Source organism: Salvelinus alpinus, chromosome 6 (assembly GCF_045679555.1).
Source record: "Salvelinus alpinus chromosome 6, SLU_Salpinus.1, whole genome shotgun sequence".
Lineage (NCBI taxonomy): Eukaryota > Metazoa > Chordata > Actinopteri > Salmoniformes > Salmonidae > Salvelinus > Salvelinus alpinus.
The window spans coordinates 70,444,837-70,516,925 of record NC_092091.1 but is presented as its reverse complement, the minus strand read 5'-3'; the positions used below and the strand labels follow the sequence as shown (position 1 = coordinate 70,516,925).

The 72,089-nt window shown below is 44.5% G+C and overlaps 2 protein-coding genes across 2 annotated transcripts in view; both read right to left on the bottom strand.

Moving 5' to 3' along the window:
• LOC139579234 (hydroperoxide isomerase ALOXE3-like) overlaps positions 1 to 10,495 on the bottom strand; it is a 14,600-nt gene extending 4,105 nt beyond the window's left edge. Inside the window, exons 1-8 of the mRNA XM_071407708.1 lie at positions 10,379 to 10,495; positions 9,540 to 9,643; positions 9,251 to 9,420; positions 8,522 to 8,665; positions 7,955 to 8,158; positions 7,616 to 7,702; positions 5,748 to 5,917; positions 3,905 to 4,026 (exon numbers count right to left, since the gene is read on the bottom strand). Coding sequence (XP_071263809.1) covers positions 3,905 to 4,026; positions 5,748 to 5,917; positions 7,616 to 7,702; positions 7,955 to 8,158; positions 8,522 to 8,665; positions 9,251 to 9,420; positions 9,540 to 9,643; positions 10,379 to 10,467 — 1,090 coding nt within the window. The 5' untranslated portion in view covers positions 10,468 to 10,495. The remainder of the gene's footprint in view (positions 1 to 3,904; positions 4,027 to 5,747; positions 5,918 to 7,615; positions 7,703 to 7,954; positions 8,159 to 8,521; positions 8,666 to 9,250; positions 9,421 to 9,539; positions 9,644 to 10,378) is intronic.
• Positions 10,496 to 42,910: 32,415 nt separating this feature from the next.
• LOC139579231 (hydroperoxide isomerase ALOXE3-like) lies at positions 42,911 to 59,879 on the bottom strand. Its single transcript, XM_071407706.1, has 15 exons — positions 59,839 to 59,879; positions 58,259 to 58,417; positions 57,824 to 58,034; positions 56,818 to 56,899; positions 56,244 to 56,366; positions 53,991 to 54,094; positions 53,716 to 53,885; positions 53,425 to 53,568; positions 52,769 to 52,972; positions 52,424 to 52,510; positions 45,766 to 45,935; positions 44,503 to 44,624; positions 44,296 to 44,396; positions 43,984 to 44,154; positions 42,911 to 43,825 (listed from the first exon to the last, which is right to left on the bottom strand). The coding sequence occupies exons 2-15, from the start codon at positions 58,394 to 58,396 to the stop codon at positions 43,646 to 43,648; spliced, it is 2,007 nt and encodes a 668-aa protein (XP_071263807.1). The 5' UTR covers positions 58,397 to 58,417; positions 59,839 to 59,879; the 3' UTR covers positions 42,911 to 43,645.
• Positions 59,880 to 72,089: the final 12,210 nt, after the last annotated feature.

Here is a 72,089-nt window from a genome sequence, read left to right as displayed (position 1 = left end):
GGGAAATAACATCTCAAGCATGAGTTTCAAGTTGTCAGAGGGGCCCACCATTCAGTGATACTAGGCTAGGTTTCCTGCAACAACAACATGCCCTACTGGATATCAGTTGTGGAAGACCTACTGTACCACATCACCTTCCCTGGATGTTGCTGCACCCTCTATGAAGATGGATGACTTGTCCCCATGCTGCTGTGCTGTTTGTTGCTACTTGGCTACCTGCCAAACTTTTCAGTTTTACTTTTAATAACAGTTTCATCAATCTGCATTTAACACATTTAACAACAACTTCTTAGTTTTTTCTTCGCTCTACTTTCTTCATTCAACTTTTTCTCCATGGATGCTTTATCTGGACATGGTTCTACAGGACCTCCACCAGCCGGAAAAACTAAGTAGTAACATCTAACTGCAGTCGCTGTACTCATAATATACAGGAGAACTATCGCCTTATGGTAAGGATAGCCGTGTTGCAAGCCCATCTTCAGATGCAATCGTTAGGCAAGGGCAATTTAAGTGTAGGAAAGAATGAAATAGCACCTGTGCCACCAGTAAGTCCAGATAACAGTAAAAATCCCTCTGCACAGATAATAGTATAAATCCCTCTGCACAGATAATAGTATAAATCCCTCTGCACAGTCTCCACAGCCAGACAATTTTCTCAAGGCTCCTGGAAAGAAATGCTGTCGGCATGCTCAACCTGTGTCGCTCATTCAGCCGCCAGAGACTTTAAACCGGTTCTCCCCATTTAAACAATGAGTCAGAGGCAGAGCCTTCTCAAGTCTCCCCTCCACCGTTACGGGTTCTGAGCTGCCGAAGACTCCCACCATTGGCTCTGACCAATTGAAAACCCTAGTCATTTGCGACGCCATTACCCGCAATATTAGACTTAAAAATCATCATCCAGCGATCATACACTGCTTACCAGGGAGCAGGGCTACAGACGTAAAGGATAACCTGAAGAGGGTGCTGGCTAAGTCTAAAACTGGTGAGCATAGAGAGTATAGGGATATTGTTATCCACGTTGGTACCAACGATGTTAGGATGAAACAATCAGAGGTCACCAAGCGCAACATAGCTTCAGCGTGTAAATTCGCTAGAAAGATGTGTCGGCATCCAGGTGTGCAAAGCCCTTACAGACTTACCCAGAAAGACTCACATCTGTAATTGTTGCCAAAGGCTATTCTAACATGTATTGGCTCAGGGGTGTGAATACGTATGTAAATGAGATATTTCTGCATTTAATTTTAAATAAATTTGCACAAAAAAAAAGTTTTTTTTTCTCGCATTGTCATTATGGAGTATTGTGTTTAGATGGGTGAGAAAATAATACTATTTCATCCATTTTGATTTCAGGCTGTAACACAACAAAATGTGGAATAAGCTAAGGGGTATGAATACTTTCTGAAGGCACTTTATGTGCTTGCGGTGCAGGATTATTTTTCAAAGTGCGTCAACCTCTGTGCCCTGAAAGACCAGCACTGTCTCTTCAAGAACTTTGTCAGCAAACATGGCATACCAGAGACCTTGAACACTGACCAAGAACATCAGTTTGAGGCAGACATTGTCCGAGACCTTTGCCAGTTGCTGGGAGTTTAGAAGACCAGAACCAGCCCCCATCATCCACAATGTGATGGGATGGTGGAACAATTTAAAATCGGACACTCATCAATCTCCTGACCAAGACACTGCCCCAACACTCTGGTGACGAGTGCCTCAACCAACTTACCCTGGCCTACAACACCAGCACTCCATCTACAACGGATTTCAGCCTCTTCTGTCTGACACATGGTTGAGAAGCGAAGATGTCAGCCAGGCTACTGTTCCCCTCTGGACTGCAGTGGTCCGTCTCTACACCGGGATCGCCAGCAGATCATACAGCTCAACTCACCGACATGGTCCAGTGTGTCCTTTGGATCTCCCACACAGAACATGCTCACTTTCAACAAAAACGGAACTACGACGAATGTCATGCACATTCTCTACAACCCAGGAGACCTTGTGTGGCTTACAATAGCACATCAGAAGCTTTCACATCACTGGAAAGGTCCCTTTTGAGGAGTGCCTTGGATCTACAGAAGAGGACCCTGGTGTAATCTACAGGGTCAGGTACCTGCTGGACCAATCTAACAAGACCCAAGTGATCCACTAAAATCGTTTAAGACCGTACACCTCTGGAACGATCTGGAACGAATGAGCCTGTGGAACACTTTCCTGCACCTCCTTGACCTCTGACCCTGACAGCCTTGTCAGGTGCCTTACCCTTCAGATTCTCTAGGCCCTGTGAGACATGGGAACGCTACTTACCTGAGACGTCCCTGGATCCCCCTGTGCCTCACCAGGCCCCTTGTCATGACCCCTCTTGCCCAGCCCATTAGACATTGACCCACCTGACCCCTCAGTAGACCAGATGTCTCCACCCCAACCAGCAGAACTGGAGCAAAGTTCGTCTGAGAACGCCAAATTAGTCTCTTAAGTGACAGGGGAGTCTATGCCCTGAAGTGAGAAGTCTACAGATCTTTGGACCTCCAGCAGTATTATTCTTTTCTTATCGAATGTAGAAACGGGGACGTTTCTCTAGGGGGAGGAGGGAAGAAATGTAAGATTATTGTATGAGTTATTTTCTAAGCCACTATTGTTAGTTCTACAGTGTGGTGAATTGGAATGGTAATTGATTATCTACCTTGCAACTACTTTGCGCTATTCTGATTGGTCAGATGTTTGTTAATTGTTGGAAGAGAACAGGAAGAATGGCAGTTTATGAATGCTTATAAAAGTGTTCAGTTAAAGATTTAAAAAAACAAAGAGTAATCAGTCTCTATCTAGATTGTATCCACAAAGAGAGTCATCCATCCACCACTGAAAGAACCATGAAATTACATTAGTTTCTGTAACTATGTTTCCATCCACAGCTTTTATGTAAGTCAAACTGTATACAAAAAGTAATGACAGCTGTGATGGAAACAGGAAGTTTCGGTACAATTACAATAAATGACAGCAGATCATTTGTTCGTTCGACATTGTGGGATATTTGTGTGTCGGTCAAATGAATTATGCAAGAAATGGCAGTGGAAATATCTTTTGTGCAAATATTGATATAATAACCATCATATCCAAGAAAACTTGGAGTCACGCAAAGATATGGTGTGTGGTCCACTACGACTTGGTTATTGTGGAAAGTTTATAGAGCTGCAACGGGCCGGGCCTCGCTTTCCGTGGTTATGGTTCCAGGAACTGACACAGCCACTCGTTTTTAGCATACACATTTCAGCAACATGCTACAGATTAAATAAATTATGATGAACTTCCCAGGGTGGTGAAAGTGCACGGTGATGAGCTTGATGCTACTTTCCAATAAATATCGAAGGTTTATTCTGGTGACATGATGATAGATGCTTGACTGCCATAATAATCTCCTAATGTAGACTACCCCCATCCTCACTGTATCTGCCAGCTGTTGGCTAGAGCACACGTGCCAAGACCAGAGTAGGCACATTTGCTATTTAACGCAACAGTTTGTGACAAAACTATCGATAGAGTTTAAAATGTGATGGAAACACATTGAACTTGAGATTTTTTTTTTTTTTTTTAAATGTGAAAAAGTAAATTGTCATCATGCACTGATTTCTATCTGCAACAAGTCCATTTGGTGGAAACACCACTGGTGGGAAAATTTGAAAAAAGATTTTAGAATATTCACATGAAAATCTGATGCCAATTGGTTTCAAACCTACAGTAGATACTGTATGGAATCACTTGGAATGTTCTGGATATTACGTTTCTGGATATTACGTATTATCAGAAACACTCATCAACAAATCAGATCTGTACATTTGTATTGCACTGATGTAGTCTTATGATTAAGAGTTGAGAAAGAGCTAGTGTGTCTTTTAAATGAGAAAAGTGTAACCTGTGCTGGTTTCTGCCAGGAAGCCATGGAAGAAGATCTCCTTGATCCAGTTCTGCAGTTCAGAGTCCTTCTGGACGTCTGAGTCACAGGTGTAGTAGTGACCAATCATTTTCTGAACAAACCTATACAAAACCACAGGACAACATCAGGTATTAGAAAAACACTATGACAAAACACAGGGCTGTTCCACCAGTTAGGGGCCTTATGAGTAGTGTAACTTGGTGATTTTTATTTCACCTAATTTTAACATTGTCATAAAGAGCACATGTTAAACTTCATTAAAAAATATATATCAGAGGTTAAATAAAAATATTATAGTAAGTGCCTATTAAGTGACAAAGTAACAGGGTTGACCGTAAGTGTTTTGACGATTTTATCTTAAATCAGCCATAAATCTCATGGTGACAGGGAATGGAAGCTTGTTCTGTGCAACAGGGAGGGGAAATTACATTTTTATTTAACTAGGCACAGACGAAAGCACATTGGGCAAGAAGGTAGAGACAACAATACATCACGCAAAGCAGCCACAACTGTCAGTAAGTGTCCACGATTGAGACTTTGAATGATGAGATGGAGATAAAACTGTCCTGTTGGAGTGTTTGTTGCAGTCGCTAGCTGCAGCGAACTGAAAAGACGAGCGACCCAGGAATGTAAGCTTCATTTAAAAATAATAAAAATTGTGAAAACATTTCTAGCCTGTCTGTCTGTCTGTGGGTAACTGGGTTGAAGTGTTACGCTTTTGACATCTAGTCAAATTGTTATGATTTGACTAGATGTTCAATGTTCTTCACAAAAAAAATAGTTAACAAAAAATGTTCACCATTTTAAAAAGAGTTCAGTTCACTTAACAGGATTGACCTTAAAATTAGGAACATAAAAAATAAATAAAAATGAATCACTAATCATGTGAAATATATAATAATCTTCAGAAATTACTTTGTCAAAGCAACAAAATAACTAAAGCTTTAAAATAATGTTGAAAAGTTGTAGAAATGTTGAGGTTAAGGGGGTTAAAATATTCCTAGAAGTCACAGAGGATGCACAGAGGGACATGTTAAAATGCTGAATTTTTTCACTTTAGCAAGACTTTATTCATATAAAAAAATGAATTGAATTTTCCATGAGGTCTATTTAATATAGCTTTAATATAACAGGCTTTAAAAATATCAAAGGTACACAAAAGGCACTAATTTCACAGAATGACCCAGCACTGATATTATGGGCTACATTGTCATAGTGCAAAAGAGCACAAATCTTTGCAAAAAATCCCGTAAACCTCATTATAATCTGGCAGCATGATTTTATTTTATTTTTCCGTTATTTTACCAGGTAAGTTGACTGAGAACACGTTCTCATTTGCAGCAACGACCTGGGGAATAGTTACAGGGGAGAGGAGGGGGATGAATGAGCCAATTGTAAACTGGGGATTATTAGGTGACCGTGATGGTTGAGGGCCAGATTGGGAATTTAGCCAGGACACCGGGGTTAACACCCCTACTCTTACGATAAGTGCCATGGGATCTTTAATGACCTCAGAGAGTCAGGACACCCGTTTAACGTCCCATCCGAAAGACGGGTAGATTTACTTTTAGCCAAATCCTTTTAGAGCAAGCCAAATAATTTCATGTTTTAAAAGTTATCCTAGATCAGGATTCATTGTTTGAATGTAAGATGCCAATCATTTTTACTTTGGAGGAAGGAGTTAACTACAGTTAGTAAACTGAGCAAACATGTAGCTGCATGAACTAGCCTCCTTATAATGCACAAATCTAATTGTGCTGTCAAATTGACAGATCTTGGATTTTTTTCACCACAAAACTCAAAAGACTTGTACACAAACTACCTGTGAATGATGGCCCACAGCTTGAGTCCATCTTCCCTGTAGAAGAAGTTGGGAATTGACTCCAGACCGCGTGCAATGATGTCCTCCGGCATACAGAGGGAGCTGTAGGTCAATGAGGCCACCGCTTTCTTCAGGAACTCCATCATCCCTGGACCTCCTACACTGGCATTCTTCAAGATGAGTTAAAGGGATAGTTCACCTTTTTTTAATCATAACATAATCTATTTCACAGAGAAAAAAAATATCCACCCTGGTCTAAAGTATTATTATTATTATTTAATTTTTTTGCAAAAATGTGCTGTTTCCATCAAGCCTGTCAGGTAATTCAGCCACATAAAATGGTTGGATGGAAACATGGTTTATGTAACCAGTGAGAAAAACCTATCACTTCAACCCTTGTGTCATATAATAGGACATGCAGTGCGTTCTAACGGCGATCGATGTTTTAAATATCAAACAGGGTTATCGATGACAGAACTTGTTAATGACAGACGCCAGGGCAGCCCTGTGGTTTAAGCGACAAAAACAGGTTGCCTGATATCACAAACATGATGCACACGCATCGATGGGGCAGATGGCTGTGTGTTATGAGTCTGAACGGTCAGATAGCTAGCAACAATGACAAGAAGCTACCATGTGGGGAATCGCAGGTGGCTTGTTTCAGCTAGTTGTAGTTCAGCCTGATGACCAGTTAACTCTACCGCGGTATGTGTCGCTAGGCAACGCCTGACAGTTCAGCCTGATGATCAGTTTACTCTACCGCGGTATGTGTCGCTAGGCAACGCCTGACAGTTCAGCCTGATGATCAGTTTACTCTACCGCGGTATGTGTCGCTAGGCAACGCCTGACAGTTCAGCCTGATGATCAGTTTACTCTACCGCGGTATGTGTCGCTAGGCAACGCCTGACAGTTCAGCATGATGACCAATTTCCTCTGCAGCGGTATGTGTCGCTAGGTATACATCTCAAAATGATAACCAGCTCAGTGTCCAATGAGTTACAGGCTTTGATTTTTCCATTTATGTTTTGAGGTTGGACTTTAGCACATACAGTATAGCTCGTTAGCATGTAGGGCGCACCGATTGGTGTCACCTCATTAGACAGTATGTGTTACACCTGTGCTGGTTGCCATCTTGTTAGTGGGCAGGTGTTTCACCGGTGCTGGCCCAGGTGCTATTTAAGAGTGGGTGGCCCACTGCTCCAGATGTCTTGAGATATGTGGAGGGTCAACACCTTTCCCTATTTGAGTTCTAGAAAAACATTCCTTTGTCTGATTTCGTTTTGCGCCACCTTTTTGGTTTGCTTCTTGTCGGTAAGTTTGATGTGGGTTTTTCTTTTGTTTGCCTCTTCTTGGGCAAATTTTGTCGGAGCTCATGGTGGGTGTCTTTTAGGTTCCAGTTGTTGTGGCTAGTCAACTTTCAGTGGACACCCCCATGAGTGTCTTTCAGAACCCCTCCTAAAACCACACCTGTTTTGTTTTGGTTGTTGGTCAGTGACTCTGTTAGTTCCCCCTTCTGTTTGAGTGACATTTTTGCTGGGGAACGTGACAAAAGTTATGATTGTATAATCGTATAGTGTTTAGAAGGCCTTATTTCAGATGTACTTCATGTTGTTTAATCTGAACAGTTTTTAAATAAGTTAGCTGGAAATTTAGGAACGTCCAGAATAATCATTTTTGGAGAATGTAACAATGCTAGTGGAAATGGTTTGTATCAGCGGTGCATTTATAAGCATGCAGAAAGCAGGGTGCTTCATCTTTTAACACAGAGCTCTCTTATGCTTTTGAATCAGTTTCCACTAGCATTGTGACATTCCATAAGTATTAGCGTTTTATAGAACACAACAATATAAGAATGGAATAGGCAGTACCTCTGTGATCACCCCCTTCTCTGATATGAGGGCCTGTCTAGCCAGAGTGTTGATCTGCAGAGTGTAGCGGAAGTGAGAGATCAGGAGCTATGGAGAAAGATGGAACAATCGTACATGAAATTCACAACTAAAAAAGCTATGTATTGTAGTATACTACAACCTACTGCAACTTTCAATTACAAAAAATACATACAATGAATACATTTATTTGCAAATACTTCAGGTTCTCTTAATTATGTTAAAAGTATTGAGTTAATAGGAAAATGAGAACTCGCACAACTGTAGTGTTATAACAGTTGAAAACAAACAGTGTCTGCATGCACAGCAGTAAGTATGTACCTTGTAGAGGGGATGCACCATTGGTAGGTTACGCAGTGTCGACACGGCAAACACCTCAGCCAGCAGGTGAGTCCTTAGTAGGTGAAAGTTCAGCTCATGTTCAGCGAAGTCTGCGTTCCTCACAAAGATCTTGGCCAGGAGCCAGTCATACTCAGAGTCAGTAGGAAGGAAGATGGGGTTGTCTTCTCCAGGCACCTGCTTCAGCTGTGAAAGGAAGCAGAACAATCATGGCTTGCTTCATTAATTGAGAATGTGTATATTGTTACAATTTAAAGACATACGGAAGTTTAATAGTTGTTTGCTTAAAACGAGTTTTGCCGGTATGGTTCATGTAGACATAGGATATAACATCAATCATGAAACCCCCAAATCCTTAGTTTTAGGCTAACAGTATATGCTTTTGCTCATGCTTTTTGCTTTCTGGTCAATTAGTTAATTTCTGGGCAATATTTATGTCCATTTATGGGACTCCTTTTGGTTCAAGAGAACTCCCAGTGGCAAACATTCTGTTAAGATTATTTAATTGGGGTTTCGGAAGTATAGATCTCACTCTTATGTGAGATGTACCTGGATTGCGATGGGCATGAGCTTATCTTCTGGGGTCACATAGAGCAAGCAGAGAGGAGCAGCCAAGAAGTGCTGTTTCCCGTGGATCACGTTTGCAGTCACTCCATGTAGACGCTTGTAGTCAACCAGGAAGATGTTGCCTTTCTGTTTAGGTTAGGACATTAATGAGTTAGGGAGGCAGATGTTACCAACAACACCACCATGCCAAAGGAAGAGTACTGACTGTCACGTTCTGACCTTAGTTCCTTTTTTATGTCTTTATTTTAGTTTGGTCAGAGCGTGAGTTGGGGTGGGCATTCTATGTTGTTTTTCTATGTTTTGTTCTGTTGTTCTATTTCTATGTGTTTGGCCTAGTATGGTTCTCAATCAGAGGCAGGTGTTAGTCGTTGTCTCTGATTGGGAGCCATATTTAGGTAGCCTGTTGTCTATTGTGTTTTGTGGGTGGTTGTTTCCTGTGTCTGTACCATACGGGACTGTTTCGATTTTCGTTTGTTCATTCACTTTGTTATTTTGTATTTTTGTAGTGTTCAGTTTTTTATATTAAAATGGACACTTACCACGCTGCACATTGGTACGATATCTCTTACTCCTCGTCAGAAGAAGAGGAAAGTCGTTACACTGACACAATGTACAGCATATTGTACTGTACTACACACAATGTCCTGAGGAAGAAACCACTAGAGCAGTAACAGAACGATGAATGACATATATTACTCCATTTTTACAAACCTGAATTTCTGCTTCAAGGTTTTTTCCGAAAAGGGAAGCCTTCACCATGTCTTCTGTGACGGGGAAGTTCTCTGGAAGCTTGGAGCAGCGATGGATCATCATGGGGTTGATGCCGTTCAGAAGCTGGTACCCGAAAAACTCATCCTCCTTCCAGTTCTTTTCGACATATTCTAGAAAAAAACAAAATGATCATGTGTAAAATGAAACTTTGTGCAAAATAATAATGAGTTACTAATGATTCCAGTGAGCTATTTGATTGCTGCCTTCTTTAAGACTGAGCCCAACTTACCATAGACGTCAGTCTTGTGGCTATTGAAAACGTGACTGAGTTCATCTAGGCTCTTCCATTGTTTCTTGTTGGTGGAATGGGTTTCTAGTTTCAGTGACAGCAATCTGCCAGGATAGAGGAGGAACTTTACTTCAACATGAGAAAGATGGTGCAGTTGATTAGAGAATGGTGCTAACAATGCCAGGATGTCCCCCAGGGCTCTGAGCTAGGTCCACTACTCTTCATCATCTACATCCTCTCCCTAGGGTGATCGATTCATTCACAGGCCACATATCCTTAATATTATGTGTCAATTGGCATTTGATTTGGTGAAAAGTTCAGCTATTTGGTTATAATGTCTGCTAGATGGTTAATTGGCTTGTTTTTTGATACGATTTCAGGAATGATTTGAGTGGCTAAAAACAAATTCATTTCGGAAAACCTTGCCTGAGGGTGTTATTACTGGCACCATTCCTATAATCCACGTTCCACCACAACCCTGATGGCCACATTCCCAATATCTCATAATATCACAATTACCTGAACTGGTGTAGGACAATCACATCTCATCTCACTGTAAAGGAAGTATTTTTAAAGGTGTGTTGGGGATATGCCAATAGAGATGATTAAATATCTCATTCATTTCCTGGTGCTGCCTCTTATGGTTCTCAACCTGGGTCCCATGTTCCCCTGGGGATACTTGGCCTATACTCAGGTGGTACTTGTGAAGACTCACAAGAGCATAGGCCTAGAGGTAAAATGCACACTAGGGGGTATACTTCAGGGGTACTCTGGGAAGAGCAAAATGTGACTGTTTTACATTAAGCAAAACAATTTTGAAAACCAGTGCTCCAACTTACGCTTCGACTGCTGTGAAAGTGAACTCAATGTCCTTGGTGAAAGAGAAGCGGACCTCAGCAGGGAGATCAGAAGCGCTGTCAACTTTCATTATTTCGGGTAGACCCTCGGCATATATACTCCAACTGAAGGGAATAGACATGGTAAATCAAGACGGGATACACAGCCTATCGTTCACCATTACATACAAAATGGTAGCTTAGGTCACTTCACATAAATGTTTCTGTGTTTAAGAGTTATTTGTTTTTTTGGAGTTTATAGTTTAGAAAAAATGATGCGTCATTCCACAAATGCTACAACTATACACTACCGTTTTTTTATACATTGTGGACCACTCAAATTGAGTTGAGACACTAAAAACAATCATAGTCAAACATGGTACAGTAGAGATGTGATCTATAATACATTACATCTGTACACATGTACGCATAAACAAACATCTGTACATAAATGGACAATTAGGCACTTATAAAGAAGTCTCCATTGGAGGATAAGTACCATTTACAGTGAGGGAAAAAAGTATTTGATCCCCTGCTGATTTTGTACGTTTGCCCACTGACAAAGAAATGATAAGTCTATCATTTTAATGGTAGGTTTATTTGAACAGTGAGAGACAGAATATCAACAAAAAAATCCAGAAAAAACGCATGTCAAAAATGTTATGAATTGATTTGCATTTTAATGAGGGAAATAAGTATTTGACCCCTCTGCAAAACATGACTTAGTACTTGGTGGCAAAACCCTTGTTGGCAATCACAGAGGTCAGACGTTTCTTGTAGTTGGCCACCAGGTTTGCACACATCTCAGGAGGGATTTTTTCCCACTCCTCTTTGCAGATCTTCTTCAAGTCATTAAGGTTTCGAGGCTGACGTTTGGCAACTCGAACCTTCAGCTCCCTCCACAGATTTTCTATGGGATTAAGGTCTGGAGACTGGCTAGGCCACTCCAGGACCTTAATGTGCTTCTTCTTGAGCCACTCCTTTGTTGCCTTGGCCGTGTGTTTTGGGTCATTGTCATGCTGGAATACCCATCCACGACCCATTTTCAATACCCTGGCTGAGGGAAGGAGGTTTTCACCCAAGATTTGACGGTACATGGCCCCGTCCATCGTCCCTTTGATGCGGTGAAGTTGTCCTGTCCCTTTAGCAGAAAAACACCCCCAAAGCATAATGTTTCCACCTCCATGTTTGACGGTGGGGATGGTTTCTTGGGGTCATAGGCAGCATTCCTCCTCCTCCAAACATGGCAAGTTGGGTTGATGCCAAAGAACTCCATTTTGGTCTCATCTGACCACAACACGTTCACCCAGTTGTCCTCTGAATCATTCAGATGTTCATTGGCAAACTTCAGACGGGCATGTATATGTGCTTTCTTGAGCAGGGGGACCTTGCGGGCGCTGCAGGATTTCAGTCCTTCACGGCATAGTGTGTTACCAATTGTTTTCTTGATGACTATGGTCCCAGCTGCCTTGAGATCATTGACAAGATCCTCCTGTGTAGTTCTGGGCTGATTCCTCACCGTTCTCATGATCATTGCAACTCCACGAGGTGAGATCTTGCATGGAGCCCCAGGCTGAGGGAGATTGACAGTTCTTTTGTGTTTCTTCCATCTGCGAATAATCACAGAAACTGTTGTCACCTTCTCACCAAGCTGCTTGGCGATGGTCTTGTAGCCCATTCCAGCCTTGTGTAGGTCTACAATCTTGTCCCTGACATCCTTGGAGAGCTCTTTGGTCTTGGCCATGGTGGAGAGTTTGGAATCTGATTGATTGATTGCTTCTGTGGACAGGTATCTTTTATACAGGTAAGAAACTGAGATTAGGAGCACTCCCTTAAAGAGTGTGCTCCTAATCTCAGCTCGTTACCTGTATGAAAGACACCTGGGAGCCAGAAATCTTTTTGATTGAGAAGGGGTCAAATACTTATTTCCCTCATTAAAATGCAAATCAATTTATAACATTTTTGACATGCATTTTTCTGGATATTTTTGTTGTTATTCTGCCTCTCACTGTTCAAACAAACCTACCATTAAAATTATAGACTGATAATTTATTTGTCAGTGGGCAAACGCACAAATTCAGCAGGGGATCAAATACTTTTTTCCCTCACTGTACATAATTGTTACTTGAAGATGTCGTAATTTATTATTTTCACCTAGACTGTTAAAATAATATTTTGGACTGGACAGCTGAAGAAACACATCCTGTCTAACGTTGTTGTATAACCCACAGTGAAGTAAGACATGAGCATCTGTTTCAATGGAACCATTGTAAAAAAAAAAGTACATAGATGTTTAAGGGAGTGTTAGTGTATTGCCCAGTCTCAATCGCGAGTGGGGTCACTCCACATAAAACATTTGCAAGAGAGCTTCGATATTACTTGGATAAAACTGTACGTACATAGGGTTCAGTCCCAAACAAGGCTATTATAGTTCTTTGTTTTTATTTTTTATATTTAAACAAAGAAATAATAACCTGTTTAGTTTCAATTCATTTTCAGACTTGATTTTCTAGTTTAGATTCTGTTTTCATTTGATTAAAAGCATTTCATTTTTATATTATTTTGGTTTTATTTTTTGTGTAAGGGACAGAAAGTAGCCTATGCATGGGGAGGATAGAAGACATTTATGTGTTGTTGGACTATAGTTTGAGTGTTTTTGGGGGATTTCACTTCTTGCCAATGGGGGGCAGTTTTAAATAAGGTGATGGGTCAGGTCATAGTCTAGGTTAGATTTAAATGATAAAGTCAATTTCAATGTGACTTGCCCATGTTAACAGCAATCCAATGCTTTTTTTTAACCTTAGTAGTCAAATCAAATGTTATTGGTCACATACACATATTTAGCAGATGTTATCGCGGGTGTAGCGAAATGCTTGTGTTCCTAGCTCCAACAGTACAGTAGTATCTAACAATTCACAACAATACACACATCTAAAAGTAAAAGAATGGAAATAAGAAATATATAAATATTAGGACGAGCAATGTCGGAGTTGTATTGACTAAAATACAGTATATACTGTACATGAGATGAGTAAAGCAGTATGTCAACATGATTAAATTGATAGAAAAACAAACTACAACTGAACATAATTTGATGTTTTTTGTGTCAGTTTGTTTTAGAGGCAAAGATAATACTTTCAGTATAGTTTTTCAAACTGATTTCTTAATAATTTATTTCAGTTTAGGAAATAGTTTTTTCATGATTCATTTTTGTTTCAGTTTTAGTTTAGTAACTTTGGTCCCAACAGTGTGTTTTAAAAGACAGTAGGTGCACATTTAGTTACTTTCGTGTTGGTACCACTTTAGTTCATTGCTCTCTAAAAGTGCTGATTCAAAAGCATTTTGATGTTGTTTTGAATTGTTTCTGCATCTTAGGAATTGAGTTTCAAGATCTCAGAACCAGCCTCTCACCGGTACACCTTTTGCCGATTCTGCAGCTCCCTCTGTCTCTCTTCTATGGCCTCTGGCCAGGTCTCATTGAATATCAGTTTACCTTATTAACAAAATGCCATAAAGTGTGATTATTTTCATGTTTTGGGGGGATTGATCAACATCTTAAGCCATATAAAGTATATCCACCATTATTCCATAAAAATGGCCCCTTTGACACACATTTCAAAATAAACTACAAATTACGTTCAGCGAGCTGATGTATAATATGCACAGCAGGTATACTCAGAACTTAACCTAGACAATGATCTATATACCAACATACTGACCAGTGGCCTCCCTGAACATCAGCCGCTCATAGCCTGAGATCCAGTGGTAACAGGGGAAGTTGACTGTGTCTCCCTCTGGTGTGGTCACCACAACTTTAGAGCAGAACCAGTCATTGTTGAGGAAGCATAATGGGAGGTACGGCTCTGATTCCAGCACCACAAACTCCAGATGGCCCAGGGGGGAAGGACAGGACACATCAAGCTCAATCACCTACAGAGAGATAGATGACATGTTAGAATGATCCCAGCAAACAAACAACTTTTTCTCAAAGTTGACAAAGTTGTTTGTTTTGTTCTTTTTCAATCTTAATTTTTTTTATTATTTCACCTTTATTTAACTAGACAAATGAATTAAGAACAACTTCTTATTTAAAATGACGACCTGCCAAGAGGCTAAAGGCCTCCTTTGAGGATTAAAAAAACAACACCCATCACGACAAAAGAGACACCACAACACTACATAAAGAAAGACAACACAACATGACAACACAACATGGTACAGTAGCAACACAACATCAGCACAACATGGTAGCATCACAACATGGCAGCAGCACAACATGGTAGCAGCACAAACAAGGTACAAACTTGTTTGGCACAGACAACAGCACGAAGGACAAAAATGTAGAGATAACAATACATCACGCGAAGCAGCCACAAGTGTCAGTAAGAGTGCCCATAATTGGGTCTTTGAATGTAGAGATGGAGATAAAAACTGTTCAGTTTGAGTGTTTTTTGCAGCTCGTTCCAGTCGCTAGCTGCAGCGAACTGAGAAGAGGAGGGACCCAGGGATGTACTGTGTGTGCATTGGGGACCTTTAACAGAATGTGACTGGCAGAACAGGTGTTGTATGTGAAGGATGAGGGTTGCAGTAGGTATCTCAGATAGAGGTGAGTGAGGCCTAAGAGGCTTTTATAAATAACCATCAACCAGTGTGTCTTGCGCTGGGTATACAGAGATGACCAGTTTACAGAGAAGTGTAGAGTGCAGTGATTTGTCCTATAAGGTGCATTGGTGGCAAATCTGATGGCCGAATGGTAAAGAATATCTAGCGGCTTGAGAACACCCTTACCTACTAATCTATAAATGATGTCTCTGTAATCTAGCATGGGTAGGATGGTCATCTGAATCAGGGTTAGTTTGGCAGTTGGGGTGAAAGAAGCGATTACAATAGAGGAAACCGAGTCTAGATTTAACCTTAGCCTGCAGCTTGGATATGTGCTGAGAGAAGGACAGTGTACCGTCTAGCCATACTCCCAAGTACTTGTATGAGGTGACTACCTCAAGCTCTAAACCCTCAGAGATGGTAATCAGTGACACATCCATAACCTGAGCGGACACCAGATTGCATACCAGAGAGAATACTACAAGTGTTTCCAACACTTTTTATAACAGTTAGGATCAGCATGAGCTCCCACTTTAAATAAAGGACGCACTGTGGCTGCCTTCCAAGCGTCTATGACAAATACGGACAAGTCATTTAACTGACCAGCCGTGAAACAGTGATCACTAAGGTTATTACAGAAAGCACCAGTATGATACTGTGATGGACATTTTTATAATATGAAGAGACAGCCTTGAAAATGTTCATCTTGTTTTAGTGTCATAAATAATCCTTGGTTCCTGCCTGTGCTTGGTAAAGATATGAGGGGGGGCGACATGACCCCTCCTTAGGACCACCTGGCAGATCGCCCAGAATATGTTCATTCAGTTAAGATAGGAGACTGTGCCAGACACATGTCGGAACCAACTCTATAAACTATGTAACATGTCTGTAACCAGAATATAAGGGATAACGGGACTGCCCCAGAAGAGAGAGCTCCTAATTGACCATTGTACTTGGTGCATTCAGTTGGTTGGAACCTCTCCAGCGCGCTGGTAATGAAGGATTATTCATTTAATATTGACTTCGAGTGTCCCTGAGTTGAACTTCCACTACAATACCTGTCAGGATTATTTGTGAGGATAACATCAAGGAGAGGGGCCTTTTCTGGGTGTTTGGGGTTGGTAATGATCTGAGAGAGATTTAGTGAGTCCCATTGTTTTAAGACTTGGTCCGGTGGTTTAATCATGTCCCAGTTTAGGTCACCTATCAGGACAAATTCATACTTACTGTAAGGGCCCAGGAGAGAGCTTAGGGCAAGTAGGTTACAGGCCGGTGCTGATGGTGGACAATAACAACCAGCAACAATCAACAAAGAGCTATTTGAAAGCTTAATGCTGAAAACCAGCAAAACCAATTGTTAGACAACCGAGCACTGAAGGTGTTCCTTGGTAAAAATTGCCACTCCACCACCACTGGAAGATGTCTTGCGGAAAAAGGTTATATCCAGAAAGGTTATCAGTGTTCAGAACAGTCTTTCTTAACCATGTCTCAGTAATGCACATTTCCAGATATCATCCGCAGTAATAAAATCAGGGCATGGCAGAGGACAGGGAGAGCTTTGCAGTGTTGCTTTTTTATGCCATTTGAATGTGCATCAGATCAGCAATTTTATCAGCTAACATGAATACAAAGCCGGCGAGAGAGGGTTAGAATAGGATGGGAGGCCCAGAGTTGTGAGTGTGTTAGCAAACATTTTCTGTCCCACGGTTGGGTAAATGAGCTGGAGAACGAGTGCTCTTGGTGTAGCGGCGAGGTTGTCCATAGGGCGCTGAAGAGCAGATGCTCTTGGTGGAGGTACGTGGTTGACTGCAAGTGCTGGAGGAGCGGGTTTCCCCTGAAGTTGGAGGCATGGTGATTCCATCATGGAGGAGTGATGGGATAAGGTGGGGATCGGAACTTTGTGTTTGGAAAAGGAGTCCTGTTCGGGGCTTCTGGCTTGTGCAGTGCACATCCCAAAAATTCAGGACTCATGGATAGTGGTTCAGGAACAGAGGGTATAGTGGGCTCGGAGGAGATCTTGTGGGTTGGATCGGATGTAGCTGTGGTAATCCTGGGGTCCAGCTGCTTAGGATTTAAACTATGTGGTCAGACAGCTCTTGGCGAGAAGCAGTGATCAGCGGAAACCTGTTGTATTCGGGCGCATGTGACAACAAAAATTTGATGTGATTTGATTTATGAATGATGGAGGCCACTGTGTTCTTGGGGACCTTCAATGCTGCAGAAATATTTTGGTAGCCTTTCCCAGATCTGTGCCTCAACACATTCCTGTCTCGGAGCTCTACGGACAATTCCTTTGACCTCATGGCTTGGTTTTTGCACTGACATGCACTGTCAACTGAATTTTAATTTTATTTAATCCATTTTAGAATAAGGCTGTAATCTAACAAAATGTGGAAAAATCTAACTGGTTTGAATACTTTCCGATGGCACTGTATTTTGGAAAAATACACGTTTTAAAATTCCAACCAATTGATTGGAACAGACGACTCTCGGTCTAACAGTTTTGGGGGACAGCGCTACTCCATATACACTTCCACACACAGATGGATTGTGGTAATCGGTGGGGCAAACCCAGAGAAAATTTTGGGGATGCATGCCAGCAAAGCCACTACACAACACAACACTAAACAATACATTCATTGCACTATAACGGTGACAAACAGTGCCCACAAACCATTAGGGCCTACATAAAGATGTCCCAGCAGCAGAGTCCCAACACCTTGCCACTGCTACACCTGCCTATCAACGGAGCCTTGTCTGGCAGGGAAACAGTTCATTCAGCATCATTTGCTGCCTTTAAAAAAACATAGCTGATATGGCTGACTTGCTTAAACTAATGTGGTTTCTACTGACAATTGAGATGTACAAACTATGGCATAAGGGGACAACAAGCAAATAAGAGGCAATCAGATCATTTTGATTAAGACATTAATGAGTGAGCTAGGATGGACGTAGTCAATAACTTTTTGTTCAGCACTTTTAAATGTACAGCGACAGAATTCAGAACATGGGCCGTTCTTACAGTGTTCTACCTGTACACCAAGTCAGAACAGTAAGATAAATAAAGGGTGCATATAAGCAGACAATGAAAGCTTTTACAATATTTGATGAATACATTTCTCTGAAACAGATTAGCGGCTAATGTGCACCACCAAGTCAGAACAGTAGGCGAAATTAAGAGGGCTAAAGAGACCAAATTATTAGGGTGAGGCACATGGGCTTCTAACAGCTTACTACACAACAAACACTTAGTATTACTTTCTTAGCTACAGTATACATCTCTCTCTGGCATATTGCATCATGTATGCAGCAGCATACAATACATTTTTGGACTCACCTTGTGCTGTGCTCACTTGAACAGGAAGGTGGTGCGGCTGTCTTTCGTGGGCAAATTTTGTCTTCAAACGATGTCAAAGTCTGGCATTCTCTGGATTTACGGTGCTTTCAAGACAACTGGGAACTCTGAAAAAAAACAAGGTTGAATCATAATGACCTCAGTGATCTTCAGGTCGTAGCTCTAGAAAGAGACCCGAGTTCCCGACTTGGATGACCATTCAAAATGTATTTTCCCAGTCGGAACTAGTTTTTTCCTGAGTTCCCAGTTGTCTTGAACTCAATGAAGTCAGATTTCCCAGTTCTGAGTTGAAAGTTGTTTTTAGCACGGCAGAAATCATGCTGCGTTGACTGCATCGCCAATGTTGAATGTTTATCATTTTAAGCTTGGAAAAGAACCAAAAACCGAGATTTGGGACCACACACCAACATGCCCAGTGGGGCTCAAAACATGCCCAGTGGGGCTCAAAACATGCCCTGTGGGGCTCAAAACATGCCCTGAATGATGGATCGCCACTGGGTATAATACAACTTTTTGGAGAACTTGGCTGACAGTTTTTGGGATGTACTCTCTCCCCTTGTTCCAACCAGTTTAACCCCCCCTCATGTCTATGTCTGCGCCCCTGCATAAATCGAATTAGCATAAACAAAAATCCCCATCAAAATCCATCAGTTTAAGCTAGTGTAATGAGTGCGTGCTGGTGGCAGGGAAGTTAGGCGCAGGAGAGTGAACTTGGTATAAACGGAGTAGTTTAATAAATGCTAAAAAAACTCAGAAAACCAATATATACAAAAATAATATTAAAGGGTACAAAACACGTCGCACACCAGAACATGACACCAGAACATGACTTGCACAAAACATACAACAAACAATCACAGACAAAGACATGAGGGGAAACAGAGGCTTAAATACACAACATGTAAATTATGGAATTGAAACCAGGTGTGATGGAAGACAAGACAAAACCAATGGAAAATTAAAAATGGATCAGCGATGGCTCGAAGGTCGGTGACGTCGACCGCCGAACACCGCCCGAACAAGGAGAGGGACCAACTTCGGCGGAAGTCGTGACAGTACCCCCCCCTGACGCGCGGCTCCAGCTGCGCATCGACACCAACCTCGGGGACGACCCGGAGGGCGAGGGGCAGGGCGATCCGGATGGAGACGGTGGAACTCTCACAGCATAGAAGGATCCAACACGTCCTCCACAGGACCATACCCCTCCCAGTCCACGAGGTACTGAAGGCCCCTCGCCCAACGTCTCAAATCCAGTATGGAACGAACGGAGTACGCCGGGGTCCCCTCAATGTCCAGAGGGGGCGGAGGAACCTCCCGCACCTCAGACTCCTGGAGCGGACCAGCCACCACCGGCCTGAGGAGAGACACATGGAACGAGGGGTTAATGCGGTAATCGGGGGGAAGCTGTAACCTGTAACAAACCTCGTTCACTCTCCTCAGGACTTTAAATGGCCCCACAAACTGCGGACCCAGCTTCCACCAGGGCAGGCGGAGGGGCAGGTTTGGTCTGGTCGAGAGCCAGACCCGGTGCGAACACCGGGGCCTCACTGCGGTGACGGTCTGCACCAACTTTCTGGCGCAGCACGGTGCGCTGAAGGTGGACATGGGCGGCGTCCCATGTTTCCTCCGCGCCCCGGAACCAGTCATCCACCGCAGGAGCCTCGGTCTGTAATCTAACAAAATGTGGAAAAATCTAACTGGTTTGAATACTTTCCGATGGCACTGTATTTTGGAAAAATACACGTTTTAAAATTCCAACCAATTGATTGGAACAGACGACTCTCGGTCTAACAGTTTTGGGGGACAGCGCTACTCCATATACACTTCCACACACAGATGGATTGTGGTAATCGGTGGGGCAAACCCAGAGAAAATTTTGGGGATGCATGCCAGCAAAGCCACTACACAACACAACACTAAACAATACATTCATTGCACTATAACGGTGACAAACAGTGCCCACAAACCATTAGGGCCTACATAAAGATGTCCCAGCAGCAGAGTCCCAACACCTTGCCACTGCTACACCTGCCTATCAACGGAGCCTTGTCTGGCAGGGAAACAGTTCATTCAGCATCATTTGCTGCCTTTAAAAAAACATAGCTGATATGGCTGACTTGCTTAAACTAATGTGGTTTCTACTGACAATTGAGATGTACAAACTATGGCATAAGGGGACAACAAGCAAATAAGAGGCAATCAGATCATTTTGATTAAGACATTAATGAGTGAGCTAGGATGGACGTAGTCAATAACTTTTTGTTCAGCACTTTTAAATGTACAGCGACAGAATTCAGAACATGGGCCGTTCTTACAGTGTTCTACCTGTACACCAAGTCAGAACAGTAAGATAAATAAAGGGTGCATATAAGCAGACAATGAAAGCTTTTACAATATTTGATGAATACATTTCTCTGAAACAGATTAGCGGCTAATGTGCACCACCAAGTCAGAACAGTAGGCGAAATTAAGAGGGCTAAAGAGACCAAATTATTAGGGTGAGGCACATGGGCTTCTAACAGCTTACTACACAACAAACACTTAGTATTACTTTCTTAGCTACAGTATACATCTCTCTCTGGCATATTGCATCATGTATGCAGCAGCATACAATACATTTTTGGACTCACCTTGTGCTGTGCTCACTTGAACAGGAAGGTGGTGCGGCTGTCTTTCGTGGGCAAATTTTGTCTTCAAACGATGTCAAAGTCTGGCATTCTCTGGATTTACGGTGCTTTCAAGACAACTGGGAACTCTGAAAAAAAACAAGGTTGAATCATAATGACCTCAGTGATCTTCAGGTCGTAGCTCTAGAAAGAGACCCGAGTTCCCGACTTGGATGACCATTCAAAATGTATTTTCCCAGTCGGAACTAGTTTTTTCCTGAGTTCCCAGTTGTCTTGAACTCAATGAAGTCAGATTTCCCAGTTCTGAGTTGAAAGTTGTTTTTAGCACGGCAGAAATCATGCTGCGTTGACTGCATCGCCAATGTTGAATGTTTATCATTTTAAGCTTGGAAAAGAACCAAAAACCGAGATTTGGGACCACACACCAACATGCCCAGTGGGGCTCAAAACATGCCCAGTGGGGCTCAAAACATGCCCTGTGGGGCTCAAAACATGCCCTGAATGATGGATCGCCACTGGGTATAATACAACTTTTTGGAGAACTTGGCTGACAGTTTTTGGGATGTACTCTCTCCCCTTGTTCCAACCAGTTTAACCCCCCCTCATGTCTATGTCTGCGCCCCTGCATAAATCGAATTAGCATAAACAAAAATCCCCATCAAAATCCATCAGTTTAAGCTAGTGTAATGAGTGCGTGCTGGTGGCAGGGAAGTTAGGCGCAGGAGAGTGAACTTGGTATAAACGGAGTAGTTTAATAAATGCTAAAAAAACTCAGAAAACCAATATATACAAAAATAATATTAAAGGGTACAAAACACGTCGCACACCAGAACATGACACCAGAACATGACTTGCACAAAACATACAACAAACAATCACAGACAAAGACATGAGGGGAAACAGAGGCTTAAATACACAACATGTAAATTATGGAATTGAAACCAGGTGTGATGGAAGACAAGACAAAACCAATGGAAAATTAAAAATGGATCAGCGATGGCTCGAAGGTCGGTGACGTCGACCGCCGAACACCGCCCGAACAAGGAGAGGGACCAACTTCGGCGGAAGTCGTGACAGTACCCCCCCCCTGACGCGCGGCTCCAGCTGCGCATCGACACCAACCTCGGGGACGACCCGGAGGGCGAGGGGCAGGGCGATCCGGATGGAGACGGTGGAACTCTCACAGCATAGAAGGATCCAACACGTCCTCCACAGGACCATACCCCTCCCAGTCCACGAGGTACTGAAGGCCCCTCGCCCAACGTCTCAAATCCAGTATGGAACGAACGGAGTACGCCGGGGTCCCCTCAATGTCCAGAGGGGGCGGAGGAACCTCCCGCACCTCAGACTCCTGGAGCGGACCAGCCACCACCGGCCTGAGGAGAGACACATGGAACGAGGGGTTAATGCGGTAATCGGGGGGAAGCTGTAACCTGTAACAAACCTCGTTCACTCTCCTCAGGACTTTAAATGGCCCCACAAACTGCGGACCCAGCTTCCACCAGGGCAGGCGGAGGGGCAGGTTTGGTCTGGTCGAGAGCCAGACCCGGTGCGAACACCGGGGCCTCACTGCGGTGACGGTCTGCACCAACTTTCTGGCGCAGCACGGTGCGCTGAAGGTGGACATGGGCGGCGTCCCATGTTTCCTCCGCGCCCCGGAACCAGTCATCCACCGCAGGAGCCTCGGTCTGTAATCTAACAAAATGTGGAAAAATCTAACTGGTTTGAATACTTTCCGATGGCACTGTATTTTGGAAAAATACACGTTTTAAAATTCCAACCAATTGATTGGAACAGACGACTCTCGGTCTAACAGTTTTGGGGGACAGCGCTACTCCATATACACTTCCACACACAGATGGATTGTGGTAATCGGTGGGGCAAACCCAGAGAAAATTTTGGGGATGCATGCCAGCAAAGCCACTACACAACACAACACTAAACAATACATTCATTGCACTATAACGGTGACAAACAGTGCCCAAAAACCATTAGGGCCTACATAAAGATGTCCCAGCAGCAGAGTCCCAACACCTTGCCACTGCTACACCTGCCTATCAACGGAGCCTTGTCTGGCAGGGAAACAGTTCATTCAGCATCATTTGCTGCCTTTAAAAAAACATAGCTGATATGGCTGACTTGCTTAAACTAATGTGGTTTCTACTGACAATTGAGATGTACAAACTATGGCATAAGGGGACAACAAGCAAATAAGAGGCAATCAGATCATTTTGATTAAGACATTAATGAGTGAGCTAGGATGGACGTAGTCAATAACTTTTTGTTCAGCACTTTTAAATGTACAGCGACAGAATTCAGAACATGGGCCGTTCTTACAGTGTTCTACCTGTACACCAAGTCAGAACAGTAAGATAAATAAAGGGTGCATATAAGCAGACAATGAAAGCTTTTACAATATTTGATGAATACATTTCTCTGAAACAGATTAGCGGCTAATGTGCACCACCAAGTCAGAACAGTAGGCGAAATTAAGAGGGCTAAAGAGACCAAATTATTAGGGTGAGGCACATGGGCTTCTAACAGCTTACTACACAACAAACACTTAGTATTACTTTCTTAGCTACAGTATACATCTCTCTCTGGCATATTGCATCATGTATGCAGCAGCATACAATACATTTTTGGACTCACCTTGTGCTGTGCTCACTTGAACAGGAAGGTGGTGCGGCTGTCTTTCGTGGGCAAATTTTGTCTTCAAACGATGTCAAAGTCTGGCATTCTCTGGATTTACGGTGCTTTCAAGACAACTGGGAACTCTGAAAAAAAACAAGGTTGAATCATAATGACCTCAGTGATCTTCAGGTCGTAGCTCTAGAAAGAGACCCGAGTTCCCGACTTGGATGACCATTCAAAATGTATTTTCCCAGTCGGAACTAGTTTTTTCCTGAGTTCCCAGTTGTCTTGAACTCAATGAAGTCAGATTTCCCAGTTCTGAGTTGAAAGTTGTTTTTAGCACGGCAGAAATCATGCTGCGTTGACTGCATCGCCAATGTTGAATGTTTATCATTTTAAGCTTGGAAAAGAACCAAAAACCGAGATTTGGGACCACACACCAACATGCCCAGTGGGGCTCAAAACATGCCCAGTGGGGCTCAAAACATGCCCTGTGGGGCTCAAAACATGCCCTGAATGATGGATCGCCACTGGGTATAATACAACTTTTTGGAGAACTTGGCTGACAGTTTTTGGGATGTACTCTCTCCCCTTGTTCCAACCAGTTTAACCCCCCCTCATGTCTATGTCTGCGCCCCTGCATAAATCGAATTAGCATAAACAAAAATCCCCATCAAAATCCATCAGTTTAAGCTAGTGTAATGAGTGCGTGCTGGTGGCAGGGAAGTTAGGCGCAGGAGAGTGAACTTGGTATACACGGAGTAGTTTAATAAATGCTAAAAAAACTCAGAAAACCAATATATACAAAAATAATATTAAAGGGTACAAAACACGTCGCACACCAGAACATGACACCAGAACATGACTTGCACAAAACATACAACAAACAATCACAGACAAAGACATGAGGGGAAACAGAGGCTTAAATACACAACATGTAAATTATGGAATTGAAACCAGGTGTGATGGAAGACAAGACAAAACCAATGGAAAATTAAAAATGGATCAGCGATGGCTCGAAGGTCGGTGACGTCGACCGCCGAACACCGCCCGAACAAGGAGAGGGACCAACTTCGGCGGAAGTCGTGACAGTACCCCCCCCCTGACGCGCGGCTCCAGCTGCGCATCGACACCAACCTCGGGGACGACCCGGAGGGCGAGGGGCAGGGCGATCCGGATGGAGACGGTGGAACTCTCACAGCATAGAAGGATCCAACACGTCCTCCACAGGACCATACCCCTCCCAGTCCACGAGGTACTGAAGGCCCCTCGCCCAACGTCTCAAATCCAGTATGGAACGAACGGAGTACGCCGGGGTCCCCTCAATGTCCAGAGGGGGCGGAGGAACCTCCCGCACCTCAGACTCCTGGAGCGGACCAGCCACCACCGGCCTGAGGAGAGACACATGGAACGAGGGGTTAATGCGGTAATCGGGGGGAAGCTGTAACCTGTAACAAACCTCGTTCACTCTCCTCAGGACTTTAAATGGCCCCACAAACTGCGGACCCAGCTTCCACCAGGGCAGGCGGAGGGGCAGGTTTGGTCTGGTCGAGAGCCAGACCCGGTGCGAACACCGGGGCCTCACTGCGGTGACGGTCTGCACCAACTTTCTGGCGCAGCACGGTGCGCTGAAGGTGGACATGGGCGGCGTCCCATGTTTCCTCCGCGCCCCGGAACCAGTCATCCACCGCAGGAGCCTCGGTCTGACTCTGATGCCAAGGAGCCAGAACCAGCTGATACCCCAATACACACTGGAAGGGAGAGAGGCCAGTGGAGGAGTGGCGGAGCGGGTTCTGGGCCATCTCTGCCCAGGGCACGAACGCTGCCCACTCCCCCGGCCAGTCCTGGCAATAAGACCTCAGAAACCTACCCACATCCTGGTTAACTGTCTCCACCGGCCCGTTACTCTCGGGGTGAAAACCTGAGGTAAGGCTGACCGAGACCCCCAGACGTTCCATGAACGCCCTCCAGACCCTCAAAGTGAACTGGGGACCCCGAACAGACACTATATCCTCAGGCACCCCGTTGTGCCGGAAGACGTGTGTAAACAGGGCCTCTGCAGTCTGTAGGGCCATAGGGAGACCGGGCAAAGGAAGGAGACGACAGGACTTAGAAAAACAATCCACAACGACCAGGATCGTGGTGTTACCCTGTGAAGGAGGAAGATCGGTCAGGAAATCTACCGGCAGGTGCGACCACGGCCGTTGTGGTACGGGTAAGGGTTGTAACTTACCTCTGGGCAAGTGCCTAGGAGACTTACACTGGGCGCACACCGAGCAGGAGGAAACATAAACCCTCACATCCTTAGCCAAAGTGGGCAACCAGTACTTCCCACTAAGACAGCGCACCGTTCGACCGATCCCAGGATGACCAGAGGAGGGTGACGTGTGGGCCCAATAGATCAGCCGGTTGCGGACAGCAGACGGAACGTTCAGACGCCCAGCTGGACACTGGAGGGGAGCGGGCTCTGCACGTGACACTCGCTCAATGTCTGCGTCCAGCTCCCACACTCCCGGCGCCACCAGGCAAGAGGCGGGGAGTACGGGAGGGGGATCCATGGGCCGCTCCTCTGTGTCATACAGCCGGGACAATGCGTCTACCTTAACGTTCTGGGAGCCTGGTCTGTAAGAAATGGTAAACACAAAACGGGTGAGAAACATGGCCCACCTTGCCTGGCGAGGGTTCAGTCTCCTCTCCGCCCGGATGTACTCCAGATTGCGGTGGTCAGTCCAGATGAGAAAAGGGTGTCTAGCCCCCTCAAGCCAGTGTCTCCACGCCTTCAAGGCCTTGACGACAGCCAACAGCCCCCGGTTCCCGACATCATAGTTTTGGGAGCCGAGGTAAACAGGAGCCGAGGTAAACAGAGACCTCAGGTGACCAAAAGCCCTGTCCACCTCAGCTGACCACTGCAAGCGCACCGAACCCCCTTCAGCAGTGACGTAATGGGAGCTGCTACCTGACCAAAACCTCGGATAATCCCCCGGTAGTAGTTGGCAAACCCTAAGAATCGCTGCACCTCCTTTACCGTGTTGGGAGTCGGCCAATTATGCACGGCTGAAATGCGGTCACTCTCCATCTCCACCCCTGAGGTGGAAATGCGATACCCTAGGAAGGAGACAGACTGTTGGAAGAACAATCACTTCTCAGCCTTGATGTACAGGTCATGCTCCATCAGGCGACCAAGCACCATGCGCACATGCTCGGCACGTGTAGCAGAGTATATCAAAATGTCATCAATATACACCACCACACCCTGCCCATGCAGGTCCCTGAAAATCTCACCTACAAAGGCTTGGAAGACTGATGGCGAATTCATAAACCCGTACGTCATGACGAGGTACTCATAGTGCCCTGAGGTGGTACTAAAAGCCGTCTTCCACTCGTCTCCCTCTCGGATACGCACCAGGTTGTAAGCACTCCTGAGATCTAGTTTAGTGAAGAAGCGCGCCCCGTGCATTGACTCTATCGCTGTGCCTATGAGCGGTAGCGGGTAGCTATACCTCACAGTGATCTGATTCAGACCCCGATAGTCAATACACGGGCGCAGACCTCCCTCCTCCTTCACAAAAAATAAACTCGAGGAGGCTGGTGAAGTGGTGGACCGAATGTACCCCTGATGCAGAGATTCGGAGACATATGTTTCCATAGCCCCCGTGTCCGCCTGTGAGAGGGGATATACATGACTCCTGGGAAGTGCAGCGTCTACCAGGAGATCTATCGAGCCCTCCAAGAATCAGTGGGGTTATGACAAGTTAACCAGGGTAGGCCCAGCACCACGGGAAATGCAGGAGAGTCAATAAGGAAAAGACTAATTCTCTCCGTTTGACCCTCCTGCGTCACCATGCCCAAAGGAGCGGTGACCTCCCTAATCAACCCTGACCCTAAGGGTCGACTATCTAAGGCACGAACGGGGAAAGGCAAATCCACGGGAACAATGGGGATCCCTAAACTATGGGCTAACGCTCTTTTAATGAAATTCCCAGCCGCTCCTGAATCGACGAGCGCCATATGCTGGGAATGCGGGGAAAACTCAGGAAAAGTGACAAACACAAACAGTTGTGCAACAGAGGGCTCTGGGTGAGAATGGTGCCGGCTCACCTGGGGTGACGCCAGTGCGCCCTGCCTGCTGCCTCGATACCCAGAGGAACCAACCCGGCACCGACTGGCAGTGTGACATCTGCGGCCACAGATGGTGCACGAGCAGGAACCCCCTCCGGTCTCCCTGCGCACCGCCCCTCACAGCTCCATGGGTATCGGAGAGGGAGTGCGAGAGGATGGAACCACCAGACCCCGATCTGAACGTCCACGAGTAACCAGCAGGTTGTCCAGCCGGATGTACAGGTCCACCAGCTGGTCAAACATGAGGGTGGTGTCTCTGCAGGCCAGCTCCCGACGGACATCCTCGCGCAGACTGCAGCGACAATGGTCGATCAGGGCCCTGTTGTTCCATCCCGCGCCGGCAGCCAGGGTCCTAAACTCCAGTGCGAACTCCTGGGCGCTCCTCGTATCCTGCCTCAGATGGTAGAGGCGTTCACCCGCCGCTCTACCCTCGGGCGGGTGGTCGAAGACTGCCCGGAAACGGCAGGTGAACTCCTCAAACTGGTCCAACGCCGCATCTCCCTCTCTCCACACAGCGTTGGCCCACTCCAGGGTTTTCCCAGTGAGGCATGAGACGAGGGCGGACACCTTCTCACGGCCAGATGGAGCCGGGTGGACGGTGGCCAGGTATAGCTCCAGTTGAAGTCGGAACCCCCGGCAGCCCGCAGCCTCTCCGTCGTACTCCTAGGGCAGGGAGAGACGAATCCCACTGGGACCAGGATGAAGAGGGGCGCTCAGGAGAGACTCCGTTTGTGCTGGTGGAGGCGCTGGAAGAACTCCCTGTCTCTCCCAGCGGTCCATTTTCTGGACAACGCGGTCCATGGCGATACCAAGATGGTGAAGTATTGCTGCATGCTCCTGGATGCACTCCTCCACCTCTATGGCCGGGGTACCTTGTCCTGCTGACTCCATAAATGGGTCGGTGATTCTGTAATGAGTGTGTGCTGGTGGCAGGGAAGTCAGGCGCAGGAGTGAACTTGGTATAAACGGAGCAGTTTAATAAATGCTAAAAATCTCCGAAAATCAATATATACAAAAAGAATATAAATGGGTACAAAACCCATCGCACACCAGAACATGACTTGCACAAAACATACAACAAACAATCGCCGACAAAGACATGAGGGGAAACAGAGGGTTAAATACACAACATGTAATTGATGGATTGAAACCAGGTGTGATGGAAGACAAAACCAATGGAAAATGAAAAATGGATCAGCGATGGCTAGAAGGTCGGTGACGTCGACCGCCGAACACCGCCCAAACAAGGAGAGGGACCAACTTCGGCGGAAGTTGTAACAGCTAGAGATAATTTTTTGCATGAGCTGCGTCTAAATCCATTGCATCCGCCGATGTCGCCCTTCAGCATCTAGGGTGAAAGATGGCAGAGCTAGAGCTGTGTTTGTCAGACCATGAGACATCCCAAAAATCGGTCTTCTCACGAACACGTCTGTAGCTTCCGAACGGTTTGCCCTGCAAACTATTATGACCCCTCTATGGAAAGATGAGACTATCACAAACATGTGTTTTGCTCTAGGAACCCTGCAAGCATCACAAGACTAGTTTGAGGTAGCGGGGAACCAGTTACAAAAAATGAATGGAAGTATATATGAAGATAGTTTAGTGCCTAAAATAAGGGGTTAAATACATGTAAAAACCATATATATAAATAGTTTCCTGATCTGTCTTATATCTCTCAGATATAGGACAGACACTTCAGAACAATCTTCCTTTAGATAATCTGTTCATCCATGTATGAAGTTTTCTATGGGCTAAGAGCAGTAAGGCCAAACTCAATGTTTCATCAAATATTTTTGGGGATACCTTAAGGGGTACTACAACTCTAATAGCTAAATTATCCTGGGTATGATCATCTTAAACAATTCCACATGTTAGCTTAGTATATGCTGGTCATAAGAATGAAAATGATGTGAATGGATTTAGATTTTGTCACCCAAATGGACAGATTGTCAAAGGAAGGAAAGTTGTGGCAATGGGTTACTCACAGCCCCTCGGGGGTGGCCCCCAATGAATCTACTTTTGGGGAGGCAGATGCGATGGCTTGAATCCATTGTGCCACGGAGTTGTATATAGATACTGTTCATTGTGCCGGCGTACAGCATTTCTCCAGTGAACACCTCTGCTTTGTAAATAACACTGTTGTCTCTACAAAGCAAGTTCAGAAGACAGAAATATGATAAATATATGATACATTCAATATTTCATTGAGACTGATGACCAATAATTTTGCTTAGCTATTGTGTCAGATGAGGCCACAGGATGATCCAAAGGGATTGTTACCTTACCTACAACAACAGCACTGGAGCATTGTTAATGTGGAAGGCAACCGGTCTGCCTAGGGAGACAATTACAGCAGGGTTATTCAAATCTTACACTACAAGGGCCAGACTGCTACTGGTTTTCTGATGTATCTGATGATGGATTGCACCAACCTGGCGTCACAGTTCTAAATAAGTTCCTGATTAGAGGGGAAGAATGAAAAATATAAAGCAGTGGAACTGGCTTCAAGGTGCAGATTTGAATTTGAGGGCCATTGGCTGCATTTACACAGGCAGACAAATTCTTATCGTTCAACCAATTATTAGCAAAAAAGATGATCTGATTAGTCAAAAGACCATTTAGTGATAAAAATATAGAGTAAAAAAATAATAATTCTGAAGCTACATGGATGACACTCAGAGCCACAAATAGTAACTACAAGTATGAAAATTAGTCAACACTTATTGCATGCTATATTCAACATTCAACAGCAAAGTCAAATGAGAAAGGAACATGGGATCAATCTAGTACATGACAAATAAAGAATTTTATAAATATATAGCTCATATAAGATTTCAGCTTTCTTACCCCGATATGATGCAGTAATTCAGCAATGAGAAATCAGAGTTCCACTGTACTCAGCACCTCAGACATCATGGCTCTTTATATGGTTTATATATGTCTTGTTTGTTCAATCATTCATTAACAGAGAAGAAATGAGGAAACAAAAATCATTAACTTATGATTCGTTATAGTTTAGTCTTTTAGCAGACGCCCTCATTGTGTTCGTTACAGCTTACACACATTCAAAGTTAGCTCATATCCCGGTTAAGGTCTTATCAGGATAAGACGTTTAAGGCCTTTAAAATCAAATCAAAATGTATTTGTCACATGCTTTGTAAACAACAGGTGTAGACAAACAGTGAAATGCTTACTTACAGCCCTTCCCAACAATGCAGAGAGAAAAATAACAACATGAGGAATAAATACACAATGAGTAATGATAACTTGGCTATATACACGGGGTACCAGTACCGACTCACTGTGCTGGGGTACAAGGTAATTGAGGTAGATATGTACAGTACATATACCTAGGGATAAATAAGAATAGATAATAAACAGTAGCAGCAGCGTGTGTGATGAGTCAAGAGTTAGTGCAAAAAGGGTCAATGCAGATAGTTAAATAGTCAACCAAATAGCTACCTAGACTATCTGGACGAACTATTTAGCAGTCTTATGGCTTAGGGGTAGAAGATGTTCAGGGTCCTGTATGTTCCAGACTTGGTGCATCGGTACCACTTGCCTTACAGTTGCAGAGAGCACACTATGACTTTGGTGGTTACGGTCTTTGACAATTGTTTGGGGCTTCTTCTGACACCACCTGGTATAGAGGTCCTGGATACCCACGAGTATCCCTGTATCCACGAATATACAGAATATTCCTAAATTGCCCAGAGACTGCAGAAATAATTTTCTCTGCTTATAATTTCTGACATTAGGTAGGCTGTTAGTAAACTTGTCTATGATTAGATACACGTAGCTTCTCTTCTGTCATTACCTGGTGCTCATCTAGAACACTAAATAAAGCCTTGCTCACCAGAATGATGGCATAAATCAATAGAATTATCATTGCATCATCAACAATCTAGTTCAGTGGTTCAAAACAAATTTGCCCAGGGACCCCACCTAGGCAAACCCGGAAACGCAGGGACCCCCATCCTATGCTAACAAAGAAAGTAACATCTTGTCTTGTAGGCTTTCTCCAATCAGATTTCATATGGCAATCAGGGCATAAACAAAACCACAAAGCACCAACTTTCAGTCAAAAATGTGAGACATGTGGGAACACTGTGTGTCAACTCAAAAATTGTAAGTTTATGTGAAATATCTCTCTCCACACTTGGAGCAATGGTAGGACATCTCCCATGTGGGTTTTACCTCATGGTCCTAACTGGGTAAATATCTTTCCTAACTGGAAGCATTGGTAAGGTTTCTCTCCGGTGTGGATTCTTTCATGTCATTTCAGTTGCTTTAACCAGGTACATGTCATTCCACAGTGGCAGCAGCTCAAAAGGGTGAATGATAATGGCAAGTAGAAGTAATCAATATTTTTAAATGAATAGATTTGGATGAAACCAAGATTGAACTCTTTGGCCTGAATGCCAAACGTCACTTCTGGAGGTAACCTGGCACCATCCATACGGTGAAGCATGGTGGTGGCAGCATCATGCTGCAGGGATATTTTTCAGCGGCAGGGACAAGGAGACTAGTCAGGATCGAGGGAAAGATGAACGGAGCAAAGTACAGAGAGATCCTTGATGAAAACCTGCTCCAGAGAGCTCAGGACCTCAGACTGGTGTGAAGGTTCACCTTCCAACAGTACAACACAGGAGTGGCTTCGGGACAAGTCCTGAATGTCCTTGAGTGGCCCAGCCAGAGCCGTGACTTGAACCCGATCGAACATCTCTGAAGTGACCTGAATAAGCTGTGCAGCAACGCTCCCCATCCAACCTGACAGAGCATGAGAGGATCTGCAGAGAAGAATGGGTGAAACTCCCCAAATACAGGTGTGCCAAGCTTGTAGTGTCAAAACCCAAGAAGACGCGAGGCTGTAATCACTGCCAAAGGTGCTTCAATGAAGTACTGAGTAAAGGGTCTGAATACTTATGTAAATGTTATAATTTTAGTTTTTAATACATTTGCTTAAAAATATAAATTTTAACTGTTTTTGCTTTGTCATTATGGGTATTGTGTGCAGGTTGATGAGGGGGAGAATAAAATAAAAAAATATATTTTAGAATAATGCTGTAACGATACAAAATGTGGAAAAAGTCAAGGGGTCTGAATACTTTCCGAATGCACTGTATACAGTTCAATATCTTTTGCATGCTTTCTGTCTGGTTTTGGTTGTATAAGTTGACACTGAAGCAGTTTTTTGATCCCGTACATGACCACATAGACCGCCCGCAAAACAATCTTCTATACAGAAAAAGAATCTGCAAATTCCTCTATGTTAAAGAAAACGATTTTGGGAATGAAACCATTTATCTACTTCCTCAGAGTTGGATGAACAGGAACAGCTAGCATGCTAACTGTTTCTGTAGACTTCCAGTCATTGCACTAATGCTAGTTAGCATTAACTCGTGAAACTACCTCTAACTTCCTTCATACTGGACGCAGAAACATAAAAATGGTAGATAAAATGTTATTATGTTGCAGCTAGCGATATTAATCAAAGAATAATTTCTCCGCTCCTGTTCCTGAGACAAAATGTAACATTTGGTCTATAATTTTACTGCGAGAAACAGTTCATTCTGCAGGAGTTAATATTCTAATAGGCTACTGTCAGTGTGCAGACTTCAGTTACAACTTTATTACTGTTCCCATCTGAGCTTCAAATGTGATACTATGTGAAACAGCCTGCGCAGACCACGAAAAACCACAGTAAACGGGATAAGATGTTTACATGCTACAGCATCCTGTCAGTATCCAGGCATCTTATTCAGGTTTCCCAAAACCAGGATACAATCTCCTGCTATTGTGCCGTTTAGCAAAGCCCTGCACTGTGCCATAGCTGACCCTGGCTTTCAACCCCTCAAGGTGTGTGTGTGGTTCAAGCTTGCTTAACATACAATGTGTGATGGGGTGAGTGTGTTTTTGCAGAAACATTTTTATATATTTTTTTAAATTGGTGGGCTGCAGTAGAACAATATGAATGGAATTACGTTTTTGATGGTGTTTCTTAATTTTTGTTTCTTAATTTTGAGCACCTGCCCCATCAAAGGACTGTGCACAGTCTTAGGCGTCTCACAGGACGGACATTGTAATTTATTGCCCTGGCCACATCTGCAGTCCTCATGCCTCCTTGCAGCATGCCTAAGGCACGTTCACGCAGATGAGCAGGGACACTGGGCATCTTTCTTTTGGTGTTTTTCAGAGTCAGTAGAAAGGCCTCTTTTAGTGTCCTAAGTTTTCATAACTGTGAACTTAATTGCCTACTGTCTGTAAGCTGTTAGTGTCTTAACGACCGTTCCACAGGTGCATGTTCATAATTTTTTTATGGTTCATTGAACAAGCATGGGAAACAGTGTTTAAACCCTTTACAATGAAGATCTGTGAAGTTAATTGGATTTTTACGAATTACCTTTGAAAGACAGGGTCCTGAAAAAGGGATGTTTCTTTTTTTGTTGAGTTTAGAAGTGTCTTCTGGACAAGTCTCGGAATGTCCTTGGGTGGCCCAGCCAGAGCCCGGACTTGAACCCGATCTAACATCTCTGGAGAGACCTGAAAATAGCTGTGCAGCGACGCTCCCCATCCAACCTGACAGAGCTTGAGAGGATCTGCAGAGATTAATTGGAGAAACTCCAAAAGCAGGTGTGCCAAGCTTGTAGTGTCAAACCAAAGAAGACGCGAGGCTGTAATAACTGCCAAAGGTGCTTCAACAAAGTACTGAGTAAAGGGCCTGAATACTTATGTAAATGTAATATCTTTTGTTTTTAAGACATTTTCAACAACAAAAAAATAAACTTTTGCTTTGTCATTATGGGTATGTGTGTGTAGATTGATGAGGGGGAAAAAACTATTTAATCAATTTTAAAATAAGGCTTTAATGTTACAAAATGTGGAAAAAGTCAATGGGTCTGAATACTTTCCGAATCCGGGGGGCTGCAGTAGAACAATATGAATGGAATTAAGTTTTTGTTGTTGTTTATAATTTTGAGCACCTGCCCCATCAAAGGTCTGTGCACAGCTTTCACTTGGTCAGTCTGTCATGGAGCGAGCAGGTGTCCTTAATGTTTTGTAAACTCAGTGTAAAATGTACTTTGTTGGGATAGTTCAGGGTTTATGGTTTAAGGAAATGTCTTATTTCCTTTGACTCTTGTCTGGATAGTTCAGGGGTTTCCCCTTACTATGAAACGTGAACAACTTCCTTGACATACTTCATATTTCCTTTATGACTCATTAGTTTAACGTCTTGTCTGGATAGTTCAGGGTTTCCCCTTACTATGAAAGTGAACAACTTCCTTGACATACCTCTCTGGTTCAGTGGAATAAGGAAGACTAATGATTTCATTTAGTAACATGATTATTTCCAATTTGGGGACTTGTGTGAAAACATATAGATCCTACAATTCACGTGTTTTTATATTCTTTGTGAGAGCATACACAGGGCTCCATTGTAACGTTTTCAGTTGGTGGCACAAGCCTACGATTTGGTCACGGCAATATTGTTGCAGGTCGGGCAACAGAAAAAAGGTGTCATCTATCGAATGATCTTATCTAAACTAGTCAAAGTGCTTCATTCTAAGTGTAGGCTGCTTGACTACTAAAATGGGATGATTGAAAAAATTAGTTGTATAAACTAAATAGGATTTCCTTGCAGGAATGCATGATTCAAGATACTTTGATGTGCAAACTTAGCCAGTGATTGTCAAACCCAAAATGCATGACAGTAGGACTACAATTCAAAATAGGGTTCCAGAATTGTTCAATATAGTGATTCCTTTGTCTACATCGTTTTGGGCACTAATATCACATAAGATAATACAGAAAGCTTGGGACCCTATTTTTTTCAACATTAACAGTGTTCAAAACCTTGTTTTGCACGCATTCACAGTTTAAAATGTTCAACACTCACTAAGCACGTTCTATCCCGCTTGTCAGAGAGAGTGAAAGTGCACTGTAAATATGCAACAAAGCAGCAAGTAGAAACTCTATGGAGTCCAGACTACAGTCTGATTGACCAGCGGGCCAGGTGTAAATGGTTTGGCAGCCTTATCTATTCATTCAATCAATCAACCCAGGGTTGTGGGTTCATTCCCCACGGGGGGACCAGGATGAATATGTATGAACTTTCCAATTTGTAAGTTGCTCTGGATAAGAGTGTCTGCTAAATGACATAAATGAAGTGACTAATTATGTAATCCCTGTTACATGTAATCTGTTACTACCCAACCCTGAACACAAGTATGTTTACATCATACATACCTAGTTTAACTAAATTCAAATATTTGTAGTGTTTGGAGTAGTAAATTAATGTTTTGGAATGTAGATGTGTAGCCAACTACTGGAACGACTCAATACATTTTTCTCAACAAAGAAAATAAAAGGGAATTCATGTGTCATGTGAATGAAAGATTCTGTTCTGACAACAAAGTTGACAGGACCACTTTGAAAATGAGAGCATGGAGTTATTGGCCTCGAATTCTGGACCTCGAAGCCAGTTATACACACTTCCACTGCATTTTTTCATTGTTCCCCTTTAAAATTGGGGACTGATTTAGACCTGGGACACAAGATGGGGGCTATTAATTATCACGAAGAATAGAAAAGAGTTGAATACACCTGGCCTGGTAGATAAAATATCTAGCTCTAAAGACTTAAGTTCTGCGTCTCTTTTGAATGTTCAAAAATAACAGGGTCTCTTATTAATCACCAGGTAGTTTTGATGTAGTGAACTACATTTTCAAAGTAACAAGTTAAACCAACTACACTATATATACACAAAACTATGTTGACACCCTTTCAAATTAGTGGATTCGGCTATTTTAGTCACACCCTTTGCTGACAGGTGTATAAAAATTGAGCAAACAGCCATGCAATCTCCATAGACAAACATTGGCAGTAGAATGACCTAACTGAGAGCTCAGAGACTTTCAATGTGGCACTGTCATAGGATTTATTCCAGTGTCAAGTAATTGGTAGCTTGGTAAACTATATTTTCAGAGTAACTTCCCCAGCACTGCTGGAAAGCAGGTAGTCATAGCAGTATATTTGTAATGAGTGGCCATCATATTCATCATGTTCATTACATCTTATACACGTCAAGTTCTAGTTCAAATGTATATTATCATCATCATCAAGTTGCAGAAAGAAATCCTCTACTTCTAAAAAAAACAGCTCGAATTTACAGTTACACAATTTATTACTGGTCAGTGTCATCAGTATCCTATATGCATCTCCTGCCATTGTGACTGACCCCTAAATCTATGTCTGTGTGCTTGTGTGTGTTGAAAGCAGGAACCCAAACTCTGTTATTTGAATAAAGAAAGGACAATGAGTTACTGTAAGGTGAACCTTCCACCAGTTTTGTGTATCTAAAGTTATTGCATAACTGGATTAACTGAAGTCAAGTACACATGCCAAACAGACAGCTTTTATGAACGAACTCCAAAATAAATAATCCACAGAATAAACATGTTTTATTTGCATATGGAGGCAAGCTGTATAAATATCACAACAAATCAAACCAGTATAATTACATTTTAGAAAATGACTTTACAAAGTAAGAAAGAAGCAGAACATTCCTTCTATACCAACAGAAAATGTTCTTGATGATATCAGGTCCTTCTCTAGAACTCATTTGCTACCGGGTGCTTTGTTTGTGAAAGTAATTTCATTTCATCTGCCAGAACTACAGCTTTCTCAAGAGTGAGATCCTTGTGCTCATAAAATGTAGGTTGCAACCCTTTCGTGAAGCCAATTCTTGAACTGCTCGAGAAGCATGAGTGTCTGTAAATTCTCAAGGTCCTTGACCTCTTGAGAACCACACCACCGATCAAAGATACATACTTGTTCCCTTGCAAACTCGACATGGCTTTGTGATTCTGCCTTTCGTAATTGATGGAACTGTTTTCTGTGTGCCTCTGGAACCAACTTGTAAGCCCGAAGGATAGCAGCTTTAACAGGGTCATAATCTGAACTCTGGTCAAGAGATAAAGTGGCGTACACTTTCTGAGCCTTTCCCACAAGAACACTTTGGAGGAGCAGTGACCAAATATCTCGGGGCCATTTTAGGGATGTGCCAATCCGCTTAGAGAGTAAAATATACATCCACTTCCTTTTCATTGAAAGGCGGTACAAGCCGGCTGTTCTGACCAAGATCAAACTCTGTTGAGGGTGTAGGATGGCCTGATTGGATTTGGAGTACTTCCAGATCTATCTCCCTTTGTCACACTTCCAGCTCCATCTCTTTCAAGCAAATGTCATGCGCACGTTCTTCTTCTTCTAGTCTGGCTGCACGTTCTCGTTCTTGTTCTTTTTCCCTGTGCTGGAGCTCTAGTTTCTGGTGTTCAATCTTTAATTGTTGCTCTAAACTCAACTTTAGTTCTAACTCCCTTAGTTGCACGTCTATGGGATGTACTCTACCAACCGTAGGGCCCATTTCATTAACCTCCCTCTCCGGGAGGATTTCCTCCTCCACCAAAGAAGTATTGACCAGCTCTTTGACTGCTTTTGGATTGCCAGATGCTACCTTTATGTCATAATGCTTTGAAATAACGACCAGACTGTGAATGAATAAAATATTTTACTCATCAATCCAATACCAAGCACGTTATTTTTTGAGATGGTCTTCACCAAATACCTCTTTGGGTCCCTTTGGCCACAGAGAAGAACTGGGGCCTCATTAAATGGTGTTTTGAGTATGTACAAAATATACCCCAAAATATATGCTGTATATATAAATGCAACATGTAACAATTTCAAAGATTTAACTGAATTACAGTTCATATAAGGAAATCAATCAATTGAAAAAGAAATGTACTAGGCCCTAATCTATGGATTTCACATGACTGGGAATACAGATATGCATCTTTTGGTCAAAGATACCTTAAGAAAAAGGTAGGGGAGTGGATAAAAAAATACTGTCAGTATTTGGTGTGACCACCATTTGCCTCATGCAGCGCCACACATCACCTTTGCATAGAGTTGATCAGGCTGTTGATTGTGGCCTGTGGAATATTGTCTCACTTCTTTTCAATGGCTGTGCGAAGTTGCTGGATATTGGCAGGATGTGGAACATGCTGTCGTAAACGTCAATCCAGAGCATCTCAAACATGCTCAATGGGTGACATGTCTGGTGAGTATGCAGGTCATGGAACAACTGGGATATTTTCAGCTTCCAGGAGTTGTGTACAGATCCTTGTGACATGGGGCCGTGCATTATCATGCTGAAACATGAGGTGATGGCGGCGGATGAATGGCACATGTCATGACGTTGGCCTGGGGGTAGGTTTATGACAGTCATAAATACCTCTTTCCCCCCTCCCCCGTTCCTCTTCCCTACTGATGTGACATAAGAAAACCCCTTGGTTAACATAGAGATTCTGGGAACATCAGAAGTTGGGGGGAAATTAACTATATTCTGGTAATCCGACCAACTGAACATATGCGGTGGTACTTAAGGTATATTATGTCAGTTCGGTTGCCCTCTGACACAGTCTCATCAATGATAGAATGACATAAACTCTACTGTGGAAAGTCTACATTTACATTTACATTTACATTTTACATTTAAGTCATTTAGCAGACGCTCTTATCCAGAGCGACTTACAAATTGGTGCATTCACCTTATGATATCCAGTGGAACAACCACTTTACAATAGTGCATCTAACTCTTTTAAGGGGGGGGGGGTTAGAAGGATTACTTTATCCTATCCTAGGTATTCCTTAAAGAGGTGGGGTTTCAGGTGTCTCCGAAAGGTGGTGATTGACTCCGCTGACCTGGCGTCGTGAGGGAGTTTGTTCCACCATTGGGGTGCCAGAGCAGCGAACAGTTTTGACTGGGCTGAGCGGGAACTGTACTTCCTCAGAGGTAGGGAGGCGAGCAGGCCAGAGGTGGATGAACGCAGTGCCCTTGTTTGGGTGTAGGGCCTGATCAGAGCCTGAAGGTACGGAGGTGCCGTTCCCCTCACAGCTCCGTAGGCAAGCACCATGGTCTTGTAGCGGATGCGAGCTTCAACTGGAAGCCAGTGGAGAGAGCGGAGGAGCGGGGTGACGTGAGAGAACTTGGGAAAGTTGAACACCAGACGGGCTGCGGCGTTCTGGATGAGTTGTAGGGGTTTAATGGCACAGGCAGGGAGCCCAGCCAACAGCGAGTTGCAGTAATCCAGACGGGAGATGACAAGTGCCTGGATTAGGACCTGCGCCGCTTCCTGCGTGAGGCAGGGTCGTACTCTGCGAATGTTGTAGAGCATGAACCTACAGGAACGGGTCACCGCCTTGATGTTAGTTGAGAACGACAGGGTGTTGTCCAGGATCACGCCAAGGTTCTTAGCACTCTGGGAGGAGGACACAATGGAGTTGTCAACCGTGATGGCGAGATCATGGAACGGGCAGTCCTTCCCCGGGAGGAAGAGCAGCTCCGTCTTGCCGAGGTTCAGCTTGAGGTGGTGATCCGTCATCCACACTGATATGTCTGCCAGACATGCAGAGATGCGATTCACCACCTGGTTATCAGAGGGGGGAAAGGAGAAGATTAATTGTGTGTCGTCTGCATAGCAATGATAGGAGAGACCATGTGAGGATATGACAGAGCCAAGTGACTTGGTGTATAGCGAGAATAGGAGAGGGCCTAGAACAGAGCCCTGGGGGACACCAGTGGTGAGAGCACGTGGTGCGGAGACAGATTCTCGCCACGCCACCTGGTAGGAGCGACCTGTCAGGTAGGACGCAATCCAAGCGTGGGCCGCGCCGGAGATGCCCAGCTCGGAGAGGGTGGAGAGGAGGATCTGATGGTTCACAGTATCAAAGGCAGCCGATAGGTCTAGAAGGATGAGAGCAGAGGAGAGAGAGTTAGCTTTAGCAGTGCGGAGCGCCTCTGTGACACAGAGAAGAGCAGTCTCAGTTGAATGACTAGTCTTGAAACCTGACTGATTTGGATCAAGAAGGTCATTCTGAGAGAGATAGCAGGAGAGCTGGCCAAGGACGGCACGTTCAAGAGTTTTGGAGAGAAAAGAAAGAAGGGATACTGGTCTGTAGTTGTTGACATCGGAGGGATCGAGTGTAGGTTTTTTCAGAAGGGGTGCAACTCTCGCTCTCTTGAAGACGGAAGGGACGTAGCCAGCGGTCAAGGATGAGTTGATGAGCGAGGTGAGGTAAGGGAGAAGGTCTCCGGAAATGGTCTGGAGAAGAGAGGAGGGGATAGGGTCAAGCGGGCAGGTTGTTGGGCGGCCGGCCGTCACAAGACGCGAGATTTCATCTGGAGAGAGAGGGGAGAAAGAGGTCAAAGCACAGGGTAGGGCAGTGTGAGCAGAACCAGCGGTGTCGTTTGACTTAGCAAACGAGGATCGGATGTCGTCGACCTTCTTTTCAAAATGGTTGACGAAGTCATCAGCAGAGAGGGAGGAGGGGGGAGGAGGGGGAGGAGGATTCAGGAGGGAGGAGAAGGTGGCAAAGAGCTTCCTAGGGTTAGAGGCAGATGCTTGGAATTTAGAGTGGTAGAAATTGGCTTTAGCAGCAGAGACAGAAGAGGAGAATGTAGAGAGGAGGGAGTGAAAGGATGCCAGGTCCGCAGGGAGGCGAGTTTTCCTCCATTTCCGCTCGGCTGCCCGGAGCCCTGTTCTGTGAGCTCGCAATGAGTCGTCGAGCCACGGAGCAGGAGGGGAGGACCGAGCCGGCCTGGAGGATAGGGGACATAGAGAGTCAAAGGATGCAGAAAGGGAGGAGAGGAGGGTTGAGGAGGCAGAATCAGGAGATAGGTTGGAGAAGGTTTGAGCAGAGGGAAGAGATGATAGGATGGAAGAGGAGAGAGTAGCGGGGGAGAGAGAGCGAAGGTTGGGACGGCGCGATACCATCCGAGTAGGGGCAGTGTGGGAAGTGTTGGATGAGAGCGAGAGGGAAAAGGATACAAGGTAGTGGTCGGAGACTTGGAGGGGAGTTGCAATGAGATTAGTGGAAGAACAGCATCTAGTAAAGATGAGGTCAAGCGTATTGCCTGCCTTGTGAGTAGGGGGGGAAGGTGAGAGGGTGAGGTCAAAAGAGGAGAGGAGTGGAAAGAAGGAGGCAGAGAGGAATGAGTCAAAGGTAGACGTGGGGAGGTTAAAGTCACCCAGAACTGTGAGAGGTGAGCCATCCTCAGGAAAGGAACTTATCAGGACGTCAAGCTCATTGATGAACTCTCCAAGGGAACCTGGAGGGCGATAAATGATAAGGATGTTAAGCTTGAAAGGGCTGGTAACTGTGACAGCATGGAATTCAAAGGAGGCGATAGACAGATGGGTCAGGGGAGAAAGAGAGAATGTCCACTTGGGAGAGATGAGGATCCCAGTGCCACCACCCCGCTGACCAGAAGCTCTCGGGGTGTGCGAGAACACGTGGGCAGACGAGGAGAGAGCAGTAGGAGTAGCAGTGTTATCATAAGATACTGTATTTACGATAGTACAGCTTCGCCTCTGTCCCAGTCTCCCGCGCTTTCACTAAAACTCAGCCCCTTCCCTTTGTGTAACAAGCTGTCATATCTATTCCGCCCGCTAGGGACGTTTTCCTTTATGACGGCAATTTGTAATCAAGTTATGATTTAATTGTGTATGTGTGATTCTGTGTGATTAGTTAGGTATTTAGTAAATAAATAATTAAACCCAATTTTGTATTGCTGATTCAACTTGTTAGCCAGGATTCTTGCAGATAACCAAGGATTTACAACTTTCAGATGAGACTGAATAAAATGACGATTAATGTGACTGCTATGGATGTAAAATATTACTAAATCTTTAAGAGTTTATTTGGAAGATAACAGCTCTATAAATATTCTTTCGTGGTGTCCCTCTCTAGTTAATTACATTTACATGATTAGTTCAATCAGGTAATATTAATTAAATTAACACTGGTGCCTTCCAAGTCTAGAATTAAGTATAGCCTAGTAAAGGTTGGTTAAAGAATTGTCCCCTATTCAATATCCTAAGCCATAACCCAGTTCATGGGAGGATAATCAATCACATTACAGGTCATCTCCATAGCTGAATCAGTGTAACATGAAGATTGACTGACTACTGAAAGGTATTAACCACTACAGTCTGGTGGATATATACACGTTTCACCATCTTTACCATTATATCCTTGTTTGCTACTCAGTATAAGGCTCCGGTATGTAAGAGTCAACCAGTTGAACAAAACAACGGCTTGGGCCACATGGACAATGAACACTGAAAGAGACAAGGATGAAGATTAACTAAGACTTTATTGCATGGAATCAAAAAGTTACAAAGCAAAGTTAAAGTTATAATCTCTATCTGTATGGACAGTAGTATCCTTCTGGCTACCACACATTTATTGAGTGGGTTCAATTTAAGCTACACTGCTAATAAATCAGGAACGTCACTTGCAGCTTGCTCTCAGCAGCAAGGCCCTATGGGAAGTGACGTCTGTAGGTGTTGTCCATTTGGTAGTTTACTCTCAACACTCCCCTTTAGAGGGAGGCAGGTAGCTGAAAGAAGTTCTCCTTAAGGTCACCTGTCTCTATGGAAACCATACACCCCACCTCCTGCTGGTTAGCTGGAAAATGGAAGGCCACGGGGAGCAGCTACAGTAGCTTTCTGTTTTGCATGCAAGATTAGGTTTTGCAATTAACCGTTAACAGGAAGGGAGCCAAGGCACAAACATTTCAGTTATACAAGAACCCAACTAAAATACTTAGATAAAAGGGATCATCTAGTGGCATACAAAACAGAAGTAGAAACATTTAACTTCTCATCTTGACTGCATGGCCAGCTCTGGTTATGTGGCTATGGTGCTATTAAAAATAAGAAAAAGTGGGCTGAACCGCAATTGAGTAAACTTCCTAAGTCGTACCATAAGATAAATGCTTCAAAACATGTTTCAACGGAAAACAAGGTAGTTTCCCTGTATCAGTGTGTTTCCTTCCATTTGGGGCCTAATAAATACAGCCCTGACTCATTACAGGGCCACACTGTTCTCCACATTGTTGGGACTCAGGTAGGTGTACGGCAAGGGCAAAGGGACATTCCTGTGTTGGATTTCAACGTTGTATTTCTTCAGCTCATCTTGAAATTTGTGAATCAGTTGCAGAGGGGCCTTCTCGCTGAAGAGATCCTGATAGCCATTTCCAAGAGCAACCTAAGTAGGCAAAAGTTGATGAAATAACATGGAAACTGTTGTTTCATGAACCACTGATATACTAATTATGACTACTAAGGAAACAATTTGATTGGGATTGTCATGAAATGTTTCAGCGTCATAGGATTTCCTCAATTCAGTTTCTCTCATATACTCACAAAGTCAGTGGGCTGCTTGCTCAGAAGGTACGCTGTGACCATATCATGGGCGGTGGTATTGATGTCAGGGAAGGTCTTCAGCATGGTGCTCTCAGTACACTGCCCCTTAGTGGTGAGAGGTGGACGTTGCAGAGCGATGGGGGAGTTGGGCATCCAGCCGCCAAAATCAAACTGGAATGACAATGGCGAAATATATCAAACCACTTAGCTGTTCCAATATAATACACCAGAAACACTAATACTAACATCACATTTTGATTAACAGCGGAGGATACAGCACACAGGTTTTTGACATGTTTCAAAGTTTATTACCTGTCCATTGTTGACTGCAGCATGTTGGACAGACACTGTGAAGATCACCATGGTGATAAACTTGACCAGCTCTGTCACCAAACTGAAAGACTGAGGGATTCCTGCACAGAGAAGATACAGTACGCCAAGATGATCAGTGCACTGGTCAAAAGTAGTGCATTAAATAGGGAATAGGTTGCATTTTGTGTTAAATGAGAAAAGTGTAACCTGTGCTGGTTTCGGACAGGAACCCATAGAAGAAGATATCCTTGATCCAGTTCTGCAGTTCAGAGTCCTTCTGGACGTCTGAGTCACAGGTGTAGTAGTAACAAATCACTTTCTTAACAAACCTATACACAACATCAGGCATTAGACAAACACTATGACAACATAGCAAATAAGCACAGATACACTACATATACACACAGAAGTATGTGGACACCCTTCAACTGAGTGGATTCGGCTGTTTCAGCGACACCCGTTGCTGACAGGTGTATAAAATCGGGCACACAGCAACACAATCTCCATAGCAGTAGAATAGCCTTACTGAAGAGCTCACTGACTTTCAAATTGGCACCGTCATAGGATGCCACCTTTCCAACAAGTCAGTTGGTCAAATTTCGGCACTGCTAGAGCTGCCCCGGTCAACTGTAAGTGCTGTTATTGTGAAGTGGAAACATCTAGGAGCAACATCGGCTTAGCCACGAAGTGATAGGCAACATAAGCTCACAGAATGGGACCGCATAGTGCTGGTTGCAACACTCACTACCGAGTTCTAAACTGCCTCTGGAAGCAACGTCAGCAGAAGAACTGTTCGTCGGGAGCTTCATGAAATTGGTTTCCATGGCCATGCAGCCACACACTCACAAGCCTAAGACCACCATGCACAATTCCAAGCGTCGCTTGGAGTGGTGTAAAGCTCCCCGCCATTGGACTCTGGAGCAGTGGAAACACGTTCTCTGGAGTGAATAATCACGCTTCACCATCTGGCAGTCAGTTGGACGAATCTGGGTTTGGCAGATGCAAGGAGAACACTACCTGCCCCAATGCATAGTGCAAACTGTAAAGTTTGGTGGAGGAGGAATAATGGCCTGGGATAATTTCATTGTTCGGGCTAGACCCCTTAGTTCCAGTGAAGGGAAATCTTAATGCTACAGCATACAATGACAGTCTACGATTCTGTGCTTCCAACTTTGTGACAACAGCTTGGGGAAGGCCCTTTCCTGTTTCAGCATGACAATGGCCCTGTGCAAAAAGAAAGGTCCATGCAGAAATGGTTTGTCCATAAAACTCACAATAATCCAGCAGCAGGATATAATTTGGGGGGATGAGTAGACTAGAGTTTAGTAAACTGAATAATGCAAAAATGTAGTTGCATGAATATATAATGTTCAAATCCAATCATGCTGCCAAATGAGGTTTACGAAATTTCTTTGCACAGATCTGGCCTTTTTTGCATCATAAACATCTATAGGCCTATACAAACATTACCTGTGGATGATGTCCCACAGCCTGAGTCCATCATCCCTGTAGAAGAAGTTGGGGATTGATGACAGACCGCGTTCAGTGATGTCTTCCGGCATACAGAGGGAGCTGTAGGTCAACGAGGCCATCGCTTTCTTCAGGAACTCAATCATCCCTGGACCTCCAATACCGGCATTCTTCAAGATGGGTTAATGGGATAGTTAACTTTTTTAGGGCGGATAGACACTACAAGCAATTTCTGTCTGTGGGCTCCCGATGAGAATTTCTGATATTGCCTGGGGGGCATTACATCGCAGCCCACTTTCCTGGGATTTATATTTGTTAACTGGCTCCTGGGCGCTCTACGGCATCCCGATAATTTCGGACATTCTGCCTTATCTTCGGTGTTAGTTGTGCTAATCTAATGCCAGTAAATCAGACACTGTAAAACTTCCATTTCACGAGTTTAAGTACCAGACATGAAAATGGGTTTAGAATATTTTAGGAAATGGATGTGAGAATGAGGATTCAGTTGGGAAATGAGAATGGACCGGAGGAAGCTAAGGGCTGCAGGTGAAGGATCCGGAGGGTTTGATTCTGTAGGGTTTGGCTTGGAGTCTCAGGTAGACATCACCGTCAGGTCATGGTAGTTAGGCTGCTGTGGTGAAGGAAATCTCCAAAAAGAAAAATCAAAGTTAGTCCGATCCTGGATAAAAAGTGAGCTGTTGTGGACTGCAGTTGCTGAATGGTTGGCGATATAGCTGAGGTAGTACAGGCATACGGACAAGATGCCTGTGAGTGAGCCAACAGACCCCAGGAGAGCAAGCAGAAGCGACAGTGGCAAGGGAAAGAAGGAAGAAAACCTTGAGGAACCAGGCTCAGCTGGGGAGCCAATTGCCTTTTGGCTGGTTGGGTACGGTGCATGAGATTGACGGTGTCCATGAAATGAGGCATAAACTGGAGGACTGTGCCAGAGTTAATGCAGGTTCTGAGAGATGAGTGAGCATGTTGTGGGTTGTCTTTTATTGTTGTTGTCAGAACAGATGTAGGAATGATAGGCTTGAGAGGAGCTGTACAGTGTTGTCTTAGATGCCATGGAAGTGGCTCCGATGCGGAAGGAGTGTCTGGAGAATTGATCAGCAGGATAGCCGGAGAGGGATAGTATTTGTCTCAGATGGGAATGTAACAATTGGCGATGGGATCAGAATCTGAGATGAATAGTGGATCGGATGGAAAGGCATGTTGAGATTGTCTGAGCTGCAGGAAGTAGGTGAGTGATTCGTAAGGGCTGATGGTAGTCGGAACAGATAGATTGGTGTGGTTCTGCCAAACTGATTGGTTTCTCTGTGTTTGATGGGGGAATCTTTCGATGATGGTGACATTTGACACGCTGAGATGACAAGAAGGGTTGTAGATAAGAGATGTAAACTCTGAACATTGCAGGAATCCCAAAAATGACAAAGGAAACATTGATTCTAGTGTGGAAGAAACTGTGATGGAGATGTAACCAGGCCACAGCGTCTGGATGCAGGCAGACAGGATATCGAAGGTGATGGGCTGGTGGCGAGGGGGTTGGTGGACTTTGGTGCGTTGGAGGCCCTTGAGAAGGGAGACTTGCAGGTGAGAGGAGGAACATGAAGACCCAGTAAGCAACTTGAGAAAGAAGTTGATCCCGGCCAAGTATATCCGGATGGATGATGTCCGCATGGAGAGGGATGAGCTGGCATGGGTGATGAAGGAAGACATGGTGACCAAGTTGTTGGAGGGAAAAGGAAGGTAATATATTGTATGGAAACGCTGGAAGAATCTCCTGGCTGTCCAGTAAGAGGACAGTGTACTTTGTGCAACAGCTGATAGGATGGCATGGCTGAGAGATGAGGCAAATGAGTGGATGTTTTACGGGAAGGTTGGAGGGACTGGGGTTGGTAGGGGTTCTGCATACAGGGCCAAGCACCTGAAAAACTGAAATTGGAGGCGGGACAGAGAATCAGTGATTTAGTTACATTGGTCGGGTACATGTGCACCTGAGAAGGAACTGATGGGTGACGGATAGCCAAATTAGACGTCTTGGGAAACTCATGATAGGGAGGTAGTCAGAACGGCCCTTGTTAATGATGTGTACCATGGAAGGTTGTCGGAATGGATGAGAAGCAGCTACGGCAATTGGCTACAACTCGAACAGGGCGTAGGAGGGGGCTGCAGGAGAGGAAGCAACCACTATAGAAATTCCTGTACCCAATGGAAGGGGCAGCATCAATGAACTACGTAAGTCTTCTGGACAAGAGACAGTCATCATAGAAAAAGGTGATGCTGTTCCAATGACTGAGAAGGTGCCAAGGCCTGAGCTCTGTGAGTGGGACAGGAAGGGATGATCCTGATGGCATAATTTAGATGGCCCAGCAATAAAAGCAGCTGACATTTAGTGCAGTGGGGAGATTCCAAGTAATTGGACAGGAGGAAGGAAATGCACTGAAGTTTGTTGAGAGGCAGGGAGGCCTGAAAGAAGACTTTGTCCAGTATGATGCTGGGGAATTTGAGGCGAGTAGAGGGGCCTTCCGTCTTCTACTCAGAGTGGTACGCCAAGGAGAATGAAGGTGGAAACAAGGGTGGAAAGGCTCAGGGAGGGAGAGGATGAAGTGATGCCAATAGTGAGGAAACTGTCGAGGAGATAGAGAACATAAAAGGAAACATGTTGACATTCAGCAAGATCCAACACAGGGCTTCAGGCTAAGGTGTTGAATTTTTGAGGGCTGCTCTTGCATTCAAAAGTTAGGCGGACGGAAATAGTACCGCCCCTCCCAACAGACACCGAAGAGATTCCAGGTGTTGGGATAGAGGGGCTCCACCTTGAAGGTAGATATTATGTCGGCTTTGGTAAGCAAGGTTCCACTGCCAGAAAGTTTAATGAGAGTCATGGCATGGTTGACCGTGGCGTACTGCAAGGTGAAGTCAGGACTCTGGATGAGGCTGTTGACTGAAGATTCATGGGGGGCGGAAAGATCGATGATGATACGCTTCTTGCTTGAATACATTCGGGTGGCAATTCCGAGGGGAGTGATTCGTTAGGTGGAGAATAGCGGGGATGAGAAGGGGCCAATCATAAACCCCTGCTTCACCTTCTTGGCGAGGAGGTTGGAGCAGAAGTGAGGAGTGCAAGGAGTAGAGAATTGTATTCTTTTCAGTCCATCAAGCAAATATCGTACAAATGAGGGGTCAGGGTGAAAGTCCAAGTCCGCAGCCCTGGTGGTGACGTTGTTGGGGGTGGTGACGTTGATGGAGGTGGCAAGATTGACCAACAGTCATTTATCAGTAGAAGGAGGAGTGGGATTGAGGGCAGGAGGTGCGGGCGCCACTACAGAATGTGCAGGAACTTGCATGACGAAGTTCTGCAGCCGTAGGTACTGAAATTGCTGCAGATTATGTTAACTTCGGAGAAGATTACAAGATGACCACGGCGGTCCTTCCTCCCGCAGAACACGGCAAAGGCAGAATGTTGTGTAGAACGAGGAAGAGTAGGGCGGAACAACGAGCAGAGGCAGGGCAGATGACACTTCAGAGGGGCAGACAGGGAGCATGGTGGCAGGGTGGGATGGGCAACCACAGAGGTCGCAGGCGAGGGACACTTTGCCGGCAAAGATGCGACAGTGGAGCTCAACGTCGAGGGCGTCCCAGTACGTCACGATGTTCCACTGCAGGAGCCTGGAGGCAGCGGCTTCTGAGAACCGGCGATGGTAGTCGTAAAAGGTTGTACCACCGAAACGGACAGCCGGATCCGTGATGATGGATTGGTAGTCGTCCAACTCTTGGTGGCGAGAAGGATGTTCTGAGCAGATGACATCTATGTAATGGGAGATAGCCAAGAACAATTCTGGGACAGTGAAACCCTGGATTGGTGTGGGTCATTGGAGCGTAGGGGCACCTGGAAGAGGCTGCAGTCGAAGATGTTGGGTAAGGCCTGTGCGGTAGAAGGAGTGAGGAGAGCGGCAAGATTAACGTCTGCACCTTGTACGATCTGCTGGCAGAGAGAGGAAGAGACTGGAGGCGGATTGAGGATCAGGGAGTGGGTGGAGAATGAGCCAGGGTGGCCATAGACACGGAGTGGTTGGCCGGAGGGCGGGGCTTTGCTGTGATGACTGGATCAAAGAGTCAGTCGGTTTACTGAACTGGGACAGCATCGCACCTTGAAGGGCGGCAACTGTAACTGGCTGAGTAGGTAGGGATGTGAGAGGTCATTGAGGTCAAAGAAGGTGAGACGCTGCAGTGGTGGCAGCGAGACCTGTGAGAAAGGTAGACACTGGTAGATAGAAAGGGACCTGAGGTGGGGGAGGGTATCCGGAGAAAGAGACACAGAGAGAGATGGAAGGCCTTTGGCTGGTGAGCTCCGGCAGGCAGGGCGGTGGGGAGATCGGCCTGGAACGGTGGGGCTATTAATAAACATTTTACGGCTGAGAGATTCACAGAAATGTATCACAACACTACAAACGTGACAGAGTTCAGCCTGATGATTGAATCACTCTACTGAGGTATGTGTCGCTAGGTGTACGTCTCATAACGATAACCAGCTCATTACGATTTGCCTTCACTGGCTCGTGAGAGGTACCCCAATGTTAAGATTGTATAATCGTAGTGTTCAGAACGCCTTATTTTAGATTTACCTAGTGTTGTTGTTTCATCCAAACAGTTTTTAAATATGTTAGCTGGTAATTTAGCAAACCCAAAATAATTTGGCTAGAATGTTTGGAGAACGTAGCAATGATAGTGAAAATGAATTGTATCAGTTAGCCGTGCATTCAAAAGCATGGGGAATGCAGGGGGATTCCAAATCTGTGCATATTTTTTCGAAATGCCGTGCTCTTTCCCTCGACTTTTGAATGCACTGCTAGTGCTAACTCAGAGGTCTCCAACCTTTTCTAGTATGAAAGCTACATTTAAAAAATGAAACGCCACAAGCTACACATTTCTCTCTAGCTTCCAAATAGGCACATTCTTCTCCTCTCCCCTGCAACTCTTCCCCAGGTCCTTAGTGTACAAGAGAAGATAGTGCGCTGTTTTTATTAATATACCTCGTAAAATAATGGTTAATAAACAGCGCTAAGGGTGGCCCTATAAAATCGGTGATTTCCCCCCCTAAAAAATGATATTTAATTTTTTTTATTCCCAAATCATGTTGTTTTCACCATTTTATTTGGTTCAGAAACTATAATGGAAAGGGGAGACTCTCACGATGGTGTTCTTCTCCGTTTTGCTCTTTGACCACTTCAAGTGTCACAGGACTCAGCCAACTTCTGTCTGTAGCGTTCTAACCATTTGGGTCGCTATGGAAAGGGGAGACTCTCACGAACACGATGGTGTTCTCTGTTTTGCTCTACGGGACTCGTCTGAAGATAAACCATACAAACAGAAGTAATGGAAGTATGGAGGTAGTTTGTGCCAATAAGGGGTAAATATGTTTTTTTTTTAAATGATATATATAATCTCCTCCCTCAAATACACAGGCATTGAGCATGTTGCTCTACCAAGGAGAGGAGGTGACATTGAGGTCCTACTACCACAAAGGGAGGCTTACTGGATATTCTATCTAAAAACATTGACCCCTAGTGGTCTGAATATTGACTTTGATCTCAGGCCCTTCTTATGAACAATTCTTTATTTTCTTTAAGTCTTAAAAATGTATATATTCTTTCTACAGCTTTTAGCGCACACCTATATGTTCCCACTGTTGATGCTTATTATGCATTAAGATTGAACCAAAGATTACATGTAACAAATATGAAATTAAATACAAAACAATTAAACAATGTATGTTGATGCTAATATTATGTACAATATTCAATTCTGTTTCTATATGATAATAACCTAATATATTTAACATGCCACAAACTATTGTTTTTTAACAGTTTCACTAATTCATTCAAATTAACTTAATCATTATGACACTCCCTTCACTATTGTCATTGGTTGCACTAATTACACTGTTTGTCCACATAACCTGGTTCAAGTATTCATGACATTACCATGAAGAAGGTACAGGGATGCCGAAACGTTGGTAAATACCCATTAAATGACTGGGAGTTTATACATGGAGTGTGCGACTCTCTTTATTTTGATAGTTTATAGTTTATTTGCTGTTAGTCAGCACCTCCACACAAACACATTTTTCTGAGTGTGTGCCAGCTCATGTTTTTTAAAGTTAGCAAATAACACATAATAGATACAAATGATATACTTATGTGGAATGCTTCTGCCAGTAAGCCTACTTTGCATTTAACATTTAATTAAGAAGGTTTTTGGGGAAGTATTTTTGTCAACCCACAATACGGTTATCACTACACACGGACGGAATGTTAGACAAACGCACGCATCACACAAACAGATGGGAGCAATATTGTGGAAATTAATTGGCAGATATTGTGTGAGGTTTCGTTTTTTAAGCCAATAGTGGCGAACCAGGGGTGGGATAATGCTGCATTGATTAGATGGTGTCTAAGACTTGTGAGATTTGTTTGACAGTTTCAGATGGAAAACATTAAAAATGAATGAGAATTGTTTGGCGAGCTACTGGTATGTCGCGATCGACCTGTAGGAGACCCCTGCGCTAACTTATACAATCAGTTTCCACTAGCATTGTGACATTCCATAAGTATTAGTGTTTTATAGAACATAACACTATAAGAATAGGCAGTACCTCTGTGATCACCCCATTCTCTGATATGAGGGCCTGTCTAGCCAGAGTGTTGATCTGCAGAGTGTAGCGGAAGTGAGAGATCAGGAGCTATGGAGAAAGATGGAACAATCATACATTAAATTCACACCTAAAGAAGCTATGTATTGTAGTATACTACAATCTACTCCAACTTTCAATTATAAAAAAATACATGCATTTTGTATAGATATTTTTCGAATTCCTAAGGTTTCTCTTGAATTATCATGTTATACATATTCAGTTGATTGGAAAATAACTTACACATATATTGTTTAATAACAGTTGAAAACAAACTCAGTGTCTGCATGCACAGCACCAGGTAAATACCTTGTAGAGGGGATGGACCATTGGTAGGTTACGCAGTGTCGACACGGCAAACACCTCAGCCAGCAGGTGAGTCCTCAGCAGGTGAAAGTTCAGCTCATGTTCAGTGAAGTCAGCGTTCCTCACAAAGATCTTGGCCAGGAGCCAGTCATACTTAGAGTCAGTAGGAAGGAAGATGGGGTTGTCTTTTCCAGGATCCTGCTTCAGCTGTGAAAGGAAACGGAACAATCATGGTTAATGTTATATCATGTACCATTCAGACAACACTCAAGACAAAGTTAAGTAAGCAATTAACAGTTCATCTTATGTATGTCTTTAAATTAATTATAGTGACAATATACACACACAATATTGCTTAATTGAGAATGCGTATATTGTCATTATAATTAATTTAAAGACATTCATAGGTTGAATTGTTAATTGTTTACTTCAAAATGTGGCTAACATTAATCAAATGTTTTACTCGTGATAACACAAAATCAGTATATGCTTTTGCTCATGGTTTTTGCTTTCTGGTCAAATAGGTCATTTCTGGGCAATATTTCTGTCCATTTAGGGGACCCCTTTTGGCTCAAGAGCATCCCCAGTGGCAAATGTTCTGTTAAGCATCTTCAATGTGGAGTTCAGAACTCTACATTTCACTCTCATGTCAGATGTACCTGGATTGCGATGGGCATGAGCTTATCTTCTGGAGTCATGTAGAGCAAGCAGAGAGGAGCAGCCAAGAAGTGCTGTTTCCCGTTGATCACGTTTGCAGTCACTCCATGCAGGCGCTTGTAGTTAACCAGAAAGATGTTGCCTTTCTGTTTAGGTTAGGACATGAATGAGTTAGGAACACCATCAACACCATACCAAATAATTATGTAGGCTACTGACACAATGTAATGTACTACACATAAATGACTGAGGAAGAAACCACTAGAGCAATAACAGAACGATGAGTAACAAACCTGAATTTCCTCCTCAAGGCTTTTTCCAAAAAGGGAAGCCTTCACCATGTCTTCTGTGACGGGGAAGTTCTCTGGAAGCTTGGAGCAGCGATGGATCATCATGGGGTTGATGCCGTTCAGAAGCTGGTACCCGAAAAACTCATCCTCCTTCCAGTTCTTTTCGACATATTCTAATAGATAACAAAATAATCAAATAATAATGAGATGCTAATGGTTCCAGTAAACCATTTGAATCCATGACTTATTCAAGACAGACACTACTGACCAGACCTTACCATAAATGTCAGTCGTGTGGCTATTGAAGACGTGACTGAGCTCATCTAGGCTCTTCCATTGCTCCTTGTTGGTGGACAGTCCTTCTAGTTTCAGCTCCACCCATCTGCCGGGACAGAGAAGGAAACGAACTTCAACATGCAAAAGACTTCGTTGGATGGTGCATTTGGTTAGAGAATGGTTTTAACACCACCAGAGTGTCCCCCAGGTGTCTGTGTTGGGTCCCTTACTCTTCATCCTCCCCCTTGGGTGGTTGATTCATGCACAGGCCACATATATTGAATATGTGTCAATCGCGATTTGATTTGGTGAAAATGTCTGTTCTTTGGGTTAAATGTGGTGCTATGTGGTCCTGTGTGCCTCAGTTGGTAGAACATGGCTACAATGATAGTGGGTTTGAGTCCTGCTGGGGCCACCCTATGTGAAAAATGCATAAACGCACTGTATGTTTCTTTTGCTGAAAGTGTCTGCTAAATGGCATGTATTAATTTATTATATTTATGTAATAAATAAATATATAACATATACATAATATATACAGTATAACATACATTGAACAAAAATGTAAACGCAACATGCAACAATTTCAAAGAGTCAATTGATGTCAGTCAATTTCAGTAAATACATTTTGGATTTTACATGACTGGGAATACAGATTTGCATCTGTTGGACAAAGCTACCAAAAAAAAGGTAGGGGCGTGGATCAGAAAACCAGTCAGTATCTGGTGTGACCACCATTTGCCTCAGGCAGCGCGACACATCTCCATCCCATAGAGTTAATCAAGCTATTGATCGTTGCCTGTGGAATGTTGTCCCACTCCTCTTCAATGGCTGTGCGAAGTTGCTAGATATTGGCTGGAAAGCGCTGTCGTACATGTTGGTCGAGAGCATCCCAAACATGCTCAATGGGTGACATGTCTGGTGAGCATGCAGGCCATGGAAGAACTGGGACATTTTCAGCTTCCAGGAATTTTGTACAGATCCTTGCGACATGCATTATCATGCTGAAAAATAAGGTGATGGCGGAGGATAAATGGCACGACAATGGGCCTCAGGCTCTCGTCACGTTATCTCTGTGCATTCAAATTGCCATCGATAAAATGCAATTTGGTTCTTTGTCCGTAGCTTATTCCTGGCCATACCATTACCACCATGGGGCACACTGTTCACAATGTTGATATCAGCAAACCGCTCGCCCACACGACGCCAACTGGGATTCATCCGCAAAGCAACGAGCACACTTCTCCAGCGTGCCAGTGGCCATCGAAGGTGAGCACTTGCCCACTGAAGTCGGTTATGACGCCAAACTGCAGTCAGGTCAAGATCCTAGTGAGGACGACGAGCACTCAGATGAGCTTCCCTGAGAAGGTGTCTGACAGTTTGTGCAGAAATTCTTCGGTTGTGCAAACCCATAGTTTCATCAGCAGTCCGGGTGGCTGTTCTCAGACGATCCCGCAGGTGAAGAAGCCGGATGTGGAGGTCCTGGGCTGGCACGGTTACACTTGGTCTGCGGTTATGAAGCCGGTTGGACGTACTGCCAGATTCTCTAAAACGACGTTGGAGGCGACTTATGGTAGAGAAGTGAACATTCAATTCTTCTGACAACTGCTCTGGTGGACATTCTTGCAGTCAGCATACCAAATGCACACTCACTCAAAACTTCAGACATTTTGGCATTGTGTTTTTTGACAAATGCCACAGGTGCACCTGTGTAATGATCATGCTGTTTAATCAGCTTCTTGATATGCCACACTTGTCAGGTGGATGGATTATCTTGGCAAAAGAGAAATGCTCACTAACAGGGATGTAAGCAAATTCGTGCACAAAATCTGAGAGAAATAAGCTTTTTGTGCGTATGGACAATTTCTGGTATCTTTTATTTCAGCTCATGAAACACTTTACGTTTTGTTTATGTTTTTGTTGAGTGTATATAACATATATACAATTTCTGCTAAATGGCTGAATGGCTTGTTAGATATATATTTTTTAAAGGAAATATTTTCACAGGTATGTTGGGGACATGCCAACATAGATAATGACAGATCGAATGCATTTCCTGGTGTTGCCTCATGGTCCTCAACCTGGGGTCCATGTACCCCTGGGGGTTCTTGGTCTGTACTTGGGAAGACCCATAAGAAAATAGGCCTAAAGGTGAAATTCACACAAAGGGGGTACTTCAGGTGTACTCCACACAGAGCTAAATGTGATTGGGGTACAGTAAGCAAAAAAGGTTGAGAACCAGTGCTCTAACTTACACTTTGGCTGCTGTGAACTTCATCTCCAAGTCCTTGGTGAAAGAGAAGCGGACCTCAGCAGGGAGATCAGAAGCGCTGGCAACTTTCATTATTTGGGGTAGACCCTCGGCATATATACTCCAGCTGAAGGGAATAGACACGGTAAATCAAGACGGGATACACAGCCTGTCATTCACGTTTACACACTACCATACCAGACCTGGGTTGATTATTTTAAGTGTAAACCCCGCCCACCTACTACTCCAGGCAGGCTAAACTAAATGCTCAAAGTATTTGAAAGATTTCCAATAGTATTTGAACCCAGGCCTAAAACATTCAAGGGAGGGGGCTTATATAAAAATTATGTTGTTAAGCAGACACTTATCCAGAGCAATTAGGGTTAAGTGCCTTGCTCAAGTGCATAACAACAGATTATTAACCTAGTCGGTGCTGGCCCAGCGCTCTTAATGGCTAAGCCACCTGCCTCTTTTATTCCAATTGCACATCAATTTATCTGTGTGTAAGAGTTATGTTTTTATTTGGATGTTGTTTAAATTAGCTACTGTATCTTTAGTAATGTTTCCACAAAGCTCACCGGTACACCTCACAGCGACTCTGCAGCTCCTTCTTTCTCTCCTCTATGGCCCTTCGGTAGGTCTCATTGAATATTAGCTTACCTTATATACAAAAGACCAGAAATGTTGATAATTTTCATGTTTTTATGTATTGGTCAACATCTTAAGAAATCCACTGTGTATATCGGCCATTATTCCATAAATATGGCCCCTTTCACACACACTTCAAAATAAACTATGACTACCCTGACTTTTTTCAATGAACCCCTCTTTATTCCTATTAATACATTCACATACGCTGCTGCTATTCTCTGGTTATTATCTGTTATCTTTACACCTGCCCTTCATGTACGTAGTACCTCAATTACCTTGACTAACCTTTACCCCTGCATATTGACTCACATACGCTGCTGCTATTCTCTGGTTATTATCTGTTATCTTTACACCTGCCCTTCATGTACGTAGTACCTCAATTACCTCGACTAACCTTTACCCCTGCATATTGACTCACATACGCTGCTGCTATTCTCTGGTTATTATCTGTTATCTTTACACCTGCCCTTCATGTACGTAGTACCTCAATTACCTCGACTAACCTTTACCCCTGCATATTGACTCACATACGCTGCTGCTATTCTCTGGTAATTATCTATGCACTTTACGCATACCCTTCATGTACATAGTACCTCAATTACCCTAACTAGCCTGTACCCCTGCACATTGACTCGGTACCGGTACCCCTTGTATTTAGCCTCGTTATTGTCATTTTATTGCGTTATTTACTCTAGTTTATTTACTAAATATTTACTTAATTTTTTTTATTCTGCATTGTTGCTTAAGGACTTAGGCATTTTAAGTAGGCATTTTACGGTAAGGTCTACACCGGTTGTATTCGGCACGTGACAAATAAAATATGATTTTACTACAAATGACATTCAGCTAGCTGACCTATAGCTGTGTGTCATAGGCACAGCAGGTATACTCAGAGCTTAACCTAGACAATGATCTATATATCAACATACTGACCAGTGCCCTCTCTGATCATCAGCGGCACATAGCCTGAGATCCAGTGGTAACAGGGGAAGTTGGCCGTGTCTCCTTCTGGTGTGGTCACCACTACTTTAGAGCAGAACCAGTCATTTTTGATGTAGCCGAGCAGGCAGTATGGCTCTGTTTCCAGTACCACAAACTCCAGATGGCCCAGGGAGAAGGGACAGAACACATTGTGCTCAATCACCTTTAGAGAGATAGATGACATGATCCCAGTTAGAATGATCCCAGAAAACAAACAATGTTCTCTCAATGTCAACTAAGTTGAGCCTGTTTGTTTTGTTGTTTTTCAAATCCCAGAATGTAGCTTTAATTTGGCCTTTCTGACAGTACAGGAGGTTTAATACTTTGTTTCACTTCCACACCCAGATGGAATGTGGCATAACGCAACTTCATTTTTAAAAAACTTACCGATCCTTGGCTGGCGGTTTTAGGGATGTACGTGCGTTCACTTTCTCCGTTTGTGCTGACCAGTTTAACGTAAACACTGTTCCATGTTCCGGCAAACATCATTTCTCCAGTAAACACTTTCACTGTGTACTTCATCATGATGATTCTACAAGACAAATACTTATACAGATACAGTGAGACAACATATTAGACATACAGCATTACAACTTAGCCGAAGCTAACTCAATAGAACCATGTGAGATGATCAACTGCAACCAAATGTTTGCCACAGTAAAACATGTTTAAGTACAAATTGTATTGGATTTGAAAAGCCTGTTATATTAAATGAAGTGACATTTAATACAGACCACTAGGAAAATTCAATAAATATGTTTTTGCATGTGAATAAATCATTTCAAAAGTACCAAAATTCTGCATTTTGACATGTCCCTTTGTGCACCCTCTGTGACTTCTGGGAAGATTTAACCCACTTAACGCTCACATTTCTTCATTTTCACTATCACTGTAAAGCCCTAGTTAATTTGTTACTTTGACAGCCATTTCTGAAGATGATAATTTTTTTAATGTGATTAGTGATTGATCTAATGAAATGTCTGTCCCTCAGTTTAAGGTCAATACTGTTACGTGAACTTAACATGGTGAAACTATTCCTTTTTAAATATATTTTTTTTAAGAAACATTTAACATCTAATAATCAAATCAAAGTGTGAAAGCAGGTGAGCTGGTTCTACTCTTTTTGGCCATTTTCTCGTGTTTTTTGGTGGGAAACTGAGCGGGTTGCGCATAGCACGTCAACCTGGTTACCCATAGTCAGACAGGAATAATTTTTTGTAACGATAAATAGAAGAAAAAAAAGGAAAAAAAACATGCAGCTTGCCTTCAATTGCCCTTCTCTGTTTCACACAAGCTTCCACTCCCCCGTCACGAGGGGATGGATTTATGGCTGATTTAAGATGAATTTGTCAACCCTGTTACTTTATTTGTAATATAATAGGTACCTAAATCAAATTTGTTCCACACTCCGAATACAACAGGTAGACCTTACCGTGAAATTCTTATTTACAAGACCTTAACCAACAATGCAGTTAAGAAAATATTTACTAAATAAACTAAAGTAAAAACACAAACAGCAACAATAAAATAACAATAACGAGGGTGTATATACAGGAAAACTATAGTTATTTTTGTTGTTTAACCTCTTGAGATGTTCAACTTAATAAAAAATTATTAAAAAACATGTGCTCTTTATGAAAGAATGTTTCAATTAGTTGATAACAAAAAGATACAGTATAGTGAAGTTACACTACCCAAAAGATTTGAATGACCCAAATATTCCTAGTCTTTTACAAATTAAAAATGTTAGTTCATGTATGTACCAAATAACATGTACAGTATGTTTAAAATCAAATCAATATAACAAATTACAACGTAATTATTCTACATCCAAGGTTGAACTCAAAAAAGAAAAGTAGTGTCAAGCAGCCTCCTGTGTCCTGTTCATAAGGAACTACCACATTCAAATCCTCATAAAGGGCAGTGCAGAATTTAACTGACAGAAATGATGAATAAGCTTCCCTTACCTGGGTGTGTCGTATCAGACTAACTGTGCGCTGGATAAACATCACTGGCTACGTAGCTCTATTTATATTTAGATGGGGTTGGAGGAGTTTCTACACCGTACTCCCACACACACCAGTTCTAGGTACCTATAGAAAAGGGCCTATAGAAAGTCAACACCCCCCTTGAACTTTTTTCACATTTTTTGCATTACAACGTGGGATTGAAATAGATTGAATTCTATTTTATTGTTTTTGAGCTACACAAAATAATATACCTATACAAATTTAAACTAAAATATAGTCATTGCATAAGTATTCACCCGCTTTGTTTAGGCAAGCCTAAATTATTTCAGAAGTCAAATTTGGCTTAACAAATCACATAATAAGTTATATGGACTCACTCTGTGTGAAATAATGACATGATTTTTGAATGACTACCCCTTCCTCTGTCCCTCATTCTCACAACACCTGTAAGGTTCCTCAGTCAAGTATTGAATGTCCAGCACAGATTCAACTACAAAGACCAGGGAGATTTTCGAAATCCTCAAAGTAGGTTGTGTTGATCGTTGACAAAAAATAACAATTCAATTCATTTGAATCCCACTTTGTAACACAATAAAATGTGAAGAAGTACAAGGCGGTGTAGACTTTTTAGTAATGAGAATGTACCTAGGTGAGTTTCTACACCTGACTCCCACACTCACCTGCTAAAACTGGAAATACTACATGAGACAGTTCCATTGAAATGAACCTAGTAAGTTAATAAGTGTATCATCATATCTCACAAACTATTAAGCTACTTGCTTGCTTGCAATGCAATACTTCAACCATTAGAAACTGTGCGTATGCATAGTCTAAAGTTTGCGGAAAGCTAAGCGTATTCTCACGTCAAGTTCACTTTTTATGAATGCCAGCTTTTGCATGAAACCTGGCTCACACATGTTTTGGTATTTTTTATGATTTTTTTTTACATACTCAACATTTATAAATAAGGCCCCAGTTCTTCTCTGTGGCCAGAGGGACCCAAAGAAATAGAGGCATTTGGTGAACACCAGCTCCAAATATAACCATCTTGGTGTTGGATTGATGACAACATTATTTTATTCATTCACAGTCAGGCTTATGAAGCCAGCTTGTTAAGATCTTATCATCAAAGTGAGAGTGACTTATCAAACATGAAGGAAGTTTCACATACTGCATACCAACTTGGCAGAGTGTACTGTACCTTTCTATGGTCTAGATGTCTTGCTTTCCTCATTCCACTCCTCAAAAAAACGTTTTTTTCATTCCACTAAACCAGAGAGGTGTCTCAAGGAAGTTAAATTCCTCACTATGAAAAGTTCTTACTTACTACATTTTACATTTGAGTCATTTAGCAGACGCTCTTATCCAGAGCGACTTGCATTTATCTTAAGGTAGCTAGGTAGGACAACTACATATCACCATTGTAGTAAGTACACTTTTCCTAAAAAAAAGCAGCTATTAGCAAAGCCAATGGCAGTAAGAAAAGACGAGTATTAGTGCAAAAGACTCATTAAGATCTGATAACCAACACTGTTAATATGTGTACTGTAAACTGGGCCAACAGGTTTCTTAACACTACAACAACAGGACATGATAGGTGATACATTGTGTTGAAATCATCTGGGAAGTTTGATGGGTTCCAGAAAGCACGTGAAATCAGATGAACAAAGGGGGAGTAGAGGAGGAAAGAAGGGGAGTAGATGAGGAGAGAAGGGGAGTAGAGGAGGAAAGAAGGGGAGTAGAGGAGGAAAGAAGGGGAGTAGAGGAGGAGAGAAGGGGAGTAGAGGAGGAGAGAAGGGGAGTAGAGGAGGAAAGAAGGGGAGTAGATGAGGAGAGAAGGGGAGTAGAGGAGGAAAGAAGGGGAGTAGAGGAGGAAAGAAGGGGAGTAGATGAGGAAAGAAGGGGAGTAGAGGAGGAAAGAAGGGGAGTAGAGGAGGAAAGAAGGGGAGTAGAGGAGGAAAGAAGGGGAGTAGAGGAGGAAAGAAGGAGAGTAGAGGAGGAAAGAAGGGGAGTAGAGGAGGAAAGAAGGGGAGTAGAGGAGGAAAGAAGGGGAGTAGAGGAGGAAAGAAGGGGAGTAGAGGAGGAAAGAAGGGGAGTAGATTTTTTGTGAAGCATCTATGAAGTGCATTTTATGTATGTTATGTACGTTTCTGTTGAAGTTGCATTTTGTCAACAGCTCCCTATGTAGGGTGCATTATGTCACACTTAATGCACTGTTTATAGATTGACATCAGATTATATATTATTTGTGAAGCATCTATGTGGTGCTTATAACATCTTTATGTATACTGTAGTTCCTTTTAAAGTGGGACCAGATTCTCTCAACCTGGCCCTGCTAGTCATAGGAATGAAAAGTATGTGAATGGATTGACATTGTCATCAAATGGACAAATTGTCCAAGGATTTCAAATTGTGGCAAAGGGTTACTCACAGCCCTTCAAGGGTGGCCCCCAAAACATCTACTTTTGGGGAGGCAGATGCAATGGCTTGAATCCATTGTGCCACGGAGTTGTATGCAGATACTGTTCATGGTGCCTGCGTACAGTATATCTCCTCCAGTGAATACCTCGGCTTCTTAAACGATCATGGTGACTCTACAAAGCAAGTGAAGACTAAAATATATGATAAAATGTGATCAATTTGATATTTAATTGAGACCGATGACCAATCATTTTGCTTAGCTATTGTGTCAGATGAGGCCACAGGATGATCCAAAGGGATTGTTACCTTACCTACAACAACAGCACTGGAGCATTGTTAATGTGGAAGACAACCGGTCTGCCTAGGGAGACAATTACAGCAGGGTTATTCAAATCTTACACTACAAGGGCCAGACTGCTACTGGTTTTCTGTTGTATCTGATGATTGATTGCACCCACCTGGTGTCACAGTTCTAAGTCAGTTCCTGATAGGAGGGGAAGAATGAAAAACAAAAAAGCAGTGGCTTCGAGGCCCAGATTTGAACTTAAGGGTGTTAAAATACATATTCATATATTTTTAAAGCTATATGGATGGCACTCAGAGCCACAAATAGTAAGTACAAGTATGAAAATTATAGTCAACACTTATTGCAATGTGTTATATTCAACAGCAGAGTCAAATGAGTTAGGCCATGGGATCCATCCATTACATGACAAGTAAGGTATCCTGGCAGGTATCCTAGTGGTTAGAGCGTTGGGCCAGTAAACGAAAGGTTTCTAGATCGAATCCCCGAGCAGACAAGGTACAAATCTGTCGTTCTTCCCCTGAACAAGGCAGTTAACCCACTGTTTCTAGGTAAATAAGAATTTGTTCTTAACTGACTTGCCTAGTTAAATAAAGGTTGAATATAATCATATAAGATGTCAGCTTTCTTACCCAAATAAGATGCAGTAACTCAGTGATGAGAAATCAGAGTTCCACTGTACTCAGAACCTAGATATCATGGCTCTTTTATATGGTTTGTTGGCCTGTAGGGAATGGGTGGTGTGAAAAAACAAAAGTCATGAACTTTCAATGTGGACAATTCTGTAATATTTGGTTGAGACGTTGCTCAATGAGATTACAATCTACTGATTGCACAAAATATTATGAACACCTGCGGTGGCCTCCCTAATCAACCCTGACCCTAATGGTCGACTATCTAAGTGTTGAACGGGGAAGGGCACAGCCACGAGAACAATGGGTATCCCTAAACTAAGGGCGAACGATCTATCTATAAAATTCCCAACCGCGCCTGAATCGACGAGCGCCTTATGCTGGGAATGCGGGGAAAACTCAGGAAAAGTGACATATAAAAACATATGTGCAACAGAGGGCTCTGGGTGAGAATGGTGCCGGCTCACCTGGGGTGACGCCAGAGCGCCCTGCCTGCTGCCTCGATACCCAGAGGAACCAACCCGGCACCGACCGGCAGTGTGACCTCTGCGGCCACAGATGGTGCACGAGCTGGAACCCCCTCCGGTCTTCCTGCGCACTGCCCCTCCCAGCTCCATGGGTATCGGAAAGGGGGTGAGGGGGATGGAACCAACAGACCCCGATCTGAACGTCCGCGGGTAGCCAGTAGGTTATCCAGCCGGAAACTTCAGTTTTACCTAATTTCTACCAGCATGTTAAATGTGCAACCAGAGGGAAATAAACTCTAGACCACCTTTACTCCACACACACAGAAGCTTACAAAGCTCTCCCTCACCCTCCATTTGGCAAATCTGAACATAATTATATCCTCCTGATTATGCTTACAAGCAAAAACTAAAGCATGAAGCACCAGTGATTTGGTCAATAAAAATTGGTCAGATGAAGCAGATGCTAAGCTAGAGTACTGTTTTGCTAGCACAGCCTGGAATTTGTTCTGAAATTCATCAGATGGCATTGAGGAGTACACCACATCAGTCACTGGCTTCATCAATAAGTGCATCGATGACATTGTCCCCCACAGTGACTGTACGTACATATCCCAACCAGAAGCCATGGATTACAGGAAACATCCGCACTGAGCTAACGGGTAGAGCTGCCGCTTTCAATGAGCGGGAGCTTATAAGCTTATAAGAAATCCCACTATTGTCAGGCGGTGGGTGTAGCTGGTGCATGAAGTCAGGCGCAGGAGAGCAGAGATGAGTGAACAATGCACTTTACTCAAGAAAATAGCACCAGTAACAGTACCAATGTGCGAACAATAATGGTTGCCACAAAACACGGGTGAAAACAGCACCCGGACAAAACCAACCGGAAACGTACCGACATGAACTAAAAACAATCACACACAAAGACATGGGGGAAACAGAGGGTTAAATACATGACCAGTAATTGGGAGATTAAAACCAGGTGTGTGGGAAAACGAGACAAAACAAATGGAAAATGGATTGGCGATGGCTAGAAGTCGTCGACAGCCGAACACCGCCCGAGCAAGGAGAGGCATCGACTTCGGCAGAAGTTGTGACAACTATGCCCTGTGACGAAGCATCACAGGCACGCTCTCCGTAGCCGATGTGAATAAGACCTTTAAACAGGTCAACATTCACAAGGCGGCAGGGCCAGATGGATTACCAGGACGCATTCTCCGAGCATGCGCTGACCAGCTGGCAAGTGTCTTCACTGACATCTTCAACCTGTCCCTGACTGAGTCTGTAATACCAACATGTTTCAAGCAGACCACCATAGTCCCTGTGCCCAAGAATACTAAGGTAACCTGCCTAAATGACTACCGATCCGTAGCACTAACGTCTGTAACCATGAAGTGCTTTGAAAGGCTGGTCATGGCTCACATCAACACCATTATCCCAGAAACCCTAGACACACTCCAATTTGCATACTGCCCAGCTCCGGACTGAGGGGCAGCTCCGGACTGAGGGGCAGCTCCGGACTGAGGTAGCGGCTCCGGACTGAGGTAGCGGCTCCGGACTGAGGTAGCGGCTCCGGACTGAGGTAGCGGATCCGGACTGAGGTAGCGGCTCCGGACTGAGGGGCGGCTCCGGACTGGAGGGCGGCTCCGGACTGGAGGGCGGCTCCGGACTGGCGGGCGGCTCCGGACTGGCGGGCGGCTCATGACTGGCGGGCGGCTCATGACTGGCGGGCGGCTCTGGCAGCTTCTGACTGGCGGCTCTGGCAGATCCTGGCTGACTGACGGCTCTGGCAGATCCTGGCTGACTGATGGCTCTGGCAGATCCTGGCTGACTGACGGCTCTGGCAGATCCTGGCTGACTGACGGCTCTGGCAGATCCTGGCTGGCGGGCGGCTCTGGCTGCTCCTGACTGGCGGGCGGCTCTGGCTGCTCCTGACTGGCGGGCGGCTCTGGCTGCTCCTGACTGGCGGGCGGCTCTGGCTGCTCCTGACTGGCGGGCGGCTCTGGCTGCTCCTGACTGGCGGGCGGCTCTGGCTGCGCCTGACTGGCGGGCGGCTCTGGCTGCTCCTGACTGGCGGGCGGCTCTGGCTGCTCCTGACTGGCGGGCGGCTCTGGCTGCTCCTGACTGGCGGGCGGCTCTGGCTGCTCCTGACTGGCGGGCAGCTCTCGCTGCTCCTGACTGGCGGGCGGCTCTGGCTGCTCCTGACTGGCGGGCGGCTCTGGCTGCTCCTGACTGGCGGGCGGCTCTAGCGGCTCCTGACTGACGGCTCTGAAGGCTCAGGACAGACGGGCAGCTTTGAAGGCTCAGGACAGACGGGCGGCTTTGAAGGCTCAGGACAGACGGGCGGCTTTGAAGGCTCAGGACAGACGGGCAGCTCAGACGGTGCTGGGCAGACGGGCAGCGCAGGCGGCGCTGGGCAGACGGACAGCTCAGATGGCGTTGGGCAGACGGGCAGTGCAGGCGACGCTGGGCAGACGGGCAGCGCAGACGGCGCTGGGCAGACGGCACACTCTGGCCGGCTGAGGCGCACAGTAGGCCTGGTGCGTGGTGCCGGAACTGTTGGTACCGGGCTGGAGACACGCACCATAGGGCGAGTGCGTGGAGGAGGAACAGGGCTCTGGAGACGCACTGGAAGCCTGATGCGTGGTGTTGGCACTGGTGGTACTGGGCTGGGGCGGGGAGGTGGCGCCAGATATACCGGACCGTGCAGGCGTACTGGCTCCGTTGAGCACCGAGCCTGCCCAACCTTACCTGGTTGAATGCTCCCCGTAGCCCGACCAGTGCGGGGAGGTGTAATAACCCGCACTGGGCTGTGTTGGCGAACCGGGGACACCATGCGTAAGGCTGGTGCCATGTATGCCGGCCCGAGGAGACGCACTGGAGACCAGACGCGTTGAGCCGGCTTCATGGCACCTGGCTCAATGCTCAATCTAGCCCGGCCGATACGTGGAGCTGGAATGTACCGCACCGGGCTAAGCACACGTACAGGAGACACCGTGCGCTTAACCGCATAACACGGTGTCTGCCCGTACTTTCGCTCTCCACGGTAAGCTCGGGGAGTTGGCGCAGGTCTCCTACCTGACTTCGCCACACTTCCTTGTAGCCCCCCCCCCCAAGAAATTTTTGGGCTTGACTCTCGGGCGTCCTACCGCGTCGTCATGCTGCCTCCATTCGCCGGTATCCCTCCTCACACTGCTCCAGAGAATCCCAGGCGGGCTCCGGCATTCTCCCTGGGTCGATAGCCCACCTGTCGATCTCCTCCCACGTAGTGTAATCCAGACTCTGCTCCCATGTCCATTCCTCCTTGCGCTGCTCCTGCTGCCGCTGCCTGTTACCACGCTGCTTGGTCCTGGACAGGTGGGTAATTCTGTCACGATCGTCGTTAGGTGAAAGAGAGGACCAAGGCGCAGCGTGATATAAATACATCTTATTTTTAATAGAAGAAGAAACGAACACTAATACAAACTAGACAAAACAACAAACGACCGTGAAGCTACAAAACAAAAGTGCAGACACAAGCAACTAACGTCAAGACATAGACAATTACCCACAACCTACCTAATGCCTATGTCTGCCTAAATATGGCTCTCAATCAGAGACAACGATAGACAGCTGTCTCTAATTGAGAACCAATCCAGGCAACCATAGACTTACATAAATACCTACACTGAACACAACCCCATGAACTCTACAAAACCCCCTAGACAATACACACACCCTAGACTAGACAAAAAACACACAAACATCCCCCATGTCACACCCTGACCTAACTAAAATAATAAAGAAAACAAAGATAACTAAGGCCAGGGCGTGACACTGTCTGATTTTTATATTCCCGCTCTGTCTGATTTTTATATTCCTGCTCTGTCTGATTTTTATATTCCTGCTCTATCTGATTTCTCTTTTTCTATGTGGCTTTGGGTTGGTAGCCTTTGAGTTTAACATTTGAAGTACTGAAGCCTATCTGTTTTAATTTGTTTGGTGTCGTGTTAGTTTGTGTTTTTACATGTTTGTTTTCTCCCCATTGAACTGTACATATTTGCAGGTATTGTATCTTGAAATTGTACTTGTCTAGGAGATCTGCTCTTCCTCCCGGGGAAGGACTGCCCGTTCCATGATCTCGCCATCACGGTTGACAACTCCATTGTGTCCTCCTCCCAGAGTGCTAAGAACCTTGGCGTGATCCTGGACTACACGCTGTCGTTCTCAACTAACATCAAGGCGGTGACCCGTTCCTGTAGGTTCATGCTCTACAACATTCGCAGAGTACGACCCTGCCTCACACAGGAAGCGGCGCAGGTCCTAATCCAGGCACTTGTCATCTCCCGTCTGGACTACTGCAACTCGCTGTTGGCTGGGCTCCCTGCCTGTTCCATTAAACCCCTACAACTCATCCAGAACGCCGCAGCCCGTCTGGTGTTCAACCTTCCCAAGTTCTCTCACGTCACCCCGCTCCTCCGCTCTCTCCACTGGCTTCCAGTTGAAGCTCGCATCCGCTACAAGACCATGGTGCTTGCCTACGGAGCTGTGAGGGGAACGGCACCTCCGTACCTTCAGGCTCTGATCAGGCCCTACACCCAAACAAGGGCACTGCGTTCATCCACCTCTGGCCTGCTCGCCTCCCTACCTCTGAGGAAGTACAGCTCCCGCTCAGCCCAGTCAAAACTGTTCGCTGCTCTGGCACCCCAATGGTGGAACAAACTCCCCCACGACGCCAGGTCAGCGGAGTCAATCACCACCTTCCGGAAACACCTGAAACACCACCTCTTTAAGGAATACCTAGGATAGGATAAAGTAATCCTTCTAACCCTCCCCCCCCTCTTAAAAGAGTTAGATGCACTATTGTAAAGTGGTTGTTCCACTGGATATCATAAGGTGAATGCACCAACTTGTAAGTCGCTCTGGATAAGAGCGTCTGCTAAATGACTTAAATGTAAAATGTAAATGAGATGCAAGAAAAACAAATATGTTTTGAAATATATCATATTAACATGGGAAATTTGCTTTAAAACTGCAAAGATGTCTCTCCACGCCAAAATGGGTAGAATTGCAGGAAATTAGCTGTAACACTGCAGTTGTTTTCTCTCTGCCTCAAGATATGAGGGGGTACGCACAGATGTTTTGCCGGTAGGCGGGGGGCCCCAGAACCAAATCTTGCTTAGGGCCCCCAAAAGGCCCAGAGCCGGCTGTGTGTGTGTGTGTGTGTGTGTGTGTGTGTGTGTGTGTGTGTGTGTGTGTGTGTGTGTGTGTGTGTGTGTGTGTGTGTGTGTGTGTGTGTGTGTGTGTGCGTGCGTGCGTGCGTGCGTGCGTGCGTGCGTGCGTGCGTGCGTGCGTGCGTGCGTGCGTGCGTGCGTGCGTGTTGGGTTGAAAGCAGAAATCGAAAATCTATGCTTTGAGTAAAAAAAAGGACAATGAGGTACTGGTCAAACAAGCAGTGTGTATGGACATCAAACCACTCCAAATGAAATAATCACAAAATACACTGTATATTTGTATATGGAGGCAAGCAAGTATCAAATCAAATCAAATCAAATTTTATTAGTCACATACACATGGTTAGCAGATGTTAATGCGAGTGTAGCGAAATGCTTGTGCTTCTAGTTCCGACAATGCAGTAATAACCAACAGTAATCTAACCTAACAATTCCACTACTACTACCTTACACACACACACAAGTGTAAAGGGATAAAGAATATGTACATAAAGATATATGAATGAGTGGTGGTACAGAACGGCATGGCAGATGCAGTAGATGGTATAGAGTACGGTATATACATATGAGATGAGTACTGTAGGGTATGTAAACATAAAGTGGCATAGTTTAAAGTGGCTAGTGGTACATGTATTACATAAAGATGGCAAGATGCAGTAGATGATATAGAGTACAGTATATACATATGAGATGGGTAATGTAGGGTATGTAACATTGTATTAAGTGGCATTGTTTAAAGTGGCTAGTGGTACATTTTTACATAATTTCCATCAATTCCCATTTTTAAAGTGGCTGGAGTTGAGTCAGTATGTTGGCAGCGGCCGCTAAATGTTAGTGGTGGCTGTTTAACAGTCTGATGGCCTTGAGATAGAAGCTGTTTTTCAGTCTCTCGGTCCCTGCTTTGATGCACCTGTACTGACCTCGCCTTCTGGATGATAGCGGGGTGAACAGGCAGTGGCTTGGGTGGTTGTTGTCCTTGATGATCTTTATGGCCTTCCTGTGACATCGGGTGGTGTAGGTGTCCTGGAGGGCAGGTAGTTTGCCCCTGGTGATGCGTTCTGCAGACCTCACTACCCTCTGGAGAGCCTTACGGTTGTGGGCGGAGCAGTTGCCGTACCAGGCGGTGATACAGCCCGACAGGATGCTCTCGATTGTGCATCTGTAGAAGTTTGTGAGTGCTTTTGGTGACAAGCCGAATTTCTTCAGCCTCCTGAGGTTGAAGAGGCGCTGCTGCGCCTTCTTCACGACGCTGTCTGTGTGGGTGGACCAATTCAGTTTGTCCGTGATGTGTACACCGAGGAACTTAAAACTTTCCACCTTCTCCACTACTGACCCGTCGATGTGGATAGGGGGGTGCTCCCTCTGCTGTTTCCTGAAGTCCACAATCATCTCCTTTGTTTTGTTGACGTTGAGTGTGAGGTTATTTTCCTGACACCACACTCCGAGGGCCCTCACCTCCTCCCTGTAGGCCGTCTCGTCGTTGTTGGTAATCAAGCCTACCACTGTAGTGTCATCCGCAAACTTGATGATTGAGTTGGAGGCGTGCATGGCCACGCAGTCGTGGGTGAACAGGGAGTACAGGAGAGGGCTCAGAACGCACCCTTGTGGGGCCCCAGTGTTGAGGATCAGCGGGGTGGAGATGTTGTTACCTACCCTCACCACCTGGGGGCGGCCCGTCAGGAAGTCCAGGACCCAGTTGCACAGGGCGGGGTCGAGACCCAGGGTCTCGAGCTTGATGACGAGTTTGGAGGGTACTATGGTGTTAAATGCTGAGCTGTAATCGATGAACAGCATTCTCACATGGGTATTCCTCTTGTCCAGATGGGTTAGGGCAGTGTGCAGTGTGGTTGCGATTGCGTCGTCTGTGGACCTATTGGGTCGGTAAGCAAATTGGAGTGGGTCTAGGGTGTCCGGTAGGGTGGAGGTGATATGGTCCTTGACTAGTCTCTCAAAGCACTTCATGATGACGGAAGTGAGTGCTACGGGGCGGTAGTCGTTTAGCTCAGTTACCTTAGCTTTCTTGGGAACAGGAACAATGGTGGCCCTCTTGAAGCATGTGGGAACAGCAGACTGGGATAAGGATTGATTGAATATGTCCGTAAACACACCAGCCAGCGTGGATTCAGATTGGTCGGACCAGCGTTGAACAGACCTGAGCGCGGGAGCTTGTTGTTTGAGTTTCTGTTTGTAGGCTGGAATCAACAAAATGGAGTCGTGGTCAGCTTTTCCGAAAGGGGGGCGGGGGAGGGCCTTATAAGCGTCGCGGAAATTAGTATAACAATGGTCTAGTGTTTTTCCAGCCCTGGTAGCACAATCGATATGCTGATAGAATTTAGGGAGTTTTGTTTTTAGATTAGCCTTGTTAAAATCCCCAGCTACGATGAATGCAGCCTCAGGGTGTGTGGTTTCCAGTTTACAAAGAGTCAGATAAAGTTCGTTCAGGGCCATCGATGTGTCTGCTTGGGGGGGAATATATACGGCTGTGATTATGATTGAAGAGAATTCCCTTGGTAGATAATGCGGTCGACATTTGATTGTGAGGAGTTCTAGATCAGGTGAACAGAATGACTTGAGTTCTTGTGTGTTGTTATGATGATCACACCACTTCTCGTTAATCATAAGGCATACCCCCCCGCCCCTCTTCTTACCGGAAAGATGTTTGTTTCTGTCGGCGCGATGCATGAAGAAACCAGCTGGCTGTACCGACTCCGTTAGCGTCCCTTGAGTTAGCCATGTTTCCGTGAAGCAGAGCACGTTGCAATCCCTGATGTCTCTCTGGAATGCTACCCGTGCTCGGATTTCATCAACCTTATTGTCAAGAGACTGGACATTGGCGAGTAGTATGCTAGGGAGTGGAGCGCGATGTGCCCGTCTCCGAAGCCTGACCACGAGACCGCCTCGTTTTCCCCTTTTTCGGCGTCGCACAAGGTCGCCGGCTGGGATCAGATCCATTGTATTGGGTGGAAGGCAAAACACTGGATCCGTTTCGGGAAAGTCATATTCCTGGTAGGAACGATGATGAGTTGACGTTAATCGTATATTCAGTAGTTCCTCCCGACTGTATGTAATGAAACCTAAGATTACCTGGGGTACCGATGTAAGAAATAACACGTAAAAAAACAAAATACTGCATATTTTCCAAGGAACGCGAAGCGAGGCGGCCATCTCTTTTCGGCGCCGGAAGTAGCAACCTGATTGATTATCACAACAGATC

Bases quoted from the DNA above. Each gene is read 5' to 3' on its own strand.
- LOC139579231 (XM_071407706.1), bottom strand. From the start codon at position 58,396: ATGATGAAGTACACAGTGAAAGTGTTTACTGGAGAAATGATGTTTGCC. The intron at 53,886-53,990 runs GTAAGGTCTGGT...GTTATCTATTAG, and splicing joins CCACACGACTGACATTTATG to AATATGTCGAAAAGAACTGG. The intron at 52,973-53,424 runs GTACATCTGACA...TTCCTTTCACAG, and splicing joins TCATGCCCATCGCAATCCAG to CTGAAGCAGGATCCTGGAAA.